Source organism: Pteronotus mesoamericanus, unplaced genomic scaffold, assembly GCF_021234165.1.
Source record: "Pteronotus mesoamericanus isolate MK-2021 breed Mesoamerican mustached bat unplaced genomic scaffold, CSHL_Meso_final contig_58, whole genome shotgun sequence".
Classification (NCBI taxonomy): Eukaryota; Metazoa; Chordata; class Mammalia; order Chiroptera; family Mormoopidae; genus Pteronotus; species Pteronotus mesoamericanus.
Window position 1 is genome coordinate 7,461,509 of NW_026555205.1, and position 69,565 is coordinate 7,531,073.

Consider the following 69,565-nt stretch of genomic DNA (forward strand, 5'->3'; position numbering starts at 1 on the left):
CAGAGATGGGTGGCTGGAGATGCAAAGAGCCTTTAAAAGGACCAATGCATAAATTTTTATTAGCAGACACTGACCCTGGGCTCCAGCAAAGGTGGGGACAGAGTGGGCTGGAGACGCCTGAGGGGAGACTGAGGAAGGAGGCTTTGGGGAGAGAACAGAGGGGGCAGCCAGCGGGATCCCGATGCTGACTCCTCCCCAACATGGCAGCAGCCATCTGGCTGAGGCAGACCATTCACCTGAGTGACAGCAGTGTGAGAAGACACAATAGCCCTGCCAACAATAGGAGGGACTCTGCCCCACCCTGTGGAGCCTAAGCCTGGCTGCTGAGTGCAGAAAGACTAGATTAACAACTGAAGGAGAGAGCCACAGATAGTAGATTCCTGGAAATCTCGAAGACTGCCAAAGATCAGAAGGGGTCAACATCTGACATCATCAGAGGCAGGTCCAGAAAGAAAAAACAGTGGTCTCCTACAATAGAGGTTCACACCACAAAATCAGGAAGTGAAGAGAGACCAATTTAAGAAGCAAAAGCAAAAGTGAAGAGTCTCACAAATATTGGGAAGACAAAGAAACCACCTCTACTTGAAGGAAAAGGAGGAATCCCCAGAAAGAGAACTAAATGAAATAGAGGCAAGTAAACTATCAGATATTGAATTCAAAAACAATGGTTCTTAGGAAGCTAAAGCAGCTGTGAGCTCAAAGAGAATTGGAAAAAAAAAACAACTATAGGGAAACTATGAGGAACTTACTGCAAACTATATCAGCATAAAAATGGACATACAAACTATCAGTAACAGGCAAGAGGAAATGAGGAATACAATTTCTGAATGAAGAACACAGTAGAAGGAATCCAAAGTAGGCTTGATGAAGCAAAGGATCGAATCAGTCAGCTGGAGGATAAGGTAGAAAAGAGATCCCAGGAAGGGCAAGAAAATGAAAAAAAGACTCAAAAAGAATGAAGAGGCATTTAGGGAAGTGCAGGACAACCTGAAATGTAATAATATCCATATAATAGGGATACCAGAAGGGGAGGAAGAGGAGGAAGGGATGGAGAACCTGATTGAAAAATGATGGAAAACTTCCCTAACTGGAGGAGAGAAAAAGTCACACAAGAATAGGAAGCACAGAGGGTCCCATTCAAGAGGAACCCACTCCAAGACACAGCATAATTAAAAGGGCAAATATCAAAGACAGAGAATCCTAAAGGCAGCAAGGGAGAAACAGTAACATACAAGGGAGCCCCCGGTATGGTTAGCAGCTGCCATCCCAACATAAACACTACAAGCCAGAAGGGAATGTCAAGAAATATTCCAAGTCATGAAAAGCAACCGAGACTCCTCCACCCAGCAAGGCTCTCAGTTGAAATGGAAGACAAAATAAGCATTTTCCCAGACAAAAGAATGCTAAAAGAATACACCTCCACTAAAGCAGCAATGCAAGATATGCCAAAGGGACTGCTTTAAGACGACAAAGAGTGAGAGAGAGAGGAACACAGATACAAAGGGAAAAAATGAATAAGTACCTATGAGTAATAACTTTATGTGTAAACGGACTAAATGCTCCAATCAGAAGACATAGGGTACCTGAATGGATAAGAATACATGACCAGCACATATGCTGCCTATAAGAGACTCACGTCAGAACAAATGACCTACACAGACTGAAAGGGATGGAAATATTCCAAGCAAAAGGACAGGGAAAAAAAAAAAGCTGGGGTAGCAATACTTATATCAGACAAAATAGGTATCAAAACAAAGGTCATAAAAATAGACCCAGGGGGATACTTTATAATACTCAAAGGAAGAATCCATCAAGAAGACATGAATATTGAAAACCTATATGCACCCAACATAGGAACATCCAAATATATAAGGAAAATCTGGGAGGACTTCAAGAAAGATATAGAAAGCAACACACTTACGGTAGGGGAATTTAACACCTCACTGTCAACAAGGATAGATCTTCCAAACAAAACATCAAAAAGGATATTGTGGAACTGAACAACCCATCAGATCAAATCGACTTACCTGACATATATAGAATGTTTCATCCAAAAGAAGCAAAATACACATTTTTTACAAAGGCACATGGAACATTTTCAAAGATAGACCACATGATAGGGCACAAAACAAGCTTCAAGAAATTTGAGAAAACTGAAATCATAACAAGCATTTTTGCAGACCACAAGGGCTTGAAACTAGAAACCAACCTCAAGGAAAAAACTCAAAAAGATTCAAACTCATGGACCCTGAATAGCATGCTATTAAACAATGAATGCGTCAATAATGAGATCAAGGAAGAATTCAAAAAGTTTCTGGAAACAATTGAAGATGAACGCACAACAGTCCAAAACCTATGGGACACCGCGAAGGCAGTCCTGAGAGGGAAGTTCATATCAACAGAGATCTACCTATAAAAGACAGAAACATTTCAAATAAACCACCTCTCTCTCCAGCTTCAAGAACTGGAGAACAACAACAAACAAATCCCAGAGTGAGTAGAAGGAAGAGAATAATCAAGATCAGAGTGGAATTGAATGACATAGAAACTAAAAGAACTATTCAAAGGACCAACAAACCCAGGAGATGGTTTCTGAAAATATAAACAATATCGACAATTCTTTAGGCAGACTCATCAAGAAAAAAAGGGAGAGGACCCAAATAAATAATATCAGAAATGAAAGAGAAATCACAACTGATACCACAGAAATACAAAGGATTGTGAGAAACTACTGTGAACAATTATATGCCCAGAAATTTGAAAACCTGGGTGAAATGGACAAATTTCTAGAAAAATATAACCTTCCAACACTGAACGAAGCAGCAGTAGAAAACCTGCAGAGACTGGTAACAATTGGTGAAATTGAAGCAATAATCAATTAACTCCTGGCAAATAAAGGCTCTGGACAGTTTTACAGGAGAATTTTACAAAACATTAAAGGAAGAGCTAATCCCTGTCCTTCTCAGACTATTCCAAAAATCCAAAAAGAGAGGAGACTCCCAAACTCTTTTTATGAGACCAGAATTATCCTAATCCCAAAACCAGACAAAGACACAAGAAAGAAAACTACAGACCAGTATGGCTGATGAACATAGATACTAATATCCTCAAAAAAAAAAAAAAATTAGCAAACTGCATCCAGCAATACATTAAAAAGATCATCCACCATGATCAAGTGGGATTCATCCCAGGGATACAAAAATGGTTCAATATTCACAAATCAATAAACATAATACATCACATAAAGTAAAAAACAAAAACCACATGGTCGTATCAATAGATGCGGAAAAAGCATTCGATAAGGTACAGCATCCATTTATGGTAAAAACACTCAGAAAAGTGGGAATATAGGGGGCATACCTCAATATAGTAAAGGTCATATATGAAAAACCTATGCTAACCTCATACTCAATAGGCAAAAACTAAAAGCTTTCCCACTAAGATCGGGAACAGGACAAGGTTTTACACTTTCCTCAATTCTATTCAACATAGTATTGGAAGTCATAGCCACAGTGATGAGACAAGAAAAAAAATAAAGGCATCCAAATTGGAAAAGTGGAAATAAAACTGTCACTGTTTGCAGATGACATGATAGTGTACATAGAAACCCCCCCAGACTCCACCAAAAAACTACTCGACCTATTAAGTGAATTTGGCCATACATTGGGATACAAAGTCAATGTTCAGAAATTGAAGTCTTTTTTGTACATTGACAATGAAATATCAGAATCGGAAGTCAGGAAAACAATCCCATTTCCTATAGCAACAAGAAAATAAAGTATGTAGGAATAAACTTAACCAAGGAAGTTAAAATACCTGTACCCACAAAACTACACAACACTGAAGAAAGAAATCAAGGAAGACACAAATAAATGGAAGCATATACCGTGTGCATGGATTGGAAGAATTAACATAACCAAAATGTCCATACTACCCAAAGCTATTTATAGGTTCAATGCAATCCCTATTAAAATACCAAGGACGTATTTCACAGATATAGAACATTTAAAAAATTGATACAGAACCAGAAACGACCCCACACAGCTGCAGCAATTTTGAGAAAAAAGAACAAAATTGGTGGGATGACAATAGGTGACATCAAACTATATTACAAGGCTACCGTAATCAAAACAGTCTGGTATTGGCATAAGAACAGACACATAGATAAATGGAATAGAGTAGAGAGCCCAGAAATAAGCCGATGTCTCTATGGTCAATTGATATTCGACAAAGGGGGGGAGAAGCATAAAATGGAATAAAAATAGCCTCTTCAACAAATGGTGTTGAGAGCGCTGGACAGCTACATGCAAAAAATTGAAATTCGACCACCAACTTACAGCATACACAAAAATAAACTCCAGATGGATAAAAGACTTAAATATGTCACGGCACCATAAGTTCTAGAGGAGAACATAGGGAGGGAAATCTCAGCTATCCCATGCAGCAAATTTTCACCGATATGTCCCTTAGAGGGACACATAAGGGAAAAAATAAAACAAATGGGACTTCATCAAAATAAGCACCTTTTGCGTGGCTAAAGAAAACATCAGCAAAATGAAAAGGGAACCAACCACATGGGAAAATGCATTTGCCAGTGATACGTCGGACAAGGGTTTGATCTCCAAAATACATGAAGAATTCACACGACTCCAGTCCAGGAAGACAAACAATCCAATTTAAAAATGGGCAAAGAACCTGAACAGGCACATCTCCAAGGAGGACATAGGGCCAGACACAGACATATGAAAGGATGCTCAGCATCACTAGCCATCAGAGAAATGCAAATTAAAACCACAATGAGATCCCACTTCACATTGCTCAGAATGGCCACCATAAATCAACAGACAAGTGCTGGTGAGGTGGTGGAGAAAAGGGAACCCTAGTACACCATTGGTGGGAATGCAGACTGGTGCAGCCACTATGGAAAGTAGTTTTCAATTTCCTCAGAAAGCTAAAAGTGGAACTGCTTTTTGACCCAGCAATTCCCTCAGAATGATTATACCCTCAGAATGTCAAAACACCAATTCAAAAGAACCTACATACCCCAATGTTTGGAGCAGCACATTTTACAATAGCCAAGTACTGGAAGCAGCCTTGGTGCCCATCAGTAAATGAGTGGATCAAAAAGCTATGGTACATTTACACAATGGAATACTATGCAGCAGGAAGCGCTACCCCCTTCAAGACAGCATGGATGTAACTAGAGAACATTATGCTAAGTGAAATAAGCCAGGGGCTGAAGGACAAACACCATATGATCTCACCTACAAGTGGAACCTAATCAAGAAAACAAGCAAGAAAAATATAACCAGCAAAACTGAAAGAAAAAAGAAACCAATAGTAACATGAGATAAGGAGGGAGGGGATTAACAGGGAAAGGAAGGAGAGGGGCCAAGTCAAGGAACATGTATGAATAACCCATGGACAAAGCTGAGGTGGGGAAGGACTGAGGGAGGGAGGTGGCAGTGCGTGGGGCAGGGGAAAGCAATGGTGGGAAAATGTAGACAAAACTAATGGAATAAAAAAAATAAACAAATGGGACTACATCAAACTAGAAACTTTTTGCACAGCAAAGTAAACTTCAACAAAACAGTGTACTAAATTGGAGATCTTATTCCCTGATACATCTGATGTTAACAATCAAAATTTGTAAAGAACTTAGAAAACTCAACACAAACACAAAGCACAAACAATCCAATTAAAAAATGGGTAAAGGACCTAAACACAGACACTTCTCCAGAGGACATACACATGGCCAACTGGCATGTGAAAAGATGCTTAATGTTGCCCATCATCAGAGAAATGCAAATTAAAACCACAGTTCACCTCACACTTGTCAGGATTTGGTAGTACCAATAAATGCTAGCAAGGATGTGGGGAAAGAACTCTTCTGTGCTGCTGGTGGGAATCCAGATTGGTGCAGCCACTGTGGAAAGTAGTATGGAGATACCTCAAAAAATAATGGAACTGCTGTAATCTGAAAGAATGTAAGCTCCCCTATGTTCATTGCAGCGTTATATGCAATCGCCAAGATCTGGAAGCAGCCCGAGTGTCCATCAGTAGATGAGTGGATAAAACTAGTGTATATATACCAATGGAATATTATTTGGCTGTAAAAAAAGAAAATTTTACCCTTTGTGACACCACAGACTTACCTGGAGAACATGCTGAGTCAAACAAGCCAGTGAGAGAGACAAATACCATGTAATTTCACTCATATGTGGTATCTGATGAACAAGCTGAATTAACACAATACAGGGTCCAGCACTAATAGCATCCCTTTTTATTACAAAATCTTTTACTACCAAATCTTAAGTATGTAATTCTGTAATGTAGCAATATCACACTCAAGCATAGCATATGACATTTTAGGTGAAATGTTCAAACTGCTGTCCACCTCATGAGACTTTCATGTACCTTTCCAACCACCACACTCAAGCAAACCTTACTTCTGCTGGACCCTGTAAAAATAGACTCATTTATAGAGGGCAAGCAGACAGCTCTGAGGGGCAGGGTTAGAGGGTGGAGAGATTGAGCAAGAAGAAGAAAGGACTCACGGACATGGACAACAGTGTGGTGACCGCAGGTGTGAGGGGGATAAATGGTAGTGGAAAAAAATATAAACATTTTAACAAAATTAAAAAAAATCAAAAGACCTTAAAACAAGCTTGAGAAAACTTGTCAAGACAAATTTTATTTTTTTCAAGTTACAAAAATATGTGCATGTCAAAAATACAGTCTAGTCCATATAAGAGTAGTTCCAGCCATTTAAAAGTTATACAGAATTTGGAAAAAGCAGTTCATAAACAAGTCCTAAAACATTCAGTTCATGAATAGTATACAACCGCTCAACTTACTTATTGCTAGTTATATGCAGCTTTTACTTGAGACTGTTCTCCACAAGCGAAAGGGCAGTTTGCATATTCTGATCGGTGCTGCTAAAGCTATCATTTTTAAAGTCAATCCAGTATCAGAATAAGTTCATTTTGAATAAACTATAAGATCTGATTACTATTGTAAGAAGGAGTGGTCTGAACTTCAATTTTACCTTCTTCTCCTATTTAATTCTATTTGATAATATATCAGAAATACAATGTGTTGTCTCAGAGGAAAGTAAATGAATTACTGGTTTTCAAATGAAGTGATAAGAAACATTATCTTTTGAGTCGCCATGTAGAAACAAAGCTGGCACGTCTAGCTTAAAAACGTTAAATAATAAATTCGAGAATGAAAAAACATTTAAAGTTTTAACAAAAACCAAAGCTGTATTTCCTTCTCTTTAGATGTTAGATTTTGAGACATAAAAATGAATCACATTTGTTTTTTTAAAGTTTATGGACTAATTAAGATCTGCTGCTATTTTCTTGTTAAAAAGACAAAGAGCCGTTTAACTGCAATGTGTTTTAAAACAAAGCTATTTGCTCACAATGCCATATAGAAAAACAAATCATAAAATTAAACAATTTTAACTTTAATGAGTAAAAGATAATTCAGGTCACAATATAAAACATAGGAAAGAAATCACTTACTTTGGGAGTGGATAATACATAGGATACTTTTGGCCTGAAGTTCACATGGAAGACTTAGAAGTAAAGGATGTCCCAAAGAGATAGCAATGGCTTTGTTTGAACCTTTCCTGTCACATCCTGCTACAGGGAAGGTTTATTGCTGACGTTTCATCCCCATTAAGTTCTTAAATAAACTGAGACATATATTGGTGTTAAGTATGAGGTGAACTGGAAAAACCTTTAAAAATAATTTTTAGAACAAAAGCGACGCTCATGACCATTTGGCAATGATACTTACTACCTTAATGACTTAAACCCTAAAAATAGGCTACATTTTTAGGAGGTAGAAAACAAGTACCAAAAACTTACAATTTAGCCACCCTAATAACTTTTGGCCAACCGTGGATCACTGTATTTCTCACCGCCTATTCTCCTATTAAGGCTATTAGTCCCACTACTATTCATTCCCTAAAGTTATAAACCTGGAGCTGCCAAGAAAATCTTTTTAAGAACTTTTGCTTTTAAATCACCAAGTATATCCAGTACTCAACTAAGAACATGCTGTACCTCTCTAGTAGATTAATTCACTTAATAAGGATATGTAAACATAGAAAACATTACGTAACATGAAAAAAGACCACTGAATATCTCTACCTGTGATTCTAATATGCAAACCAATATTAGTAATATTTTCACTAAACTGATACAAAAAAGCCTTATACCAAAACTGTATTACTAGTGTTTACTGAAAATAGGTGTGTGTTCTACTACAAAATTAACCTAATAAAAAAGAATACTCCGCTTCCTCCCGGTTTTATTGTGCAGATATCCTGTAGACAGTATTATAAAAGGATTTTATTTTTGCAATAGGCTGGGCTCACAGTATGTTAATACAGAGATCATGTTTATAATATTACTATAAGACTGTCATTAGTGAAATGTATGTAAGGCATGTAAAACACTAGCATTAAAGCTCTTAAGGGCAATAACTCAAACTGGCAGCCACCAGAAAAGGTGCTGCCAGATATTTTATAAATATATGAAATTTAGTTACAGAACATACTAGTTAATCGTGCTTCCTCAGTGAAATTAACTCACACAAATTGTTGCTGAAACTAATGAACCCAAGGAGAATGGACTTTCAGCCCCTTTAGCTACTAGCCCAATCTTGAAAACGGAAACAATCACTTGCAATCTTCCACACAGTGTTGTTAGGAGTAGTCTGAGCAGTTAGCAGGAAGTTCTGATTGAAGAAGTGCTGTCTATTGCCATCAAACTTCACAGTTCCACTGGTCACAACAAGAACTGTAGTCTGGGCCTGAGTAGCTTGCTCTTTATCCATACACACACAAAAAAGAAGAGATTGGTTTCTATGTCTAAAAAAGCAGATTTTCAAGCTTAAAATAGATTGCTTATAATTGAACACTTAAAAAAATCTCAACTTTCTTTACTTTGAGCACACTCTTAAGCATGCATACCCAAAGCCAAAAAAACTAAATAATCATTTTAAAGACACTGAAATTATTTTCCACCCAGGAAATTTTTGAGTACTCTAAAGTTACAAAATAAAGAGATTATATCTAACACAGGACCATTTAGTTTCTGTGTTTATTTATATTTCATTCAGTTTCTAACAGAGCCTTTTCATATTTTGCTTCTTAAGTTACTGCTGCTTTTGAGAATCATAAAGGAAAAAGAAAACACGCTAACCTACTACTTAAAACACTTAGGACCCACCTAGAGGTTAATCTTATAAATGGCATCATTGTACCTTGACTCTAATTCTGTCTTGCCAAAAGTCATTCTTTCACATAACAAAGTTTCTTCTGCAAAATTTTAATAAGTTTTACCCTGGCTGGGTAGCTCAGTTGATTAGAGCATCGCCCAGATACACCAAGGTTGTGGGTTTGATCCCTAGTCAGAGCACATACAAGAAACAACCAATGAATGCACACAAAAGTGGAACAACAAATCAATGTTTTTCTCAAATCAATTAATAACAAAAAAAATTTCTAAGAAAGTAATTTAGTAGGTTGTAGGATGATAAAACACATTAATCAGGGATTTTTGTATACTTTTTCTCTGGAGACATTTCAAGGCATAGAAGGCAACGATTTAGAACAAAAAAAGTTAATTTCTCCTCTCCATCAACAAAAATCACATTTAGCTTCAATTTCTCACATAACTTTTAATAAACTATAATCACACATTCCACCAAAACCTACTAGTGATATGCTTGAGTGAGAAAGATCTAAACTAATTCCAAGAGTTTAATTTTAGAGCTGAATTTTTCATAATATTTAACTTAGAAAAATATACTCCTACCAGTAATAGATGCTTGCTGCTTTCGCTGTTAAAACTCAGTGCTCACTAACGTCAAACAAAGTACCTTGAATGACCATGATCTTACCGTGAACTGGTTGGCAATCTAACATATTAACCTGGAATTCACTCGACGGCAACACATCAAAAAAATTAGCTAGGGCTTCCAGCCCTGTAACAACATTCCCATTCCATATTAAAGTGGCTTTGTCAAGATACAGCCTGGTCAGTGCCTAAAAAAGAAAAGACAGAAAAAGAAGTATTTTTGTTTCTGGCAAGGCATTTTACAGAAAGGAACTGAGAAGGTAGGGACTGAAAGGTTATAGGTGGTATATAAAATAAACATTTTCACAGTTCTGTCTCCACCTCTACTCCTCTGCCCCCCTTCCACTAAAGACTATGTGAACAGGTGTCTCTGCATTATAACCCTGTCCTTAGATATTATACTACTCTTAATAAACTAGGCAGCTAAATATACTTTTTTCATATTTCTCTTTAGCCGTAAGAAGAAAACTCTGCTTCCAAACTGCAAGAGAATTTTAAAATTTTGCTTTCTGTATTTACATGATTTTAAATGATCACAAATTTCAAGCATCTGGAACACTAACCAGTTTTAGCCTCCTTCCCTTTTCTAATTCTGAGAATTAACAAGTTGTCTTCAATTAAGCCCTACTTGTACACTTCAATCCTGGTGTTTATATCCATGGAGTAATTTCATGTTTGAACCATTTTATGTTGTAAGGATGTATCAGGAAGAATTAGTTCCTTTTACTACTCAAACAGCATATTTAAGTCCAAAGAATCTGCAGTACTTGCTAAAGCAGTTTTTTCTAAGTAAGGCTCCAATAAGGTAAAATTCAACAGTTAACTGTTTATAGTCACAGCAGTTTAGTGTGTCACAGGACTCATTTGCTTAATTCTAAAATTTATCTTGGCCAACAGATATCTTGACTCTGCTTTCTCTTTGCTACTTTATTTTTGAATGCAACAAGGCACAATAAACATCCAGTCACATCCTTTGTCCCTGTGTCATGCCATCAAACATCAGTACCAGGAAATTCTTTTACCTTCTGTCTTAAAAAACAGATTTTTAGAAATAAGATGTTAACTTCTGTACCTTCAGCACAGAGAAGTTCTCTAAAGTACAATCCTGTGCTGATAAGATCTAGGGAAGACTAGAGCACATACTGAAATAATTCCTTAGAAGATATGGCTCAGGGATAAATCACAATGGAAACAGCTGACAAAGTGGTAAGTTGTTCTTTTGAAAACTCTAAGTATCCACGCCATGTGGATACTGGTTATGAGTGCCAGCTACAGCTATGAAACTTAGTATTAAAATTACCTATTAATATATGCAATTAAACGTACAAATCAGAAAACATTCCTTGTAATGTCAGACCTCTCCGCCAGCACAAATACTATTTTAACCAAATTGGGGTTAATTGAGACTGAGAAAATATAACATATTTAAATAAATATATATTGGGTCTTATGTTAACTGTAGTATTTAAATTCATTCCCATTTACCACTCTAAAAATAAAAAAGGGGTTACGAGACGTCAGCAACTTGCCAAAGGTCAGAGGTAAACACAAAGCTGGTATATGACTCCAGAGTCCATACTTCCATAATACCACACCAATCCTTCCCTAAGCAATGCACCATTAAACAATCCCACAGTTACCACTTTTGCAAGTCAGACGAATTGGCTTAAAAAAAAGAACTGGTATTTAATAAAGAGTAATAAAGCCTGTAACACTCACCCGTCTTCTTTTGTCCATTGTTTCATAGTAAATATTGACAAATTCCTCAGCAGCTCTACATGCCTGATCTACATAGGTTTTAAAATCCTACAAAACATTTTTAAGAATTGTGCATTACTACCCACCTCCAAATTCTCACAAACACAAAAGCGCCAACAGAAGCTGATGATTTATTTCAGTCACTTTGTAGTTTCATACAGAGTCCACATTCTTCCATATAAATTTGGACATTTTAAAGATTTAGGGCTCAAAAGTTTCCAATTTAAAAAATTTTCACTATTTTGGAGTACATATTTTTAGGACATACTCATCCCTCATTTGTGACTTTAATATTTTTTCACTTCAAATACAAATTTATAATCTTAACTTGGAAACTGGTACTTTAGTACTTACCTTAGGCTTCCAATATTTTACAAAACATTCATCGTAATAAAAACGTTGCAGTCTGAATTTTTAAAAAAAGGGGTGGGGGTGCGGGAATTGTCATTGAATAAATAAATCAGGAAAGCCCCGAGTTCTCTTTTCAAGAGGTAAGTTATAACCAAAACCAAAAGTTGCTGAATGAAAAAAAAAAGGAATAATAAAGTTCAATGAACTATTTGAAAAATTACGTTCTTCGGAAACTTCCTCACATTACATAAAAATTCACGGGCATTTTTAAAGATTTGTAAAACCGAACAAAAGAAACGCTGTTGGGGTTTTCTCTTGCGGGAAGATTAAGTATTAGCCAGTCACTTACCCAGCCGAGCCTACTTACTTTAATTGAAAACTAGTTTCATGTCTAGCTTAAGAGATCCTGAGATATAAACAGACCCCAACATGCCCGCCTCTCTCTACCTTCCTTTTCAAGGTCCTTTCCAGCATCCTAAAGAAGCTGCGCAGCTGCATGCAGTAGGGGGTCGGGAGTTGGGCGTCAGGAATGGCAAGCGTAGGGATGGAAGGGGTCCGCAGAGAGCGGACCCCCGCCCTAGTGCCGGCGGGCCAAGACGTGATTCGCTACTTGACCACGTGATCGGCAACCACCAGCGACCTTGCCCCCAGCCGCCCAAGCCCGAGTTCAGGCACCCTGCCGCGCGGCCCCGGCACTCACCACAGCCGTGGCCATCGGGGAGCCCGAAACAGTCTGTTCAGGCAGCGGCGGCGTCACCACCTCCTCACGGGTCCGGCTCCTGTGCCTGTAGGAAGACCAAATACTAATGAAGATAGCGAAACCCGCCAAACACACGGAACTCTTTCCCCGCCCATTCTCTCCCGGAAGTAGCTCGGTCCGTAGTTAAAAGTATTCCGACGTTCCAACCTTAAGCCACTCCCCTTCACTTCCGATTGCTCCCTCCCAATCGCCTTTATGTAGTCACTTAATAGTTACTTAGTTTAGAAGGAAAAAAAAATCACCTTGTTTTTGTAAACTAGATACTCCAAAGTAGCCACTTTTCCATCCATAAGCCCAGAAACAAACAAAAAAGAACTACTTAAAAAGATCCAACAGGGGGGCCTACTTGCTTTAGGGGGCGAGGCCAAGGCTAGCTGAAGACCAATGAGAAACGCGAGGAAAGACAAACAGGATCTGTAGCCTATCGGGAAAATGATGGAGCTTGAAGAAGCGCGCGCAATCATACTGCGCATGACTGGCAGAGAACGGTTGAGACTTCTGGAACATTCTGGAAAGAATCGATCCTCGTATTTAACCCCAGCACCTCCGTCGTATTCCTAATTCCCTATTTGATTTTGCACTATTCAGCTCAAAAGACTCATTCAGTTTCTCCATTCTTATAGACCTAAACTGAGTAGTAGTATATGGCGCCATTCACCCACTTTATAGCCGACTTGCTAACAATAGCTAAGATTTTGACTAGCGGCAACGAACATGGTTTTTTTTCCTAAGCATTTAATCCATATGCACGTATTAGTTACAGCAACACTCTGAGGTAATTATCTCCATTTTACAGTTAAGACACAGAGTAAGTAACCTGCCTCGGTCATAAAATAGGATACAAACTCAAGCAATGTAACTAGCGCTGAAAACTGACTTAACTCCCCAGTATATTCTTTAAAACTGCTCATCTCAAAGCCGCCGATAACTTCTGGGGATTCAAATCAATTACGTCTGTATAGTTTTACCTTGGGAAGTTAGCTCGTGGCTCCTCATGATGGTCACGCCTTCCTCCGCAACCTCCTCTGCGTCCCTGACTCCAGTCTCTTCCAAATCGTCTCATTTTCTTAACCTTTTCTTCCCTCCGCGCCTCGGCTGCCTATCCTTTGCCTAATTCTAATTGCAGCTCTTCTGCTCCTACCTTCTTCCCTCTCGAACTCGGCTCTTACTGGCGTCACTTCCGGGAGTTGTTTCTACTTGAAACCTCCTTCTTCCCACGTGACCTCGAGTATTCCTTGTATGCTAATAAATCTAAACAACACAACTCCAGCCCCCACCTCTGCTCTGAGCTCTGATTTCACTTACGATTTCAACAACAGAATGCACTACAGGCTTCTCGTAACAGTTTGAAATTTAAACTCATTGTTTCCTCTGCGCTAAACAATCCTATGTATTCTTTTCGTCAACTATACTTATACTCTTGGAATCTTTTTTTTTCGATCCCCCCTAATATCATGATTTCTTCATTAATTCAACAAATATTTATTAAGTGCATACTATGGGCCAGACAGTGTACAAGTTTCTAAATATAGAGTGGTGAACAAAATAGACATGATCCATAGCTCATGAAACTCACAGTGTAATAGGAATGTTAGACAATAAACGAATAATGAATTACAGAGGAGTTTCAAGTAACTTGCCCAATTTTTCCGATTCTTTAACCTCTCTGTCTCTGTCCCTCTCCTCTCTGTCTTTCCTCGGTATGCAAATTTTTATTTTATTATTCTCATTTTTCAAAAATTTTACTAATCTTTAAATCCCTACTTTGCTCTGGTTTCAGTTTACCTTTCCATACTTTTACATTATTTACCAACATTGGCAGCGTTAACAACTACTTTTTGTCAAAAAATGACTGTTTATTGCTTTATAGGTGATTGCTTTACTTGATCGAAAGTTTCGAATGTGTCTGGTGTTTATATATGATTTCATTCAATCTTCACAACCTCTGGAGAGGGAAATATTACCTAAATTTTTAAAAAATTTAAACAGAAGTTCGAAGAGGTTAAGTAAATTGGCCATGATGACACAGCTAATGGGACTGGGATTACAGCCATCAACTGCCCTTGGTTTTAGACACACTACTATTCAAGCGTTTGTTTATGCTATGCTTATTTGGAATGTTTGTTCCCTCCATTTACACCTGCCCTTTAGGGACCAGAGCAGGTGAAAGTCTCTTCCGTGAAGCATTCCCTTATTGGTTCCAGAACCCCAAAGGATATGAGCTGTCCAATGGCTATGAGGAGTGGCTACTGCTGTGGGACAACAGTGCCAGGGACTACAGGAGTGTTGAGTATCGAAAAGGGATACTTTTCATATCCCTTGGCGTGGAGTGGCGCGGCGCGAGTGCAGGCCAGAGCCTGGGGCGCAGATGTAGGGGGTTGCCCCTCCTCACCCGACTCCAGCCCGTGCGGAGCAGGAGCTTACTCCTCGGCGGCTCGGTCCCAAAGTGGGTAAGTCCGGAAGAGGACGTAGAGGTCCTTTCCAAACCCAGCGGTGCAAGTTCCCTCCTCGCCGTCCGGGCCGCTACGAGCACCCTGCCCGGCACTGCCTTTGTCTCTGGCTGCGGCGGCCTCTACGTCATTCTCCTCTCCAAACCAGCTTCCAAAGTGGTCCTCGGAAAACTCAGGTTTTATCGGAATCCTTTGCTTAAAGCCCTTCCGTGGCTTCCCATTACCTTAGTCCTGTGTCCCTCTCTTGGCCCGTCAGGCCCTGCGCACTGAGCTTGCCGTTCAGTCTCCTCCATCAGCTCATCTCCTCCTGTGCTGCACATGGCGCTGTGTCAGGTACTCAGGGCGCAGAAATCAGAGGAGGTCAAGAAGTTACCCGATTAGGCCTGGCTGGTGTGGCTCAGCAGATTGAGCGCTGGCCTGTGAACCAAAAGGTCATCGGTTTAATTCCCAAGTAGGGCACATGCCAGGGCTGCAGACCGGGTTCCCATTAAGGGGTTCGCTATAGGCAGGCAACCACACATTGATGTTTCTCTCCCTCTCTTCCTCCCTTCCCCTCTGTCTAAAAATAAATCTTAGAAAAAAGAATTTACCTTATAAAAATGTGATAGATGACACATAAGGGACCCAAGGGGTTCTTCAGACTGACTTGACTCCTTACTGTGGAGGGAGTGAGCCAAATGTTCACAGACTGACTCTCAGAATGTTTCGGCATCGAGCACAACAGGCACATGCATAAGTGCATGGGAAAGATGCTTTGATATAACTAAAATATAATTTAAAAATATGTATTTAAAAGTTTTTTTGTTACCTCATTCTGGAAGTGAGGGTTGTTTGTGGCTACATCCCCAGGCAGACAGTTACTCACGTGTCCAAAAAGAGCTCTGGACAGATCCAAACTATTTTCATCTTTTACACTTTACTTTTCTGTCTCTGAAAAAGCATTAGGGCTCTTGACATTGTTTACAAGTTTTCAAATGTTTTTCAATACAATTTATCTATTTAGCTCCGAACTCTCAAAAGGGACTCTGCTTCCCTCTGTGTTTAATCACGTTCACCAGCATGTGTGAGTGAAGTAGGTGTCATTCTGCACCCCTACACCCTTCCAGGTAAAGGGGAAAAAAAGGAATAGCTGAGCTAGAGATGGAGGAAAAGCTCAGAGTTTTGTGCTGAATGATTACACACAATTTTGTTCAGTTTTATTGATGTGATACTAGGGTGGGAGACTGAGTAAACTGATAATGTAGAAAAGAATGTTGGGATCTGATTGGTCAGAGCAGTGAATCTGAACCTAAGGGAAAGTATATTTGCAGGAACAAGTGGGAATCAGGTGAATAAGACACAGAAATACTCTTTACTAGATAATTGCACATGTGCAAAAAATGGAGAATGTGACTGGTAAGGGCATGAAGTGGCTTTTCTTAGAACACCAAATGGCATATTGGTTAAGCACATTGTTGTTGGCATCAGCCTGGTTTTAAATCCCTGCAATGCCACTGAATAGCTCTGTGATTTTGGCCAGATTACCTAAACATTCCATGCCTCAGTCTATTTGTAAAATGACAATGAGAATATTACTACATATTAATTTAAAAAGTTTATTTATTTTTAGAGAGAGAGGAAGGAAGAGAGAAAGAGAGGGAGAGAAACATCAATGTGTGGTTGCCTCTTGAGCACCCCCTAACTGGGGACGTGGCCTGCAACCCACGTATGTGCTCTGACTGGAGACTGAACTGGCAAAACTTTGGTTTGCAGACCAGCTCTCAATCCACTGAGGTATACCAGCCAGAGCTGTTACTATGTATTTAATAATACTCTTGTAAGAAGTAAATGAGTCAGTGCCATGCAAACAGTCCCTGCTTGAGGAATATTATTTTTCTACCTGTGAAGGATGATATTATGCAGCCACCTACTTGAAAGTATGAAATTGGGACAGATTAGATAACTTTTGGTGTATTCAGAGGCATCAGTACAGTTCAGGAGCAGTTCAGGAGAGGGGTGGGTGGCCTGAGATAGCAGAGTGTAGGAGCAATAAATTGGGTTGATTAGGATTACTTGTGTCTATGCTGTGCAGCCATCTCTCCTGGTCAAGTGTTGGCCTAAGGGAATTAAAACTGTTTGGAGTTACCAGCGTCCCTATCTGAAATCTATACCTTTCTCTGGACTCGATAAGGACTATTCTTTAACAATCAGATAAGTAATCTAAGCAGTCATCCCCTTCCTCTCAGGTCTATAATTGACAATTAACCTCTTACATATAGTCTCTTGCTATACTAAGTTAACCAGGTGCCTTTGACCTGTTCATATTAGACAGTGCTTTTATTTTGTTTTTTAAAATATTTATTTAGTTTTAGAGAAGGGAAGGGAGGGAGAAAGAGAGAGAGAGAAACACCAATGTGTAGTTGCATTTCATGCGCCCCAGACTGGGGACCTGGCCTGCAACCCAGGCATGTGCCCTGCACTCGGAATCAAACCAGCAACCTTTTGGTGTACAGGCTGGTGCTCAATCCACTGAGCCACACCAGCTAGGGCTAGATAGTACTTTTAAAAATAGGTTTAGTCTGATATAATTCCCATACCATTCAATTCACCCAGTTAAGGTGTACAATTGAGTGGTTTTTAGTATATTTACAGGGTTATACAAGCATCACCATAAAATTTGGGAGGTATTGCCCCGAAGGTAGCCCCTTTTTCATTAACACTCAGTTCCCATTTCTCTTTTACCCAGCTCTTAGCACCACCTATCTATTTTCTCCTATACATTAGCCTATTCAGGACACTTCATATAAATAGAATCAAATAATACATGGCCCCGTGTTTATTAGCATAATGTTTTCAAAGTTTATCTATGTTGTGGCATGTATCAATGCTCCATTCCTTTTAATTGCAGAATAATATTCCATTCCATAGATATAACACATTTTACTTAATGATTCATCTGTTGAAGAACATTTCAGTGATTTTTCCATTTTGGGGAGAATATGATGAATAATGCTTCTATAAACACTTGTGTACAAGTTTGTGTGTGGACATATGTTTTTAATTCTCTGGGGTAGATCTCTAGTGGAATTAGTGGAATTGCTGGGTGATATGGTAACATGTGTTAAAAAAACAAAATTCAGCTAAGTAGATTTTGAAAATCTTACTGGCTTTATTTAGTGATTCATGGATTGGGCAGCATCGAATCTAGCAGATAGAAAGGAGCTCTGAGGGGCTGTACAAAATAACAGACTTTTATACAGAGAAGGGAGTTGGAACAAGGAAGTTATAGTAGGTAAAGAAAAAAGTGGGTCAGTCATTACAAGGCCACTTTCTTACATGGTATGGCAGGGATCTATCAGGCAGATTATGTAACTATGGCTGATCAGGAGATTGCTCATTTACTATTTTAAGATTCCATTTCCGGGAGAGCTGAAGCTGTAATTGTCTTAGTTTGCTAACATGGGGCTTACTTTAAGTGACTCTATTTGGGCCTGTTTTCTTGTTTTTAACATATGTTTAATGTTTTAAGGAACTGCGAAACTGTTTTCCACAGTAGCTGCACCATTTTACATTCTTACCAGCAGTGCATGTGGGCTCCAACTTCTTCACATTTTCACCAATATTTGTTATTGTCTATCTTTTTGATTATAGCCATTCTAGTGGGTGTGAAGTGGTATCTCACTGTAGTTTTGATTTGTATGCCTTTGAAGCATAATGATGTTGAGCATTTATTCTTGAGCTTATTGGCCATCTGTATATCTTGTTTGGAGAAATGTTTATTCAGATTCTTTGCCTATTTTTAAAAATAGGTTGTCTTTTTATTATTGAGTTTTAAGCATTCTTTATATATTCTAGATACAAGTCTCTGATCAGATATATGATTCGTAAATATTTTGCTTCATTTTGTGGACTGTCTTTTCACTACTGTGGAGCTCTGGAGCTATGGAGGGAGGTATGGAAATAGGTGAGTAGGTCAATTTACAACACTGCAAAGCTTGCTCTCCTTATGGATGTTCAGCAGTTCTCCTTGAATAAATGCTCCTCATATTTTTGCAAGTGTTTGCTTAATTTCAGCAGTTCTGAAAAGTTAATTTTTACAATTTTTTTACCAGTATTTTCATTGCTTTTACGGAGGGTGAAATTACAGAGACACTCACTCTGTCATTCTAGAAATCCTGCCTATATAGCACTTTTGTGTATCTTTTAAGAAACATTTTTATTTATCTTCTAAAAGTCGGCCTTTTATTATTTATATATTTATATTCATTACTAGATTTTAAATACCTATGGCTAACATTATGTGTTTTTCATATTTTAAACACTTAACTTATACTACTGGCTATGGGTAAAAATCTTACACAAAGTAGGTGGTTAAAAACAAATGACCAAATGAAATTTTCTCCTCCGTTTAGTTTGCCTTTATCTCCTTTCTGAATCCATTCTGAGGGAAGTGAAAGTGTGAACTAATTTCTTATAAAGGGATCTTTTTCTTCCTGTCATGGGAGAAGTGAGAGAATAATCCATTTTCACCTCATTACTTTTAAATTGCCTTATCTATGGGTTATTCACAATCTTATCTTCAACTCTCTGCTGGAATCTTCTTTTTCTTCAAGTAATTATTTTCAGAAGCAAAACGTACAATAAGGCTTTTATATTGGTTGAGCTCTCAGGTTTTGGGAAGTTCCGCTAAAACTGGCTTACCCAGTCTGCAAATTCATTAGAAAAATGTGAACTATCATTGTCAAGACATCATAATGTAAGGTTAAGACAGGGTCATGCATTTAATTAACAAGATGAGAAACTAAAATCTGCAAATTTTCTTATCTTACTTTGCTCTATCTGGAAAGTCTTCTTCACACTAAACAACTATTTCTTTATTACTTTATCCATCCCACCGAATTACAAACTTCTTCCTCTACCCATAAACTCTGTAAAAATAAACAAAACAAAAAGTGTTCCCCACTGCTCCCAAAAGAAAAAGTTAGGGGTTCAATGTAGTTATTCCATTTTTATCTATTCTTTTTTAAAAAATATATATTTTGTTGATTATGCTATTGCAGTTGTCCCACTTTTTTCTCCCCTATATTCCCCTCCACGCTGCACCCCGCTCCCACCAACATCCTCCCCCACAACCTTAGTTCATGTCCATGGGTCGTACATATATGTTTTTTGGCTTCTCCATTTCCTATACTATTCTTAACCTCCCCCTGTCTATTTTGTATCTACTATTTATGTTGCTAATTCCCTGTACCTTTCTCCCCATTCTCCCCCCTCCCTCTCCTCTGATTTCCATTTCTGTGATTCTGTTCCTGTCCTAGTTGTTTGCTTAGTTTGTTTTTGTTTTCTTTAGGTTCAGTTTTTAATAGTTGTGAGTTTGTTGTCATTTTACTATTCATGGTTTTGATCTTATTTTTCTTAGATAAGTCCCTTTAACATTTCATATAATAAGGGCTTGGTGATGATGAACTCCTTTAACTTTACCTTGTCTGGGAAGCACGTTATCTGCCCTTCCATTCTAAATGAGAGCTTTGCTGAATAGAATAATCTTGGATGTAGGTCCTTGCCCTTCATGACTTTGAATACTTCTTTCCAGCCCCTTCTTGCCTGCAAGGTTTCCTTTGAGAAATCAACTGACAGTCTTATAGGAACTCCTTTGTAGGCAACTGTCTCCTTTTCTCTTGTTGCTTTTAAGATTCCTTACCTTTAATCTTGGGTGATGTAATTACGATGTGCCTTGATATGTGCTTCCTTCTTTGGGACTCTCTGAGCTTCCTGGATCTCCTGGAAGTCTATTTCCTTCACCAGATTGGGGAAGTTCTCCGTTACTTTTTCAAATAAGTTTTCAATTTCTTGCTCTTCCTCTCCTCCTTCTGGCACCCGTATGATTCGAATGTTGTAACATTTAAAGTTGTCCCAGAGATTTCCTAGGTCTCTCCTCAATTTTTTTGAATTCTTGTTTCTTTATCTGCTCCGGTTGGATGTTTATCTCTTCCTTCTGCTCCAAATCACTGATTTGAGTCCCGGTTTCCTTCCCTTTACTGTTGGTTCCCTGTATATTTTCCTTTATTTCACTTTGCATAGCCTTCACTTTTTCCTCCATTTTGTGATCATACTCAGCCATTTCTGTGAGCATCCTAATCACCAGTGTTTTGAACTGTGCATCCGATAGATTGGCTATCTGTTCACCGCTTAGTTCTATTTTTGGAGCTTTGATCTGTTCTTTCATTTGGGCCATATTTCTTTGTGTCAGCACCCCTGTTATGGTGGAAGGGGAAGAGCCTTAGGTGTTTTCCAGAACGGGACAACCCTGGTCGCTGTGTTGTGACACTGTATGTGGGGGAGGGGTCAGAGAGGGAGCAATGCTGCTTGCTTGGCTCCTGGCTGGCATTCAGTCACTTCCCCCACTACCCACGAGCAAATTGGGCCCTTCTGGGGCTGATTCCCAGGTAGGTGGGTTTGTGTACGTTCTAGAATATCGTGGGCCTCTCCAAAAAACTCTCCTGTGAGGCTGGGAGTCTCTCCTGCTGCCGCAATCCCCACAGGTTTTATAGCCAGAGGTTTTTAAAAAGGATTTTATTTATTTTTAGAGAGAGGAAGGGAGGGGGAAAGAGATGGAGAGGAACATTAATGTTTGGTTGCCTCTTGAGTGCCTCCTACTGGGGACCTGGTCTGCATCCCTGGCATGTTCCCTGACTAAGGATCGAACCAGTGACCCTTTGTATCACAGGCCAGCACTCATTCCACTGAGCCACACAAGCCAGGGCACAGCCAGAAGTTTTGAGGCTTTCTTTTCCTGCTCTGGAACTCTGGGTTGCATGGTCTGTTTAGCTCCCCAGCTGTTCCTCCTGGCTTATCCGCATGCAAATATGGGACCGCCCTGTCTGCCAGCCATCTCCTTCCTTGCCAAGTGTCCTTTCCACCCGGCTCCCAGTCTCCGTCCCTCCAACCAGTCTGGATGAATGTTTCTTCTTGAGCTCCTTGGTTGTTGAACTTCCACATAGTTCGATTTTCTGGCAGTTCTGGTTATTTTTTGTTTTTAAATTTGTTGTTATCCTTCTTTTGGTTGTGTGAGGAGGCAAAGTACATCTACCTATGTTTCCATCTTGTCCAGAAGTCTATTTCTCTCTATTAGTTTTACCTTAAGCATATATTTTCCTGATATTAACATAGATCTAAAAAAAATATTTGTTAGTATTTGCCTGACAGTACTTTTCCCATTATTTTACTTTGAACTTTTTGAGTCCTTACATTGAGGTATGCCTTTTGTAAATTGCATATAGCTGAATTATTTTGACCTACTAATCTGTCTGTATTTAAATGATATATAATTTACCTACAGCAATGTTCATAAAGTTTAAGTGTACTACTTAATGGGTTTTACAAAAGTAAATATCCATATAACCACTAACTACATCAAAACAGAATATTTTCAGCACCCCAGAAGGCTCCTTCCTGTCCCTTTCCAGTCAGTACTCCCCAAAGATAACCACTATAACAACTTTTATGATCATAAATAGTTTTTGTCAGTTATTTAACTTCAAACTGGAAGTGACAGCAAAGTCAATCACTGGGAGAATGCACACAAAAAAACTGATCGCAGAGGAAAATATTCCAGTATTTCACCATTGAGTATGATGCCAACTTGAAAAAAAAATATCCCTTATAAGAAGGGTTGTCAAGAAACATGTATAAAGGACCCATAGACAAAGCCAAAGTGGGGAAGGATTGAGGGAGGGAGATGAGGATGGGTGGGGCAGGGGCAAGTGGTGGCGGGAAAATGGAGACAACTGTACTTGAACCACAATAAAAAAATGAATTTTAAAAAATGCCCCTTATTAGATCAGAAAAGTTCCTTGTATTTCTAGTTTGGTATGTATAGCATTTTTGTTTTGTTTTGTTTTTTAAATCATAAACAGGTGTCAAATTTTATCAAATGCCCTTTCTGCATCTACTGGCAGTTTTCACCTTTATTCAGCTAATAATGAATTACATTGGTTGACTTTCAAATATTTAACCAAGATTCCATTACTGGGATAAAACTCACTTAGTCATGATTTATTTTATACATTTCTGGATTCATTTTGTTAATCTTGTTTAAGATTTTGTGTCTATGTTTATGACATTAATTGACCTGCACTTTTCCTGTCATGTTATATCCTTGTTAGGTTTTGGTATCAGGGTTTTGCTGGCTTCATTAACTATAACTAAATTGACTTTATTTTTTTGTGTTTCATTTTATATATTCTTACCCTTTTCTACTTTCAACTTTTTTTGTATCCTACTTAATCTCAGGGTTGGTTTGTTTTTTTTAGGACTTTATTTATTTTCAAGGAGACGGGAAGTGAGGGAGAAAAAGAGGGAGAGAAACCTTGATAGATTGCCTCTCGCACGTCCCTAACTGGCACTGGCCTGCAACCCAGGCATGTGCCCTGGCCGGGATCCGAACCGGTGACCTTTCCTTCCACAGGCTGGCGCTCAGTCCACTGAGCCACACCAGCCAGGTCTAATCTGAGTTTCTTTAAAGCAGCATGTAGTTGCATTTTTTTTCAAGAAAATTTTAAAATTTAGTTTTAGAGAGAGGGGAAGGGAAGGAGAAAGGGAGGGAGGGAAACATTGATGTGAGAGAGCAACATCAATCAGTTGCTTCTCCTTTGTGCCCAGACCAGGAACTTAACCCACAACATAGGCATGTGCCTCGACTGGAATCAAACTGACAATGTTTCCTTTTGCAGGATGACGCCCTGCCAGCTGAGGCACACTGGTCAGGGTGAATTTTGTTTTTTATAAAAGGAAAAGCAGTTTGCTAATCATATATTAATTGAAGCTTTGAGTCCATTTACATTTAAAGTAGTTATCAAATATAGTTGTGCTTATTCTTTATTTGGCCTATCTATTCTTTGTTTATTTTTCCTTTCTTGCCTTCTTTTCAAGTATTTTTGTTACACCATTTTATCACCTATGACTTTTCAGTGATACATTCTTTTATACTTCTTTTTGTAAAAAAGTAAATATTTTCAAGTAAAAGTTGAATTTTTGCCAGCAGATTCACAGTAAAAGAAATATGAAAGAGGATACTTCAGGCTGAAGGAAAATGCATGATAACATAATAGGTTACCCTAGAGATTATAATATGTATGCTTGATTTATTCTAATCTACCTTAGATTAGTATTTTTACCACTTTCTGAACATGTAGGCACCATATAACAGTATCATTTTATTTACTGACCTTTATCTTAACCTTTGTGTGATTGTTACTAAATATTTTATTTCTATGTATGTTTAAAACACTATAGGAGTCAATTTTTGTGTTATTTATATTGCCATGATAAGAAAACACTAGGATATTATCATTGTGTTAAACAGTTAGTGTTTTTTGCTCTCTTCTGCAGTTTTTTGCTTCCACCTGTGATCATTTTCCTTGTGTTATTTAATTTCTACATATTTGTGAATTTTACAGTTTTTTTTCTGTTATTTATTTGTACATTTATCATATTATGGCCAATGTCACAAAATAAGTTTTTAAATGTTTTGTATCCTTTAACATAGTTTTATAGTTATTATTATAGCTTTACCTTTTAAATTTTATACCTGAATTAAAGGTGATTTATGCACTACCACTACAGTATTATAGGAATCTCTATTTGCCTATGTATTGGATATTTACTTTTACCAAAGGGCTTTATATTGTTGTATGCTTTCATGTCTGGTAAGCTAACTCTCCAGGAGGTGGGTAAGCCCTGATTTGTAGTATTTGCTGATTTACATGTTGTAAATACTCCCACCATGGGCACTGTCAAGTAATGTCATAGAATGTGAAGTTGGGAAGAGATGTGCACAATCACCTTTGGTGAACTGGTATGAGTTGGCTCCAACATACCACTTGTTTCTTAGAGTTTCACCCTGCACATGTGTAGTTTAGGAATCTCCCAATGATTTGAGGGGGATTCATATGTATATTTTGGAACAAAGTTGTCTGTGACTCTCTTCTTTCTCTGATTTTATCCCTGAATTTTAAGCCACTTTGGTAGCCTTGAACCGTACTTCTGTCTCTTCATCCCAGAAATTCTGAAACTTTCTGCTTGGGGTTTATTCCCCCACTCCATAAATGTGCCCTCTGCAAAATGCCTGCATGGATGTGAACTTCACCTGATATGTGTGCCATTTTTCAAGGAAAGTAGCAGATAAAGTCCTGCCTGTGTTGGTTGCTTATTAATACCTCCAAGCACTTAATATATATATACATACATACTTTTTATAATTTTTTTCCAATGGAAGAGTTAGTCTGCTAAAAGCTACTCTCTTACAACTGGAGTTGGAACGTTTTTTTTTCTATCTAGCTGTTGACTTTAACTGAAGATGTTAGTCTATTATATTTATTGTGGCTGATGATATAGTTGGATGTTTCTACATTCTAATATCTTATTTTGAGTTTTCTCATTGTTGTACTTCTCTTGTTTCTCTATCTCGTTTCTTGCTTCCATTTGGATTAATATGATAAAATATGTGCCTGTTTATCCCAATTATTTTTTCCTTTCCTATTTGAAAGTTATATGCTATGTATCTATTTCTTTAGTGGTTAACCTAGAAATGTTAACATGCATATTTAACAAAGTTTGAAAAGTAAATCAATGTATTTGCCATCCTCCCAAACAATACAGGGACTATGGAACACTTTAACTTTAATCACCCTGTTCTGAGTTATATTAGAGTTATATGATTACTGCCCTACAAGTCCACTCTGAGCGGCTCTGACAATGGGGAAGGTAATTCTTCTCAGTGCACTGAGCTTCTAGTGGAATATCTAATGTCAACTTGGTGTGGAAGGAGAAGTGACTTGAGATATGTATATGCTGGATAGGGACTTGGAAGAAAAACATAACTGGACAATTTATGACATAAGATCTAGGGAAAATATATGTAGAGGGACCTCTTGGGTTGGGCACAGTGTGAAGATAATTATGCCCTACACAAATGCCCACCAGAAAGTACCTAGTCCAGAGGAGGTTCTCAGATATCACATGAGAAAGGTCACCCAGCTGTGTATATCTCTCCTTAGATACCCCAGTGCTTACACAATTGACCTATGTGCAATAGAAAGACATGCCAACAGGGATAGAGACTCAGCATGCGCTTGGTAGCATAGGGCTAATTAAGGTTGATTTTGGCTACTGCTCCTGCTCGGTATCCACCCTGCCAACAGCATTAGCCAGTATTAAGCTCCTGAAAAGGCACCATTAACTTGGAGGATCTGTGGTATGTTGATTACATCAGACTTCCCATTATGAGAGGAGAAATACTTTGTCCTCACAGGAATAAACACACATCCTCATATAGATTTGCCTTTCCTGTTCATAGGGCTTCTTCCCGGTCACTATTATAGATTTAGAGAATGATTTATTTGTGTCAGAAACAGCACACTGTAGATACTAATTTTATGTGTCAACTTGACTATACTCAGATATTTGGTCAAACATTATTGTTTATATTTCTGTGAAAGTGTTTTTTAAATGAGATTAACATTTAAATTCGTAGACTTTGAATAAAGCAGATTGCCTTCCATAACATGACTGGACCTCATCCAATCAGTAAAAGGGCTGAGTAGAAAAAGACTGACACGCCCCAATCAGAAGAGAACAGACTGCCTTTGGACTGGGGCTACAACTCTAGCTGGAATCTCCAGCCTGTCAGCCTACCCTGAAGATTTTGGGCTTGCATGAATTCCTTAAAATAACTCTCTCTCCCCCCACTCCAACCTCGTCTCTCTCTGGGTATACACACACACACAGCCTTTTGGTTCTGTTTCCCTGGAAAACCCTGACTAATACATGCACACCACATAGCCTCTGACCAGAAATCCATTTTACGGCAAAGGAAGTAAGTAACACAGTGAGCTCATACATGTGGAATTCACTGGTCTTACTATGTGCTCCATTAGCCAGAAATAGCTGTCTTCATATAATGTGTAGTGGTCAGCTGAAGTCTCAGTTAAGGCAGCATTTGGGAGATAACACCTTGTTAGGTTTGAGTAGGACAGTTTAGGCTTCAAACTAGCAGCCCACTGCCAGAATGTATAGGTGTAAGAACCAAGGAGTGGACTTGTTTCTTACCATAATATCTAATAAGTAATATTCTCTTCCTATGTCTCCAAGCTTGGATTTGGTGTGTTTAGAAATGCTACTGGCTTGAAGGAGAAATGCTTGCTCCAGGGCAAATGTTCATGTTTCCAGTGAATTGAGAGCTGAGACATCACCTGGTCATTTTGGACACACCTGCATTGGCTAGAGTTGCTGATCCAACTTACTGGTGTGTGTGTGTGTGTGTGTGTGTGTGTGTGTGTGTGTGTGTGTGTGTGTGTGTGTGTGTATGTGTGTGTGTGTGTGTGTAGAGAATTGGGTTGCTGATATACAGTGGGAGAAAGGAGGACTATTTCTGGAGCCCAGGTGATTCATTGAGTTGTTACTATTCTCCTTTGTTCAATTAATACTGGTCAAATGGAAACTGAGTCAACCCAATAATATAGATAAGATCACAAATAACTCGTATCCTTTAGCTATAAAGAGTTTGTTTTTTCCCACAAGGTGAAGAACCTTATCTAGCCTAGGTGCCAGCAGAGGGTAAGGGGAATATGGAATGGATGGTAAAAGAAGACAGTTTTAGTACCTAAACAAACTACAAAAAAAGAGATTGTAACAGCTGTATTTTATGTTACCATTTTTAATCCTGTTTTTATCTCCATTACCTTATGTGGAAAGCACTCCTATGGAAAAACACTGGTGACTAGTGTTTTAAGTTCAAGTCGAAATATGACTGAATTGAGATCACCCTGTGATCACATAGTAGCTTGTGGGACTTGGTGTGATCTTGTGCTCGTGAAACAAAGTCTTCACCTACATGAAGGACAAGAGTGGACACTGAGGAGCATAAAGGTTAGACTGTATTAGATATATTTCACTTGCTCCTACAGATCCACTCCTTTACTTTTTTTCCACCTTTCTCACATCCCAGGGAGGCTATCCTTTATAGATTTCCATCAACTGGGTCCCTTGTCCTTTAGTTAGTTTCTAGTTAGGTTTGTCCATTGGGAACTCATGACAGGGTATCATAAAGAGATAGGAGAGTGAGGTTAAGCTATTTATTACCCTCAGCTCCTTCTTTGTAGGGTCATCTAGAGCTGGTTGTCGCCATCTACCAAAGATCACAATTCTTTTCAGAGTTGTTCTTCTACATGAATCATATTGGTTTTATAATTTCTCTGATCACTTTTCTCATTTCTTCCAGCCTCGGGATTTCAACTACTCCAGCATATAGTGCTACTGCTTGTGGTTTTGCTACACCCTGCCTACATCTTTTAAAATGGTTCATTTATTAAACCCTCCTTGAATTTTCCTATCATGAGTATGCATCTGTTTCCTATTGGGACCCTAATATGTCTCTTCCCCTTATTTCTTCCCTCTATGTCTTGTCCCTTTCCTCCTCCAGTTCCCTCAATTGCAGGTATTTCCTAACATTTCAACTATTACTGCTAAGTAGATGACACCCAAATCCATAGCTCAGTGTTATTCAGGCCTGAATCTCAAAATCATACTTGACTCACAACCCTTTCCATTTCTATATCCACTGCCATCAAATCAGTTGCTGTTAATCTCCATTTTACTACTTGAATGTTTCTTTCATCCACCCTCTCCTCTGTAGTTTCATGGCATGGTGATGAAAGGCATGGGCATTGGCTTCAGTCAGACCTACATTTGAATTCTATATCTGCCACTTACCTGATAAATTCATTCTCTTATCCAATAAATAGTTAATGAACATTAACTTTGTGCCAGGTACTCTAGGCCCTGAGGATTCAGCAATGAACTAGAATTAGTGCCTGCCTTCATGAAAATTACAGTCCAGTGGGGGTGACAGATTATTATAAATACATAAACAAAAAAATAAATAAGATAATTTCAGATTGTGCCCTGATGAAAACAAAACAAGGTAATGAGAAATAAGTGCCATGGGTGGAGGAAATTTTAGAAAGGGTCACAAGGGAAGTATGGTTAGCGAAGAAAAGTGGGTCCTGGACCAAATTCTTGGGCAAGCCAAGATTTAGAGGTTGGGAAAAATACAGTAAGTCCTCATTTAATATAGGTTCTTGGAAACTGCGACTTTAAGTGAAATGACATATAATGAAACCAATTTTACCCTAGGATTATTGATATAAACAAGAGTTAAGTTCCCAGGTATATTTCTGGTCACAAAGATATCACCAAAATTCTAAATAACAACCCCAAACACTTCTAATGTTAAACATTAAAATAAATGTCAGCTACATGTATATTTGAGAAAGATGAATAAAAACAAGTAAGATTATTTTCCAGTTTGCTGACTCACACTCTCTTAGACTGGGACACTGCAGTCCAGCCAGCACACCTAACGTGCACGTCTTTGGGATGGGGGTGGAAACCAGAGTACCTGGAGACAACCCACACAAACATGGGGCCATCATGTACATATACTCCACACAAACAGTGGCTCCAGCTAGGAGTCAATGTTTTTTTCACGTCCACATTATAAAGAAATGACATTGAACAAAATGACAGTATTCAAGGACATGCTGTAATAGCAAATGTATTTATGGCTCTTACTAAGTGCCAGGTACTGTCCTAAGTGCTTTGCATACAGGAATTCACTCAATCCTTGCTAGAACCCTAGGAGGTATCATTTTGATCTTTAACCTCATTTTACTAATGAGGAAACTGAGGCACAGAGAAATTAATTAACTTGCCTAAGGTCAAATAGAGAACAAATGGTAAAACTGGGGTTTGGACTTAGACTTATTTTGGAATCCAAGTTCTTCACTTCCTTGAAGAATACTGCCCTCTAAGGGGAAAAAGAAGAGAAAAAGTTGGAAGAGACTGAGAAGTAATATAATTTCCATGACCTTCAGTGTTCTCATCTGTGGAATGAAAATAAAAATACCATGTGTTTTACATGGCTGTTGTGAAGATTAAAATCTTACAATGCTTGCCAAGTACACATCGCAGTACCTGTCAAATAGTAGCCACTTGATAGATGGCAGCTACTATTATTACTTCTTAGACTACTGTAGTACTTTCGTAGTTAGCCTACCTGACTCCTCGCCCTCTGGCTGCACCATCCCCTCCCCTGAACCCAAACCAGACAACCCGCTCACATATTCTAATTTACCTCTATGTAGTGGTGCCATTGTGATCTTACATACTGCTCACCTGCTCAAAATCCTTCAACGGCTCCCAATTGCCTACAGCAGGGGTAGGTCAACAGTTTATATAAAAGGCCATATAGTAAATATTCTTAGACTCTGTGTGTCATATGTTCTCTACTGCCATTACTCATCTGTGCTATTGTACAGCAAAAGCATTCATAGAAAATACGTAAAAATGATCATGAATGTGATCCTAAAAAATTTTATTCACAAAATAAACCATAGGGAGGATGGCATTTGGCCCACAGGCCATAGTTTGTTTGTCAACCCTTGATCTACAGAATTAAGTTTGGCATCCAGGACCGTACCTGCTTCTTAGAGCCTCACCTCCAACTGCTCTCAGTTGTTGGTTTGCAAACTGGCCCCTGTACACAGAGGGCAAGGAGAGACTGAAGGAAGCAGCAGGCCTCTCCAGATTGGTAGGTGGTAAGTATAACAGGCAAGGGACTTACTTTAAGTCTTGTCTTGTACAGCTTCAATAAGAGTAGATCTCTGCACCTGCCACCAGACTCTTAGAAGTGTAAATAAAGGCCTTAACTGGGATCAGTCATGTACACCATCCAGATGGTCTCAACAACACATAACTATCTCAAGGCTGTGTCCTTGGGGAAGCTTCTAGCATGAGGAAAGCAAGTGAAAGCACATTCCAAGGATAGGGGAAGGGGTGAGGTCCAGCTTGCCGAGGTCCAGTTTGTGGGCCAATGAGTGGTCACATCCTCTCAATGACCTCCTCCAATGCCAATCATTCATTCAACAGTCCAGCCAAACCAGATGATTTTCTGTTCTCTTGGTTTACACTAGTTCTTCTATCTGATTTCCCTTCTCTTCAAACTCTGTTAAAATCCTACATATCATTATTGATTAGGGTCCTTTGTTTGTAAGCAACAGGGCTGACTTTGGCTGTGGTATGGACTGCAGGTGTTCAATATCAGTGTACTCTTCTTTTTAGATGTCCACCTAGATTACATTTCCTAGCCTACTTTGCAGCTAAATGTGGCCATGTAACTGAGTTCTGGCCAATGGAATTTGAGCAGAAGCATGTTTCATTTTCTACAAAAGCCCCCACATTTGATTTTTCCAGCTGATTCAGAGGATGCCTGTCTTAGACGGCTCAAGCTACAATAACAAAATAGCATACATTGAGAAAATTTACGTCTCACAGTTCTGGAGCTGGGACATCCAAGATCAAAGTAACAGCCTGGTGAAGACTCTCCTCTTGTCTGCATATGGACTCCTTCTTGCTGTATTCTTACATGCCTCTTCCATGTCCCTTCTTATAAGGGCACTAATCCAATTCATGTGTGCTCCATCTTCAAGACTTAGTTACTTCCTAAAGGGCCCTACCCCAAACATCATTACATTGGGGATTAGGGCTTCAACACATTAATTTTGGGGAGACACAAACGTCCAGTCCATAATAACTCTTAAGACCTAGAAGAGAACATAACCAAAGAATAGAAGGAGCCTGGGTCCCTAAGTAACTAGGGAGCATATTCCTCCTGCTGTCTCGCTTTGGATTAGATATGGATGAACAATTGACATTTTTTAAAAAGCCACTAAGATTTTAAATTATGTTTATTATGAACTCAAACTAATACATTGGATAACTGAAGAATTTATTTGGAAGGCAATGGGTTAGCTCAAGGAAGGAAAACCAAAACAGCCAGGTTTTGGGAACACGGTATCTTTTGGGATCTAGATAGAGGGGCCATTTTTCCAGGGCACCACTGGCAATGTGAATCAACTCCAACTGCTTTCCGTCTTTGTATTGCTTAGCTGAAGACTTAACTTCCTGGGAGAATCCCATTGACTTGGCTTGGACTTCACGCTCTCCTCTTGACCAGAGGAGCACAGGGCATGTTGATTGGCAGTCCCCAAATGCTACATACAATGTGGGAGGAGAGCCGTCCAAAAAAAGTAACATAGCTGGCACTTGGCATGTCCTGAAAAGGAGCAGTAAACCTTAGGCTTTATGTGGCCCATCTGTTGAATTATTAATTTCAGTTACAGTCAAATCTCAGTTTTTGAACATCTCCCATCTCAAACAGTTTGGTTCTGGGACAGCCTTCTGGAATGAATTAAATTTGAGAACCGAAGTTCCACTATATCACATATTTTTTTTAAAATTTCAGAATTTTCATTTGATTCTTTATAAAACTAGATTCTAGCTTTCTGGGGAAATTCACCATGTTGTTCTTTATTTTCTTAAATATTTATAGTCTATGTCATATAAATGCCATAACTAGATCACTATGAGTCTGTTTCTATTGCTTAGGTTTTGTTTCTTCTTGAGCTTGTTTCTTTTTAAATCAACTGATTTTTTACTGACTGCCAGTCTTTGTGCCTGAAAAGATATATAGATTCTAGATGATCTTATGTACCTCCAGAGGGGATTCACTCTATTTTTTGCAAGCAGCAGGATGGCAAATAACCTTAATCCAATCAGCCACTGAAGTGATGAGTCTGGTTTATAGTGTTTGCTAGACTCACCCTCTCTCTAGTTTGCTCCATTCCTATGATTTAAATCTCCAGGTGGTCTCAAATGAGAAGTAGGGGTGGGTATTTCCTAGGGATCTTCCTCCTTGAGAAGTCCTGAACTCCAATCTTTGCCTCCTCAGCTCTGTGAAACTCCCAAAACTCCACACTACTTTTTAGCCACTCTGCTTGACTTCACTTTTTTTTTCCCCTATGCAACTTAATTGGAAATTACCTGTGATGACAAGCTCACTTTTCTATGCTTCTCCTTTCTGTAGACTGTGGCCTCTTAAATCCTAGCTGACCTTGACAGAACTTAAATTCCAATTTTTATCTCCCCTCCTAGTCTTGTGATACTACCTAACTCTCCTCTTAAGAGCTACTGTATATCCAGTGCTTGGGCCAAGAATTAAGTAATATCCTAAGGAGAAAAATATCAAAATGTAGGAAGTTGGATTTATTTTGATCAGTTTTCCAACATTCTGAGATCTCACGTCTGAAGTCCTGGCTCTCTGGTGCTTTCAAAAAAGATTTTTTAAATAAATTTTTATCTGATTTTTCTAGTTCTCAGCAACAGCATCAATCTATTATAAGTTACTCTATCTTGAAGCAGAAGTCCCTTGTGTGGTACAATGTTTTAATAAGTATTTGGCCTCCAAAAGTTTTCTTGTATATTTATTTCATTTATGTGGCCTATAACTGGATTGAAAACAAGATGTTTGTAACACCTTGGATATAAATATAGAATGTTTAATGATGATTATGGTGTATTTAACAGAGTTCAGTACAGGAAACAGAAGCCACTTTAAGAAGTTTAAGCAGGAAGGGATGTCCCTACCTCTTTATTACAAAAATGGAATTATGCAACTTGTTTCATTAACTATGTCACATATCATGACATACTTTTAGGCTAAGACACACAACAATTTTTTTTCAGTTTAATCTAAATATTCTATTGTGTGGAAGTACTGATGAGTTTGATCATTCCTCTACTGATGGATGCTCAGGTTGTCTCCAGGTATTTTTTTGCCACCAAAAATAACACAGCAACAAAGGTCTTTGTGGCAATGAGCCCTGGTGCGTTTGTTTCCGCGCAATAGAATCTTTCAAGTGAGATTGCTGGGTCAAAGGGTATACATGAGGTCTGTCCAGAAAGTATCCAGTCACATATTATGAAAAGGAGACATTTATTGAAGAAGATACAAGATACAAAAAACATTGTACATAGGACAATGATGCTTCAGTATCCTTCAAAGTTATGACCTTCTTGAGGAAATCTGGTTCATTGATAGAGGTTTGAATCAAGTCATTAGTAACTGCAGCACGATGTTCCTTCTGCTCTGGTAACAGAAGCCACGGAATGAATTTTGCCACAACATGTTTCATGCCAAAATCCTGTGTCAAAATCTCAGACACAGTAGCTTTTGGAGTCCCCAGATCAGCTTCTATTTCTTGCACTGTCAGTTGCCAATCTTTGTTCATTGCAGCCTGTACATGTTCAACATTCTCAGGTGTTCTGTTTGTTGCAGGCCTTCCAGTATGTGGATCCCTTTCAACAGAATCTCGATCATTTTTGAAGCATTTGTGCCACACCTTTTATCTGTGCTGAATTCATTGCATCATCCCCGAAAGCTTTCTGAATCATCTGAATAGTTTCTGTGGAGGAACTTTCAAGCTTAATGCAAAATTTAAGCAGATTCATTGCTCTGCTCATTCATTCATTTTGAATGTGACGGCCACACAATACATATGTTCACTCAATGTCATCTACTATCCCCACTGACTGGTACAGTGAAGTCATCATTGTTCACACATGTGCATTCCAGTCCACTGTCCTTGGCTGCCAGGTTACACCAATGTCATGCAAACCATTCTCATTATTCATGGATGGATTTTTCCAGACAGACCTCATATATTTTTAAACTATAATAGAAACAGATTACATTTTAAAAAGTTCATAACAATTTACAAGAAGAATTTAAAATAGACAATAGAATACTTACAAAATTGCTGACAGATCTAAAGAGAAGAGTATAGGCTGTATTTAAAAGAATAGACACAGAAAAATAGGGAGCTGAAACCTTAAGTGAGCTACTACTTCTGATGTTACCCCTAGAGCTCTGCCAGATCAAGAATCTGCCATTATCACTTCTGCAGCTGCTGCAGCTGTCTTTGAATATCCAGGGAGTTAGACAAAGAACATCCATAGTTGTACTCCAATGATTACAAACTAGGTTGAAAAACTGTTGCTGCCTTTTCTGGAGGATAACCCCTCAGTTCCTTTTGATACCCATGATGCTAGAGAAGAACACCAGAAAATTCTTATATATATAGACAGGGCCGCTCTTTCTAGCTTATCAGCCCATTTTCACTTTCCAGCCTTCACATAACTGCATCTCCTCAGTGATATCTAATTTGCATGCAAAACCCTAGCTGCATTGGACCCCAGGGTGGAATGGAAGTCGAGTACACCAATCTATAGTATTAGCACAGTCTATAGTTATTATGTAGTATTACTAATTGCCCACTTCTGCATGACTGGGCAAGATACTAATTTTGGGGTGTTCTCTGCCTAGCACTGAACCTTAAATTTGGGGAAAGAGAAAATTCACAAAACAAGAAATGCAAATGGCTTACAAAATTAAGGGAAAATAATTTTTAAGCAACTCGTTAGTGATCCAAAAATGCATACTAAAACCAGATTTTTTTTGCCTGTGAAATTAATGAATATAAATTCAAGACAACCTGAAGCTGGTGACAGAACAATAAAATGGATACTTTTATTTATTCACTGTTTTGGAGAGCATATGTTGATCCAAATATTTTGGAAATTAAATAAACTATATATGTCAAGAATCATCACTAATTTTCATATAGTCTGGCCCAGTAATTCCACTTCTGGAAAGCTATTCTAAGGTAATAATCTTAATATACTGAAAAGCGGTTTATAGTAAAAGTTATTTGTTGTAGCATCATTTATAATAGGGAAAAAATTGGAAACAACCTACAGATGTAATATTAGAGGAATGGTTGAGTAAATTTTGGCTCATACACAAAGTTAAATATTCCGCAGCCATAAAATAATGTATAAGTGAAATGATAATAATGTTAGCCAGAAACGTTAATTTTAATCCATTAAGCACTATAGGCACAAAGACTAAGGTCTCTGGACTTTTCAAGGACGTACAATGGTATTTGGAGCTTGGTAAAAATTATTTGGCAAAAAATACAAAGGTTACTTCTGCTAAATAAATATTTAAGTAAGTGTCAAAAACTGTAACACATAAATTTTGTAAATTATTTCATTTTGTATTCAGAAGATTTTAATACATTGGAAAAGTAGTGGTTTGCAGGAATTCCTGAGCATATATAATCTCTGCTAAGAGGTCATAACTAATAATATATTCCAAAAGCTAAGTTTAAAAAATTACTTAAAATTTTTAGAAAAAAATATATTTAATGTAGGATGTGGATGCATGTTAAAGTATATATGTGCAGTGGGGCCTCCAAAAGCAAGACTGACTAGGCTTAGCATGGTCTTTAAATTTTCTGGTTAAGAAATGCCATGTTTTGACCATGTTATGTGTCCGACACATAATATGCATCTTCTTTTTTAATCCTCACAACAGTCCTGGGTTTTAGCTTTCTTTATTACCAACGAGCACAAGGTTGCATAGCTAGGAAAGGTGGTCCTGCGGTTTGAAGGCAAGTGGCCTTAACTCCAAATCCTGGGCTGTTAGTGAGAATTCACATTGTTATGGTATCATTTTTTAAAGCTTACAAAATTATATAAATGGTTTGATTAAAATTTTAGGAAAAATACTGTATTCATTGAAAACAAAATATGTTTATAATTTTTACTGTTCTCTATTTTCTATAATATTTTACAATTGTGCAATATGTATATTAATTTTTTAATTTTATCGAATTTATTGGGGAGACCTTGGTTAATAAAATTATGTAGGTTTCAGGGGTACAGTTCTATAATAAATCATCTGTATATTGTATTATGAGTTCACTACTCCAAGTTACATCTCCTCCCATTACTGTTTATCCCACCTTTACCCTCATCTACCTCCTTCCAACACCTCTCCCCTTTTTAAAAAAGTGTTTGAGAATACTTGTATAATAATATTTTCCTGTGGCTCTATTGGGTCATTACTGTCTCAGCTCTAATTTCAGTTTGGGAGCTGATTACTACTAGAGGGCAGCACTGAGATTTATTCTGGTCAAGTTTTCTGGACTGAATGTGGCAGAAAACTAGGTCAGGATTCCACCTCTTCCTCAAAACTAAAGAAAAATAAATCCATTTATAATGACATAAATAAGTAGATAAGATAAACAGATAGATAAGCAAAATACGTTTCCATAGCTTCTTTGCATCCTGAAGGAATATAGCAGAATTATTGTGTTGAGATCTGAAGTCATGCTGTCTCAATTTGAGCTCTGATCCCAAAATTTACTAGCTGTGTGGCCTTGGCCAAGTCACATAATCTCTCTAGGCTTTATCTTTTTCTCTATCTCTATAGTGAGGGTAAGAACTGTCCCCACTTCTTATGGTTGACGTGAAAGATAAATGAAATAATATGCGTATAGTGCCAGTTGAGAGGGGTACTTAATAATTAGTAATTATTATATTGCCTGCTGCCCACAGCTGTCCTTCTTTTAAGAATAAATATATACCTTATTGACCACTATAAGCAGGAGAGAACTTTGTTATTACTGCTGACCTCACAAAAGAATTTTTGCTGGGGTAGGGTTTATATGAAACACTCAAACTGAGGTTGAAAATTACAATTCAGAACCTGCACTGGAATCAGACGTATATAGCTTTGAATCTAGCCTGAACCTGGACAAGGTACCTGCTCTGCCTAAGCCTCAGTTGTTGAAAGTGGGGAAAATAATATTATATGAGTTATAAAGTTTTGTGATGATTGAAGTGAGGGAGTGCATTTCCTGCTTGTAACACAGTCACTGGCATGTAGAGCTCACACCAACTGTTTAATTTTGTTTTCCTCCTTATTCTCAGTGGGGTTATATGTGACACAGCAGCCCTTGTGGTAGAACGTGGACATTTGTCTAATGTTCTTTCTTGTAGTTTTCTTTTCCCAACTCAGTCACCTTTCCTCACCTCCCTGGCTCCCCAGGTTCTCACGTGACTTCTGACCGCAAAAAACTACTTGTCCAAGCATTGCTCTGGATGAATAACTAGAAGCACACCATTCTGGACTTAGTTTTATGGCTCATGCCCAAATCCTGCAGAGCTGTGCAGCCTGTGTCTCAGTCCTGAAAAGAACACATAGATCCCAGGCTAAAATCATGGAAAGTCTTTACCATTTTTCCACAGCGTATATAATAGAAGGTTCCCTGTAGTGTTTAGCAGTAAAAAAAAAAAAAAAAAAAAAAAAAAAAAAATTGTTAAGGGACTGTGTTTTTGTCTTTGTAATTACAGTTAAGAGGGAAGTTAGAGAGATGTGCCTGGCTTCACAATCAGTCTTGTCGGGAGAGAGGAGGACATTTTATATTTTTTCATTCCATGGCTTCTTAGGAATTAAAGATCATCCAGTGACAACTGAATTATATAAATTGTTAAAATTTATGTTGGGAAAGTAGAACAAAAAATGATGTTTTTTTTTGTTATTGTTCAAATACATTTGTCTACATTTTCCCACAACAACCTTCTCCTGCCCACCTCATCTCCCACCCTCAATCCTTCCCCACTTTGGCTTTGTCCATGAGTCTTTTATACATGTTCTTTGATTTGACCCTTCCTTTTCTTTTCCCCATTACCTCCCTCCCTCCTTCCCTCTCCTTACTGTCAGTTTGCTTCTCCTTTCAATGTTGCTTGTTATATTTTTCTTCCTTGTTTGTGTTGTTGATGAGGTTCCACTTATAGGTGAGGCCATATGGTATTTGTCTTTCACCCCTGGCTTATTTCATTTAGCATAACGCTCTCCAGTTCCATCTATGCTGCCGTGAAGGGTAGTAGCTCTTTCTTTCTTTCCGTGACATAGTATTCCATTGTGTAAATGTACCAGTTTTTTGATCCACTCATTTACCGATGGGCACTTAGGATGCTTCCAGCACTTGGCTATTGTAAATTGTGTGCTATTAATATTGGGGTGCATAGGTTCTTTTGAATTGGTGTTTCAGGATTCTTAGGGTGTATTCCCAGCAGTGGAATTGCTGGGTCAAAAGGAAGTTCCATTTTTAGCTTTTTGAGGAAATTCCAAACTGTTTTCCACAGTGGCTGCACCAGTCTGCATTCCCACCAACAGGGTACTAGGGTTCCCTTTTTTCTATAACCTCGCAGACACTTGTTTCTTGATTTGTTCATGATGACCATTCTGATTGGTGTGAAATGGTATTGCATTGTGGTTTTAATTGTCATTTCTCTGATGGCTGGTGATGCTGAACAACCTTTCATATGTCTCTGGGCCCTGTGTATGTCCTCTTTGGAAAAGTGTCTGTTCAGGTCCTTTGTCCATTTTTTAAATGGATTGTTTGTCTTCCTGGAGTGGCATCATGTGAGTTCTTCATATATTTTGGAGATCAAACCCTTATCCCATGTTTCATTGGCAAATGTATTTTCCCCTATGGTTCATTCCCTTTTCATTTTGCTAATGTTTTCTTTAGCCATGCATAAGCTTCTTATTTTGATAAACATGACACCAGCACAAAAAGTTAAAGGACAAATAATAGGATAGGAAAGTATTTGGAAAACATCTATAGAAGGGTTAATAGTTTTTCTTTCGATAAATAATTCTACAAACATTTAATAAAAAAATGGATAAAGAATACAGAAAAGTCATGTAAAGCTATTTCAAAATAATAGAAATGAGCAAAAATTATACAAAAACAGGTTTAGGTTCAACAAATAATAAAGTAACAATTAAAATGACACATCATTGTCACAATCAGATTATAAGTATTAAAAATATTGGTATTATCAAGTATCGATGAAGTATCGATGACTGTTATGGGGACTGGGACTCTATATACTCTTTTTCTTCACCTTCTTAAAGCAGTCCCTTTAGCATATCTTCCAATGCTGGTTTGGTGGAGCTGTATTTTTTTAGCCTTCTAATGTTTGGGAAACTCCGTATTTTGTCTTCCATTTGAATTGAGAGCCTTGATGGGTAGAGCACTCTTGGTTGCAGGCCTTTGCTTTGCATGACTTGGAATATTCTTTGTCATTCCCTTCCGGCTTGAATTGGAGAAGTCAGCTTCTAGCCCTACCAGAGCTCCCCATATGTTACTACCTCTTTCTCCCTTGTTTCCTTTCAGATTATCTATTTGCCTTGATGTTTGCCATTTTAATGATGATGTGTCCTGGAGTGGGCCTCATTGGGTTCCTCTTAACTGGGACCCTCTGTGCTTTCTGGACTTGTGTGACTTTTTATCTCCTCCAATTTGGGAAGTTTTCCATCATTACTTTTTCAAACATATTCTCTATCCCTTTCTCATCCTTTTCTCCTTCTGGTATTCCTATTATATGGATATTATGATGTTTCAGGTTGTCCTGCATTTCCCTAAATGCCTCTTCATTCTTTTTGAGTCTTTTTTCATTTTCCTGTTCTTTCTGGGAGATTTTTTCTACATTATCCTCCAGCTAGCTGATTCAGTCCTTAGCTTCATCTAACCTGCTTTTGATTCCTTCTACTGTGTCCTTCAGTTAAGAATTGTATTCTTTATTACCTCTTGCCTCTTGTTGATACTTTCTATGCCCTTTTTCATGTTGATGTAGTTTGAAGCAAGTTCTCTGTAGTTTCCCTGTAGTTTTTTGTAATTTTCTCTGAGCTCACTGAGCTCCTTGAACTTCCTTACAACAGTTGTTTGGAACTCATTATCTGATAGTTTACTTGCCTCTATTTCATTTAGTTCTCTTTCTGGGGATTCTCCCCTTCCCTTCAACTGGGGGGTGTTTCTTTGTCTTCCCATTATTTGTGAGACTCTTCTTTTTTGCTTCTGCTTCTTAAGTTGATCTGTCTTGATTTCCTGACTTTGTGGTGTGAATTTCTATGGTAAGAGACTGCTGTTTTTTTCTTTCTGGATCTGCCTCTGATGATGTCAGATGTTGATCCTATCTGACGTTAGGCAGTCTGTTAGAGACTTCCAGGAATCTACTGTCTGTGGCTGTGTCCTTCAGTTGTTTTCTAGTCACTCGGCACTCACCAGTCAGGCTTAGGAACCATAGGGTAGGGCAAAGTCACTCCTGGGGCAGGGTTATTGTGTTCTCTCATGCTGCTGCCACTCTGTGGAGTGGTCAGCCAGAGCCAGATGGCTGCTGTCATGTGGGGGAGGAGTCAGCACCGGGATCCTGCCAGCTAATGTCTCAGTTCTCTCCCCAAAACCTCCATCTCTAGGCTCCTCTCAATCATGTGTAGACCACTCTGTCTGCTTTAACCAGGGATATACTATCTGTGGCTGCTAATCTGTACTCAGCAGTAAGGTTTAAGCACCACTGGGCCAGGGCGGAGCCTCCTGGGGGATTGGTTATTTTGTACTCTCATGCTGCTGCTGCTCCGGGGAGTGGTCAGCCTGAGCCAGATGGCTGCTGCATGGGGGAGGAGCCAGCACTGGGAACCCGCCAGCTACTCTCTCAGTTCTCTCCGCAAAGCCTTCTTCCCCAGTCTCTCCTCTGGCATATCTAGTCCACTCTGCTCCCACCTTTGCTGGAGACTAGGGTAAGTGACTGCAAATAAAAATTTATGCATTGGCCCTTTAAGAGGCTCTTTGCATCTCCAGCTGTCCATCTCTGGCAGAGGGCAACCCTGCCGCTTTTCACAGCTAGTTGTTATCTGTGTACTTTTTGAGCTCTGATGCTGTAGGCTAGAGATCCCCACTTATGGTTTTGACCCCGCTCTTCTCCAGGGATCCAACAGGCAGTTTCAATATCCCTCTGGTGCTGCCACTGGTGGGTGCCCCACCTGCCTTCTCAAGTATCTACCACATTCCTTACTAGTCAGGTTGTGCTAAAGCTGATTTTTCTGTGTGTCCCAGGTTATAAGGCTCCTCTCTCACTATTGTTCAGTTGTTTGTTCCAGGTGATTTCTTCCCAATTTAGTTATAATTCTAGGTTGGACGTGGGAGGAGATCAGTGTGACTTCCTTTCACTCCTCTGCCATCTTGAAGTCTCAGAAGTGATATAAGTTTTAATAAAATCCGGTAGATCCCCAATTCAAGATGGTGGAGGAGTGAGTGGAAGTCACACTTACCTCCCTCATCACAGGACCAATCTGGAATTACAACTAAATTGTTGAGAAATCACCTGGGAAACAACAGAACAGTAGCGAGAAAGGACCCTTAAAACCTTGGACAGACAGAGGAATCAGCTTTAACGCATTCTAACTGGTAAGTTGCGTGGCAGAGTTTCAAGAAGGTGGGCTAGGTGCCTACTGGTAGCAGTGCTAAAGCTATATTGAAACAGCCAGTTGGATCCCCCCTGAGAAAAGCAGGGTCTAAACCATAAGTGGGGATCTCCAGCCTACAGCACCAGAGCCCAAAAAGCACACAGACAACATCCAGCTGTGAAAAGCATAGGGGAGTTGTCTACCAGAAGCAGGCGGCTGGAGATGCAAGGAGCTGTTTAAAGGGCCAAAGCAAAACTTTGTAGTGGCAGGCACTTACCCTGGTCTCCCGCGAAGGAGGGAGCAGAGTGGGCTGGAGCTGCCTGAGGAGACACTTGGAAAAGAGGCGTTAGGGAGAGGACTGAGAAATCAGCACGTGGGGTCCCAGTGCTGACTTACACCCCCATTTCACAGCTGCCATCTTGCTTAGGTGGACCACTCTCCTGAGCGGCAGTGTGAAAAGACACAATAGCCATGCTCCCTGGAGGCTTGGCGCTGAACCAGTGTTGCACAGGCCTGGATACTGAATACCAAGAGGCAGTCACAGATAGTAGGTCGCTGGCTAAAAGGGATGCGGAGTGGTCCAGAGACGCTTGAGGAAAGTCTGGAGATGGAAGCACTGGGGAGAGAACTGAGGGACTAGCTGGGGAGATCCTGGTGCTGACTCCTCCCCAACATGACAGCAGCCATCTGGCTCAGGCAGATCACTCAACGCTTGAACAGCAGCAGCATAAAAGGGGCCAATAGCCCCGTCCACAGGAGGGACTCTGCCTGGCCCTGACTAATGAGTGCAGAGTGACTACATTAACAACTGGAGGAGACAGATACAGAGAGGAGATTCCTGGAAGTATCTTAAAGACTAAGTTCAGATGGGCCAACAGCTGACATCAACAGAGGCAGATCCAGAAAGAGGGGAAAAAAAGCTGACTCCTACCATAGAAGTTCACACCACAAAGTCAGGAAGTCAAGACAGATCAATTTAGAAGCAGAAGCAAAAAAGAAGAGTCTCACAAATATTGGGAAGTAAAATAAACACCTCCCAATCGAATGGAAAGGAGAAATCCCCACAAAGAACTAAATGAAATAGAGGCAAGTAAACTATCAGATATTGAGTTCAAAACAGTGGTTCTAAGGAAGCTCAATGAGCTTGGTGAGCTCAGAGAGAATTACGAAAAACTACAGGGAAACTACAGAGAACTTGCTGCAAACTACATCAGCATGGAAAGGGGCATAGAAACTATCAACAAGAGGCAAGAGGTAATAAAGAATACAATTCTGAACTGAAGAACACAGTAGAAGGAATCAAAATCAGGCTAGATAAAGCTGAGGACTGAGTCAGCAAGCTGGAGGACAAGGGAGAAAAAATCTCCCAGAAAGAACAGGAAAATGAAAAAAGACTCAAAGAACGAAGAGGCATTGAGGAAAAAGCAGGACAACCTGAAGAGTAATAATATCTGTATGATAGGGATACCAGAAGGAGAAGAAAAGGAGCAAGGGATAGAGAACCTGTTTGAAAAAGTAATGATGGAAAACTTCCCAAATTGGAGGAAATAAAAAGTCACACAATTCCAGGAAGCACAGAGGGTCCCATTCAAGAGTAAACCAGTGAGGCCCACTCCAAGACACATAATTAAAATGGCAAATATCATAGACAAAGAGAGAATCCTAAGGGTAGCAAGGGAGAAAGAGGTAGTAACATACAAGCGATCCCTGATATGGGTAGCAGCTGACTTCTCAACAGAGACACCACCAGCCAGAAAGGAGTGGCGAGCAATATTCCAAATAATGAAAAGCAAGGGCCTTTAGCCAAGACTGTTCTACCCAGCAAGGCTCTCAATTTAAATGGAAGGCAAAGTAAGGAGTTTCCCAGACAAAAGAAGGCTAAAAGAATACACCACCACCAAACCAGCACTACAAGATATGCTAAAGGGATTGCTTTAAGAAGATGAAAAAAAGAGTAAGAAGGAGAGGAACACAGATACAAAATAAAAAAAAATGAATAAGTACCTATCAATAATAACTTTAAATATGAATGGATTAAATACCACAATCAAAAGATAAGGATAAAAGATGGCGGAGGTTGAATGGGAGTCACGCTGACCTCCTCCCAAGACCAAACTGGAATTGCAACTAAATAGTGGGGTAATCACCTAGAAAGCAGTGGACCGATAGTGGGAGAGGAGCCTTGGTGCCACGGACAGTGGATTCGACTCTCACACATCCCAACGGGTGAGAAGTGCGGTGGAGGCTCAAGAGGGTGGGCTGGGTGCCCACGGGCACTGGCACCAGAGGGACATTGAAACTGCCAGTTAGCTTCCCCCGAGAAGAACGGGGTCTGAATCATAAACAGGGACTGTGAAACTACATCAGCTAAAATCAAGAAAATACAGACAAAACGCAACCCCGAAAAGCTTAGGGGCACTCTCTGCCAGAGACAGGTGGCTGGGGATGCCAAGAGATATTTAAAGGGCCACACAAAAGTTGCAGTGGCAGCCACCCTCCTTGATCTCTGGGTGGAGGCGGCAGCAGGGTGGCCTGGTGCCTGGGAAAAGACTGGTGAGGGAAACTTTGTGAAAAGAACTGACACGGCGGCCGGTGGAGCCCCGGTGATGGCAGGCTTCCCACTCTGCAGCTACCATCTCGCTCAGGCATAAGGGAATCAATTACCCTGCCTTTTGTGCGCTCTGCACACAGTACGCGTGTGAGCTGCGGGGCTGAGTGCAGACTGGCTGGGAGAGCCTTGAGGAGAGACTGGAGACAGAGGCGTTGGGGAAAGAAGGGAAGGAGGAACCGGGGAGTCCCTACTCCCTCCCTGTTCTGTAGTCTCCATTGTGGGCTGGAGAGGCACGCCCCCAAAGAGGCAGAAGCGGGGTGCGCATGAACCAGACTGCCTGCGATTGAAACGCAGTTAACACAGGGGGTGGATCCTTGGTGGAAGGGGTCACAGTACTGCCCAGTGACCCCTGAGGAGAGACAGGAGACAGAGGCGTTGGGGAAAGAACGGGAGGAGGAACCGGAGAGTCCCGACTCCTTCTCGTTGCCATAGCTGCCATTGCGTGGGAAGAGGCCACACCCCCAAAGAGCCAAAAGCTGAAAAGCAAACATGGACACCCCCAAAACACCCAGTGCAGGTGCGCACACTTGCCCCGAGTGACCGGTGAGGGTAGGCGAGCGTGTGTGTGACCCGTGCAGGCTGGTGAACGCTTGCACCGGCCGGCAAGGCCTCCCACAGATTGGCACCGATACAGCCTGCGAGGGAGTGCACAGAGCAGCAAGGGCAGGCATAAATTGACCCGCCCGCCCACTACCGCGGAGCAGCTAACAAAATTAGTAGAGCTGCCCACAGTCCCTGGAGGAGAGACCAGAGACAGGATTAACCAGAGAGTCCTGGAGCTGATGTCCACCCATTTCCATAGTCTCCATTTGATGAGGGCAAGCAATGCACCCAAAGAGGCAAAGGCGGGGAAAATACACAATAGAAGACCCTAAACCGACCAGTGCTTCAGAGCTCGCCGGCCAGGGGGCCAGATGAGTACACGAGGTTGCGAACAAGCCCCCTGGTCTGGGGCAAGCACATGTGAGCCCAGGCAGGGGGGGATCCTGCCGTGCTGGGAGCGTTCTCAAGGAGCCCGCGTGAGAGTGCAGAGAGATCCCAAAAAATGGCCCAGCCCTGACCGAAGGGGACACAGAACTGCCCCAAGCAGGACTCAGACACAGACAGTACTCTCCTGGAAGGCTCAAACAAACAACCCAAGGTCATATAGGGTCAACAACTGACATCATCAGAGGCAGGCCCAGAAACAAAAGTAAAGGACAAAAATACTTAACAGACTCTCACAAAAATGGGAAGGAAAAGAAGTTCCCCCCAAATGAGTGGAAAAGGGGACTCCCCACAGAGAGAGCTCAATGAAATAGAAGCAAGGGAACTATCAGATACTGAATTCAAAACAATGGTTCTAAGGAAGCTCAATGAGCTCAGCCAGCTCAGAGATAACTATGAGAAACTGCACAGAAACTATCAGGATCCTATAGCAAACTATATCAGCGTGGAAAAGGACATAGAAACTATCAAGAAGACACAAGAGGATATGAAGAATACCATTTCTGAATTGAAGAACACAGTAGAAGGAATCCAAAGCAGGATGGATGAAGCCGAGGATCGAATCAGTGAGATGGAGTACAAGGTAGAAAGAAGCTTCCAGAAAGAACAAGAAATGGAAAAACAGCTCAAAAAGAATGAAGAGGCATTTAGGGAAATGCAGGACAACCTGAAACACAATAATATCCGTATAATACGGATCCCAGAAGGAGAAGAAGAGGAGCAAGGGATAGAGAACCTCCTCAAAAAGTAATGATGGAAAATTTCCCTAATTTGAGTAGAGAAAGGCTCTCATGGATTCAGGAGGCACAAGGACCCCACTCAAGAGGGACTCAAAGAGGTCCACTACAAGACACATCATCAAGAAAATGGCAAATGTCAAGGACAAAGAGAGAATCCTCAAGGCAGCAAGGGAGAAGGAGAAAGTAACATACAAGGGGGCCCCGATACGCCTAGGAGCTGACTTCTCAACAGAAACACTACAAGCCAGAAGGGAATGGCAACAAATATTCCAAGTCACGAAAAGCAAGGGCCTACAGCCAAGGCTGCTCTACCCAGCTAGGCTCTCCATTAAAATAGAAGGGGAAATACGGAGTTTCCCAGACAGGAGAAGACAAAAAGAATACATCTCTACCAAACCAGGACTCCAAGATATGCTAAGGGGACTGGTTTAAGCAGATGAAGGAAAAGAATGAGAGAGAGAGGAACACAGGTACAAAGAGAAAAGATGAGTAAGTTTCTGTCAGTAATATCTCTCAAAGTAAATGGACTAAATGCCTCAATCAAAAGACACAAGGTGGCTGAAAGGATAAGAAAACATGACCCACAAATATGCTGCCTACAAGAGACCCACCTCAGAGCAAGAGACTTACACAGATTGAAAGTAAAGGGATGGAAAAAAATATTCCAAGAAAATGGGCAAGAGTAAAAGGCCGGGGTTGCCATACTTGTATCAGACAAAGTAGATTTCAGAACAAAGGCCATAAAGAGAGACCCAGAGGGGCACTTTATACTACTTAAAGGAAGAATCTATCAAGAAGACATCAAAATTGTAAACTTATATGCTCCTAATATATGAGCCCCCAAGTTTATAAGGAATATGTTGGATGACCTCAAAAAAGATATAGACAGCAACACACTGATAGTAGGGGATTTCAAGACCCCACTGTCAAAAATGGACAGATCTTCCAAACAAAAAAAATAAACATATTGTGGCGCTGAATGACACACTGAATCAAAGAGACTTAACTGACATATATAGAACCTTACATCCCAAAGGAGAAAAATACACATTCTTTTCAAATGCTCATGGCAGTTTTTCAAAGATAGACCACATGATAGTACACAAAGGAAAATTCAGCAAATTCAGGAAAATTGAAATAATACCAAACATTTTCTCAGACCACAAGGCCTTGAAACTGGAAATCAACCTCAAAGAGAAACTTCAAAAACTTGCAAACTCGTGGAGACTGAACAGTAGACTATTAAACAATGAATGGTTCAATAATGAGATAAGAGAAGAAATCAAAAAATTTCGGGAAACAAATGAAAATGAACAGACAAGAGTCCAAAACCTATGGGACACAGCAAAGGCGGTCCTGAGAGGGAAGTTCATAGCAATACAGGCTTACCTAAAAAAGATAGAAACATTTCAAATAAAAGACCTAACACTACAACTTCAAGAACTGGAGAAACAACAAGAAATAAATCCCAGAGCAAGTAGAAGGAAGGAAATAGTCAAGATGAGAGCAGAACTGAATGACGTAGAGAAGAAAGAACAATTCAGAGGATCAACCAATCCAGAAGCTGGTTCTTTGAAAAGATAAATAAAATTGACAAGCCTTTAAGCAGACTCCTCAAGAAAAAAAGGGAGAGGACCCAAATAAATAATATCAGAAATGAAAGAGGAGAAATAACAACTGATACCACAGAAATACAAAGGATCGTCAGAAACTACTATAAAACATTATATGCCAAGAAATTTGAAAATCTTGATGAAATGGACAAGTTTTTACAAAAGGATAATCTTCCAACACTGAAGGAGGAAGAAACAGAAAGCTTGAACAGACCGATAACAGCTGGGGAAATTGAAGCAGTCTTCAAGAAACTTCCGGCACAGGAAAGCCCAGGGTTGGACGGTTTCCCAGGAGAATTTTACAAAACATTTAAGGAAGAGCTAACCCCTGTTCTTCTCAGACTCTTCCAACACATCCAAGAGGAGGGAAGCCTCCCAGACTCTTTCTATGAGGCCACATCACCTGATCCAAAAACCAGATAAAGACTCTACAAAGAAAGAAAACTACAGGCCAATTTCTCTGATGAACATAGATGCTAAAATCTTCAGCAAAATATTGGCAAACCGCATCCAGCAATACATTCAAAAGATTATCCACCACGATCAAGTGGAATTCATCCCAGGCATGCAGGGATGGTTCAATATACGCAAATCAGTAAACGTGATACATCACATAAATAAAAGAAACGACAAAAACCACATGATCATCTCGACAGATGCAGAAAAAGCATTCGATAAGGTAAAGCACCCACTTATGATGAAAACACTCAGCAAAATGGGAATAAATGGGGCATTCCTCAATGTAATAAAGGCCATATATGAAAAACCTACAGCCAATATCATACACAATGGGCAAAAACTGAAAGCTTTCCCACTAAGATCGGGAATACGACAAGGATGTCCGCTCTCACCACTTCTTTTCAGCATCGTATTGGAAGTCTTAGCCACGGCGGTCTGACAAGAGAAAGAGATAAAAAGCATCCAAATAGGAAAGGAGGAAGTAAAGCTATCATTGTTTGCAGATGACATGATAGTGTACATAGAGAACCCTGTAGACTCTACCAAAAAACTTCTCAACCTAATAAATGAATTTGGTGAAACAGCAGGAAAGAAAGTCAAAATTCAGAATTCAAAGGCATTTTTGTACACCAGCAATGCAATAGAAGAAGAAGAAATCAGGAAAAAAAATACCATTCTATATAGCAAGAGGAAAAAAAAAGTACCTAGGCAGAAATTTAACCAAAGACTTAAAAGACCTGTATGCAGAAAACTATACAACATTGAAAAAAGAAATTAAGGAAGACACAAATAAATGGAAGCATATACCGTGCTCATTGATTGGAAGAGTTAATATCATCAAAATGTCCGTACTACCCAAAGCAATTTATGGATTCAACACAACCCCTATTAAGATACCAATGACATATTTCACAGAAAAAGAACAGACATTTCAAAAATTTATATGGAACCATAAAGAACCCCAAATAGCCTCAGCAATTTTGAGAAAGAAACAGAAAGTAGGAGGGATCATAATACCGGACATCAAACTGTACTACAAAGCCACTATACTCAAAAAGATCTGGTACTGGCACAAGAACAGACCCATAGACCAGTGGAACAGAATAGAAAGCCCAGAAATAAGCCCAGGTCTCTATGGGCATCTAATATTTGACAAAGGGGGCAGAAGCATTAATGGAGCAATAATAGCCTCTTCAACAAATGGTGTTGGGAGAGCTGGACGGCTACATGTAAAAAATTGAAATTGGATCATCAGGTGACACCATACACAAGAATAAACTCAAGATGGATAAAAGACTTAAATATAATTCTCAACACCATCAAAGTCCAAGAGGAGAACATTGGCAGGAAACTCTCAGATATCCCACGCAGCAATTTTTTCACTGATATGTCTCCTAAAGCAAGGGACATAAAGGAAAGAAAAAATAAGTGGGACCTCATCAAAAAAAGAAGCTTCTGCACGTCTAAAGAAAACATCAGCAAAATGAAAAGGGAGCCAACCCTATGGGAAAATATATTTGCGAATGATACATCACATAGAGGTTTGATCTCCAAGATATGTAAAGAACTCACTTGACTCCACTACAAGAAGACAAATGATCCAATCAAAAAATGGGCCAAGGACCTGGGCAGATGCTTTTCCAAGGAGGAGATACAGAGGCCCCAGAAGCATTTGAAAGGATGCTCAGCATCACTAGGCATCAGAGAAATGCAGATCAAAACCACCATGAGGTACCACCTCACACCGATCAGAATGGCCATCATAAACAGATCCACAAACAACAGGTGCTGGCCAGGCTGTGGAGAAAAGGGAACCCTAGTACACCGTTGGTGGGAATGCAGACTGGTGCAGCCACTGTGGAAAACAGTGTGGAATTTCCTCAAAAAGCTGAAAATGGAACTGCCTTTGGATCCAGTGATTCCACTGCTGGGACTATACTCTAAGAACACCAAAACGCCAATACAAAAGAACCTATGCACCCCAATGTTCATAGCAGCACAATTTACAATAGCCAAGTGTTGGAAGCAACCTCAATGCCCATCAGTAGATGATTGGATCAAAAAGTATGGTACATTTATACAATGGAATACTACGCAGCAGAAAGAAAAAAAGAACTACTAAACTTCACGGCAGCATGGATGGACCTGGACAGCATCATGCTAAGCGAAATAAGCCAGGGGGCAAAAGACAAATACCATATTATCTCACCTATAAGTGGAACGTAACCAAGAATACAAATATGTAAGGAAAATAAGACCAGCAACACTGAAAGGAAAAGAAACCAACAGAGACAAGAGGGAAGGAGCGGGGGGGTCAGGGAAAAAGGAAGGCAAGGGGAAAGTCCAGGAGCATATAGCAAAGACTCATGGACAAAACCAAAGGCGGAAGAGTTGAGGAGGGAGGGTAGAAGGGAGGGCGCAAGTGAAAGTGCTTGGGGGTAGGCAGAGACAAATGTATTTGAAAAAAATAAACTAATTAAAAAGAAATAAAACTTGTAAAATGAAAAAAAAGTAACTATTATGAACAATTATATGCCAATAAATTTGAAAACCTTGATGAAATGGACAAATTTTAGAAAAATATAACCTTCCAACACTGAATGGGGAAGAAGTCAAAAGCCTGAACAGATCGATAACAGCTGATGAAATTGAAACAGTAATCAAAAAACTCCCAGCACACAACAGCCCTGGATTGGACAGTTTCACAGGAGAATTTTATGAAACATTTAAAGAAGAGCTAACCCCTGTCCTTCTCAGACTATTGCAAAAAGTCCAAGAAGAAGGAAGACTCCCAAACTCTTTTTATGAGGCCAGCATCATCGTAATCCTAAAACTAGATAAAGACCCAACCAAGAAAGAAAACTATAGACCAATATGGCTGTTGAACATAGACGCCAAAATCCTCAACAAAATACTGGCAGACCACACCCAGCAATACATTAAAAAGATCATTCACCGTGATCAAGTGGGATTCATCCCAGGGATACAAGGATGGTTCAATATTCGCAAATCAATAAATGTGATACATTACATAAACAAAAGGAAATACATGTATCACATGATCATTTCAGTAGATGCAGAAAAAGCATTTGATAAAGTACAGCACCCATTTATGATAAAAACTCCCATCAAAGTTGGAATGAAGGGGGCATACCCCAACATAATAAAGGCCATATATTAAAAACCTACAGCCAACCTCATACTCAATGGGCAAAATCTAAAAGCTTTCCCACTAAGATCGGGAACAAAACAAGGATGTCCGCTTTCACTGTTTCTATTCAATATAGGATTGGAAGTCCTAGTCACAGCAATCAGACAAAAATAAAAATAAATGGTATCCAAATTGGAAAGGAGGAAGAAAAACTATTATTGTTTGCAGGTGACATGATAGTGTACATAGAAAATCCTATAGAATCCTCCAAAAAGCTACTCGACCTAATAAGTGAATTTGACAAAACAGCAGGATACAAAGTCAATATTCATAAATTGAATGCATTTTTGTACACCTCAAATGAAATATCATAATCAGAAATCAGGAAGAAAATCCCTTTTGCTATAGCAACAAGAAAAATAAATTACCTAGGAATAAACTTAACCAAAGAGATAAAATACCTGTATGCAGAAAACTATACAACACTGAAGAAATTAAGGAAGACACAAATAAATGGAAGCATATACCGTGTTCATAGATTGAAAGAATTAATACATCACAATGTCTATACTACTGAAAGCAGTTTATAGATTCAATACAATCCCTATTAAAATATCAATGATGTATTTCACAGACATAGAACAAACATTTCAAAAATGTATATAGAACCATAAACAACCCCAAATAGCTACAGCAATTTTGAGAAAGAAGAACAAAGTAGGAGGGATCACAATACATGACATCAAAATATATTATAAGGCCACTGTAATCAAAACAGTCTGGTACTGGCATAAGAACAGACCCATAGATCAATGGAACAGAATAGAGATTCCAGAAATAAGCCTATGTCTCTATGGTCAATTAATGTTCGACAAAGTGTACAGAAGCATAAAATGGAGTAAAAATAGCCTCTTCAACAAATGGTGTTGGGAGAGCTGGACAGCTACATGCAAAAAAATAGAAATTTGACCACCAAATTACACCATACACAAAAATAAACTCAAGATGGTTAAAAGACTTAAATGTAATTCGCGACACCGTAAGAGTCCTAGAGGAGAACATAGGCAGAAAACTTTCAGATATCCAACGCAGCAATATTTTCACTGATATGTCCCCTAGAGCAAGGGACATAAAGGAAAGAATAAACAAGTGGGACTTCATCAAAATAAGAAGCTTCTCCATGGCTAAAGAAAACATCACTAAAATGAAAAGGGAACCAACCACATGGGAAAATATATTTGCCAATGATATCTCAGACAGGGGTTTGATCTCTAAAATATATAAATAACTCACTCGTCTACGCTCCAGGAAGACAAATAATCCTATTAAAAATTGGCAAAGGACCTGAACAGACACTTCTCCTAGGAGGACATATACAGGGCCCAGAGACATATGAAAGATTGTTCAGCGTCACTAGCCATCAGAGAAATGACAACTAAAACCACAATGAGATACCACTTCACACTGTCAGAATGGCCATCATGAAGAAATCAATACACAGAAAGTGCTGGCAAGGTTGTGGAGAAAAGGGAACCCTAGTACAGTGTTGATGGGAATGCAGACTGGTGCAGCCACTTTGGAAAACAGTTTGGAATTTCCTCAAAAACTAAGAATGGAACTACCTTTTGACCCAGCGATTCCACTGCTCGGATTATACCCTAAGAATCCCAAAACATGAAATCAAAATAACCTATGCTCCCCAGTTTTCATAGCACACAATTTACAATAGCCAAGTGCTGGAAACAGTCTAAGTGCCCATCAGTAAATGAGTGGATCAAAAAACTGTGGTACATTTACACAATGGAATACTATGTGCCAGAAAGAAAGAAAGAGTTACTACCCTTCACTACAGCATAAATGGAACTGGAGAGCATTATTATAAGTGAAATAAACCAGGCAGTGAAAGATAAATAGCATATGATCTCACCTGTAAGTCGAACCTAATCAACAAAGCAAGCAGGCACAGAAAATATGACTAGCAACATTGAAAGAAAAAAGAAACTGACAGGGACGGGAGGGAGGGAGGGAGAGAGGAAGGGGGTTAGTGGGGAGGAGAAGGGGAAGGGTCAGATCAAGGAACAGGTATGAAGGACACATGGGCAAAACCAAAGTGGGGAAGGATTGAGAGGGGTAGGGGAGTGGATGCAGTAGGGGAGAGTGGTGGTGGGTAATGGAGACAAATGTATTGGAACAATAAGAAAAAAGTATCCAATAGAATTTCATGAACATTTAGGTGCTATAGGTCAATAAGACCTGGGAGACAATATTTAACCAGACAGTGTAGCTGTTGTTTCTGACACATGATTCAAAAGGGTCTGTAGAATTGGTTCATAAGATTGTACTCGTTAGTAGATTTGGAGTTTTTTGTATTTTTTAGCTCAAGAGCAACCAAAATTTCTTTCCCCTGATTTTATGCAGGTTCTATGAGGCATGAACAATAACAGTAAAAGTCAAAACCAACAAAACAAAACAATAGAAAAGAAAAGGAAAAAATAGCCCTTTTTGGTAAAGGGCATGTTGGGAATACAAGAGCCAAAGCTGCCAGCCCAGAGCATTACTGGGAGGATCGGTATCATCCACTCTCTAGAGCATGCTGAAAGGTGGACTCCATGTGCTCCAAAGACTGCACTCCTTCCCCAGTTCCCACCCCTATTCCTTCACCTTCCCCCTAACCCAGAGACTAGAAGTTTGTCCACAGATGACTGGAATCATGGATGCCATGGTTCTCTGCATGTCCCCATATTGTGCGGGGGGGAGGTTGAGTCAGAAAAAGGGGAGAACAGTCAAGATGAGGAGATGGACAAACTGAGAGACAGGAGAGAAACAAGGGGCTGGCAGAGGCTGGAGGGGCCAGTGAGTTGGTGGAGGACAAATGACCAGAGGAGGAGAGGGCTGTGTAGCTGTTAGCCCAAGGCATTGTTGTACAGCTGCCTCTTGAGAATGTAGTCGATGACCGGCTGGGACAGGCAGTCGATGATATGGCTGTACCCATGCTGCAGGGCCAGCCTGCTCTTAGTTGAGCTGACAACAGACATGGAATGGTTGATGTCATTCTTCACCATCAATATGTTCTGGAACTGAGCAGAGAGTAGGTTGTCTGCCCCCAAGACCTCTCAAAGAAGGGCTACATCACAGAGCTACACCAGCAGGGAGATGGAGAACTCACTTTGTTTTTGAGGAGTACCGAAGAGTGATTCATGATTCAGTCTGTGTTGACCGCGTCCTGAAGCACCTCCATGATCCCAAAGTCCCCAACAATCACCTCCACCTGCAATGGACTTGGTGGACACACTGCTGATTTGGTAAATAGACTGAGGGGTCTCATTTGGGGGCTGTCTGATCTTGGGCATCACGGAAGTTGTGTTGACACTGGAGAGGATGCAGCCAGTCACCTAGTTCATGAGGCCTGGATGGTGTTTCCACACACTGCAGGCCATCTGCCAAGTGTCCTGATATCACTCCCATGGGTCCATCCTGCAAAATAAGAGTTTTCCTTGGGACCCAAATGGTTTTGAATTTCTATTCTAACATCATCATTAATTATACTGTCACTGAAGTTGAGAGAGCCAACTGGAATTTTTGAGCCTATGGATATAAATCCAATAGACCCAACTTGTGATTTCTTTTAAGAGGCAGTGGTGAAGAGCTTTGGATTCTAAAGCCAGACCACTTATTTTCACAGTCTGGCTCCACCACATATTAGCTATGTGCCCTTGTAACTTTATTCAACTTCTCTGTGCCTCAGTTTCCTCATCTATTAAATATGGATGATGATACCAACCCTATAAAACCATTATAATGTTTCAGTGATTTGGTATGTAAAGCCCACAGAACACTGCCTAATACAGTGAACCCTCAATAACTGTTAGCTACTATTATTAACATACATGGTGTGGCAAAAGTAGGTTTACAGTTGTTCATATGGAAAATAATACAATAATTAAATTATAATGTAAGAATAAACTCTGTGTTTTATGTATTCACAACTGTAAACCTACTCATGCCCCACCCTGAGAGAGGGACAAGTATTTGTGGAACTTAAGAAAATCACTTTAGAAGTTTTATTTATATGATAATTCCCAGCTACTCCTACCTATGAAATTGGAATCTCATGTCTATTCAGGAGTTTGGAGCATTCTTTGAATGATGGTCCTCAAGTATCCTAGTTTCATCAGAATTGTCCTGTGAAGTAGCTGCTGGGGCTCATATATGGCACCATGGCACCAGTAGGTAGAGAAGTCTACAAGGTCCTCACTTGAACAAATATTTTGATTAGGTCACCCCAAATTCTACAATCAGGGATTGTTTTCTTTAGGTAGTCATAGTATTTTCCTGGAGCCCCTGTTAAAATGCAAATAGCCTTGGAGGGATAGCACAAGAGATGTACTAGTGGAATGTAGTGAAGATAACTATGGGCTTTGTTGGAGTCAAATGGCCTTGTGTTTAAATTCTGACTCCATCACCTATCCAGAATCAGACTGTCTGGGTTTAAAATCTGGCTCCTCTGATTAGTGACTATGACTTTGGGTGAGTTACTTTAACCTCTCTGTATATCTGGAATTAAATTACTATCTACCCCATAGGGTCACTATACAGATTAAAGGAGAAAGAACTTCCAAGAATGCCTCTTACATTATCAGTAGTCAATAAATACTATTATTGTCTAATTTACCAGAGTTTTGTTATTCTGATTTACAGAATGGGGAGAATAAAATCTACTTTCATGGTTGTTATGAATAGAAAATGAGATAGTGTACATGTAAAAAAGCCTACCATACTAAAAGAAAAGACATATTATAATGAGTGTTGGCAAGAACATGGAGAAACAAGTACCATCATATATTGCTGGTGGGGATTTAAAATGGTACAGCCTCTTTGGAAAACAGTTTGTCAATTCCTCAAAAAGTTAAACAGAATTATTGTAGGACCCAGCCATTCAAACTTTAGATATATACTCAAAAAATTGAAAAGATATGTTCACACAAAAACTTGTATGTAATGTTCATAGTAGCATTATTCATAAGAGTTGAAAAGTAGAAATCACCCAAATGTCCATCCATTGATAAATGAATGAATGAAATATGGCACATCCGATAAAATGGAATGTCATTTGGCCCTAAAAAGGAATGAAGTACTGGCACATGCTACAACATGCATAAGCCTTAAAAACACTATGCTAAGTGAAAGAAGCCAATCACAAATGACCACATATTGTATGTTTATATTTATATGAAATGCGCAGAATAGGCAAAGCCACAGAGATAGAAAGTAGTTTAGTGGTTGACAGGGACTAGGAGGGGAAGACGGGGGAGTGGATACTAAATGAGTGCAGGTTTTCTTTGTGAGAGTAATAAAAATATTCTGGAATTAAATAGTGATGATGGCTGTACAACTTTGTAAGTATATTACAAAACACTAAATTCTATACTTTAAAAGAATGAACTTTATGTCTCAATAACACTGAGAATGAATTATGTCTCAGTAAAAATGTTACTTTTAACATTTAAGCTCTTAATTAAGCACATGTCTGTCAATGTTAATAAGGAACAGGTGTACAGTTTGGAGTATTTTTCTGCCCTGAAATGGTTGAAAGAAAACATGAAGTGGGCTGGAAAGGTTTGGCTGTTCAGTAACCATTAGTTAATACTTTTTTTTTTTTTAAGTTCAGGTAATCATTGTTGAAAATAAAAGGCAATAAAAATAAAGATGGTTTTCAATGTTAAAAAAAGTTACTTTTAAAATGTCTGCCATATAGTAGCCCTCATTTAATAGAAGTCATTTTTAGCTATCAACACCTTAGTTCCTACTTTACGAATCCAGAGCAGGGTGCTGAGTGAATGGTTTTCATGACACAGAGGACTGCTAAGGGAAAGGGAATAGATCTAAAGTATGGAGGATGTGCAGAGGTGTGAGAGGAAGCTGGAGGTCTCTCTTAGAAGGAATGGCAGTGAAGACATTTAAGGGAAATAGAATGAGACAAATTTCACCTACTTTGAATTATGCAGGAAGCCAGCCTGGGTCATCTTTCACACCCTGGGCTGGAATTGCAGCTTATATTCATGTTCTGGCATCTAAAGCTCTCCTGGAGAAATAACGCTGTATGATTATTAGACAGACGGGAAGAAGGAATAACACAGAGGCAAAATCCGAGGGTATGTGTGTCCGACTTTGAAAGGTAGAAGAGGGCAATAGTACATGGAGGACACACCTATCCAGAGGACTCTGTTTCTTAATCTCTGGGTCAATGCATTTGGGTCAGCACTAATTCTGTTACAGTTGGGATCAATTTAAAGTGACAGAAGTGTCTCTCTAAATCCTAATCCTGGTCTTGGTATGGAGATGCTGAAGAGTGATTCACAAAAAGGTTTACTATCCCTTTCAATTATTTACCCCATTAATGGCATTTATCCGCAGACTAGATTCCTTGACAGTATTATGAATGCATAGAAGACATGGTGAAATGGAAACATTGGGTAGCCATGCCAGAGATTTGCATGCAGAAGGTAAACTGAAGATGTGTGAATGCTGACCTACATGGTGAATAGTTGACAGCTCTTGTTTATTAAAAAGATTGGGGAGAAAACACAGCCCACTTGGGTGCTCAGATTTCTAATTGAGATACATTAGTTTTACTGCAATATGTAGCAAAAGAAAAGAAAAAAAAAGGAAGAATGATAGAGAAAGAAAGAGGGCAAAAAGGGCTTCCAGGACACCTTAAATCAAAATTTGGGCTTGAAAGCTTTCATCCAAGCTTTTATTTAGTTTCTCTCATGGTTCTTTTTTATTTCTTCCTAATGTTGTCTTACAAAAGCTGTTAACTTGATTCAGGCTATAACTACTAAGATCAATCATCCATGCAAGTCCTTGGCTTGACAAGCTAAAATGAGGAACCATTTTTCTCAGAACTATTTGTCATAGGCCTTCTTTGTACATATTTAAAGAACAGTCAGTTTCCTTGTGAAATAAGACTTCCTACCAGATTGTGAAAGCTACCTGAAATGAAATGATGCATCCCTATGCTCTAGCTACTTTCTATGAAAGCCTGATTCCATGCAAGTGATGGAACCTGAATTACCTTAGCAATGACTCCAGAAGAGCTGTGGGACTGTAATATATTATATTTCCAAAATATCATACTTTCAAACATTTAGTTATGTTCACATGTCCCACTAACTTTGAAGAAGGCTTCAGTCAGCTCCTTTTGAAGGCAGTGTCACTTACACAAGCACTTTATAATTTTGTCTTTAAACCCAAATCAGCAAGTAAAAGCTTAGGGCATTCCCCTCCCTTCTGTCCTTCCTTCTAGCCTTCCTTGCCTTTCTACATCTTTTTTTTTTTTCAAAATAAGTTTTCTTTAGCAAAATTTTGTAGCCAGGGATCAAGACTAAATTCTAGAGCAACATAGAACTTTTTGGTTCTCCAAGGAGTCTGAGCAGAGTTAGAAATACTATTCAAATGCATGAAAAAGAGCCCAGAAAGAAAGGAGCTTGAGGTTTGTTTAACAAAAGGCAAAAACAACCAAGAACAAATAGTAAGAGGTACTTTCTGACATGTGGCTTGAGGAAGGACCCATGTCATAAATGTGTAAACTTGTAAAGTGCTATCAAAAAGCAAAAATTTTATTTACTTTTTTTATTGTGGTAAGAACCCTTAAAATGAAATCTATACTCTTAAAATTTTAGGCACACAATACAGTATTGTCAACTATAGGCACTATTTTGTAAAGCAGATCTCTAGATCTTATTAATCTGGCATATCTAAAACTCTATACTCATTGAATAAAAACTCCCCATTTCCCTCTCTTCATAGTCCATAGCAACCACTATTCTATTATCTGCTTCTATGAGTTTGACTACTTTTTAAAAAGGGTTTTATTTATTTATTTTTAGAGAGGGGAAGGGAATGAGAGAGAAAAACATTAATGTGTGAGAGAAACATCAATTGGTTGCCTCTTGCATGCCCCCAACTGGGGACCTGGTCTGCAACCCAGGCATGTGCCCTGATGGGGAATCAAACAGGTGACCTTTCAGTTCGCAGACTGGCACTCAACTCACTGAACCACACCTGCCAGGGTGAGTTTGACTATTTTAAATATCTGACATAAGAGGAATCATGCAGTATTTGTCATTCTGTGACTGGCTCATTTTACTTAGCATAACGTCTGCCAGGTTTATGTTGCATATAACAGCATTTCTTTATTTTTTATTTTTTAGGGAGAGGGGATCGGAGGGAAAAGAAGAGGGAGAGAAGTATCGATGTGAAGAGAGAAACATCACTTGGCTGCGTTCTGTCCATGCCCTGACTGATGACCAAACCTGCAACTCAGGCGTATGCCCTCACTGAAATCAAACCAGTGACCTTTTGCTTTGTGGCATGATGTCCAACCAACAGAGCCACACCGGCCAAGGCAGGATTACCTTATTTTTAAAGGCTTAAAAAAATATATATATATATGTGTATATATAAAATTATATTTATATATATAATTATATATAAATTATTTTTAAAGGCTTAAATATAAATATATAAATATATATTACATAAATATATAAATATATATGTGTGTATATATATATATATATATGCCACATGCCTTTATACATTGTTTTATTCTAGGAGTTTTATTGTTTCAGCTCTTGCATATTTAGGTATTTATTCCATATTGAGTTAAGTTTTGTACATAGTGTTAAGGTAAGTGTCCAGTTTCATGCTTTTTCATGTGGGTATCCACATTCTCTTTCTTTTTTAAGTTATATTTTATTGATTATGCTATTAAAATTGTCCCAATTTTCCCCATTTGTCCCCCTCCACCCAGCACCTACCACACCCTCAGTCAATCCTCACAATATTGTTCATGCACATAGGTCATGCATATAAGTTCTTTGGCCACTTCCATTCCTATACTGTGTTTTACATGCCCATGCCTATTCTGTAACTACCAATTTGTACTTCTGAACCCCTTCACCTTTTCACCCATTCCTCCAGACCCTCCACCCCTCTGGCAACCATCAAAATGTTCTCCATATCTGTGCTTCTGTTTCTGTTCTGCTGGTTTGCCTAGTTTGTTTTTTAGTTTCAATTGTTGATAGATAAGTACTTATTGCCATTGTATTGTTCATAGTTTTGATCTTTTTCTTAAATAAGTCCCTTTAACATTTCATATAATTCTGGTTTGGTGGTGATGAATTCCTTTAGCTTTTTCTTGTCTGGAAAGCTCTTTATCTGTCCTTCAACTCTAAATGACAGCTTTGCTGGGTAAAGTAGTCTTGGTTGTAGATTGTTGCTTTTCATCACTGTGAATATTTTTTTTGCCAATCGCTTCTAGTCTGCAAAATTTCTTTTGAGAAATCAGCTGACAGCGTTATGGGAACTCCCTTGTAGGTAACTACTATTCTCTTGCTGTTTTTAAGATTCTCTATTTTTAACCTTTGGCAATTCAATTATGATGTGTCTTGGTGGAGGCCTCTTTGCATCCACCTTGTTGGGGACACTCTGTGCTTCCTGGACTTATATGTCTATTTTATTCACCAAATTAGGGAATATTTATTTAATTATTTTTTTTCAAATAGGATTCCTGTTTCTTGCCCTTTCTATTCTTCTGGCACCCCTATAATGCAAACATTAGACTTCTTGAAGTTGTCCCAGAGCCTGCTTATACTATCCTCATTTTTTTGGATTCTTTTTTCTTCTTAATGTTCTGATTTGTTGTTTTTTGTTTCCTTATGTTCCAAATCATTGATTTTATCCTCAGCTTCATCTACTCCACTGTTGATTCCCGGTCAAGTGTTCTTTATTTCAATTAGTGTATCCTTCATTTTGACTGGATTTTTTTTTAATGCTGTTGAAGGCTACACTAAGTTTCTTGAGCATCCTTATAACCAGTGTTTTGAATTTGGCATCTGATAGGGTTTTCATCTCCATTTTGTTTAGTTCTTTTTCTGGAATTTTGATCTGTTATTTCATTTGGGCCATGTTTCTTTGTCTCCTCATTTTGGCAGCCTCTCCGTGTTTTTTTTTCCATGTATTAGGTAGAACCGCTTTGACTCCTGTCTTGGTAGTGTGGGCTCATGTAGTAGTTGTCCTGTAGGGTCCAGTGGCACAGCCTTCCCTATCACCCAAGCTTGGTACTCTAGGTGTGCTCTTCGTGTGGGCTGAGTACACCCTCCCCTTGTAGTTGAGCTTTGATTGCTGTTGGCAAGTCAATGGAAAGCATTTACCCAGGCCAGTCAGCTACAAGGACTGTCTATGACCAGTGACCACCAACCTCTGCCCTTCAAGGAGGATCAGCTGTGCAGGGGCAGGGTAGTGGTGCTTTGATGTGGTCTGTAGCTGTCCGCTGGGTGTGCAGGCTCTAGGGTTTCCTGTGCGGTGCAGGCCAAGGTCAGCCTCCACCTCTGTTCTGCCTAGGGCCACCCAGAATGAGCTACAAAGCAATCTGAAGATGGCTGCTACTTGTGTTTGGCTGGAGGTTCCCAGGTGATGACAAACTGTGAACCTAGGCTGGTTGCTACTAATGCCAGGTCTGATTCCACTTAGCAAGAGGTATGGGGCCTGGGGTCTTGCTGAGGCCAGCTGTTGCTTGTGTGAGAGGATTTAGAAGATCTGAAGCATGAGCCAAGACAAGCCATTCAAATGGAAAAGCCACTGTTAACTGCTTGGGTGGGACCATACGATGGGTGGGGCAGAGCCTCAGGGAATCCCCAGAATGAGGCAAACAGTGCGAGCCAGATTGATGGAGACCCACATATGGCACCTGCCTGCCAGCAATGTGTCTCTGTGGGGGGAGGAGGGCTCAGAAAAGGGACAATAGCCTCTGCCTACCGTTCTGTCTGGGAGAAAGCTCTCCCCCAGCTCCCACCTTCATGCCAGACACTTCAGTTCCTCCCCATATGCCTCTGATGCCTTTCAAACTGCTACATGGGTACTGGAGCTCAGAGGGAATGAGTCTGAGTAAGTATGTGTGTGGGCCCTTTAAGAGGAACCACTTGGGAATTAAGCAGATTCTTCCACTGACTAAATCCCTGCTGGTTTTTGCAGTCAGAATTTGTGGGGTCTTATCCTCCTGGCACTGGATTCCTGGGCTGGGGGGCCTGGATGGAGTGGGGCTGGGACCCCTCACTCTGAAATATCCCTCCCAAATTTTTATCTACCCCATGTGGGTATGGGACAGCCCATTCCATAACTCTGCATCTCTGCACCTCCACCTTTCCTACCAGTCTAGATAGATGTGGTTTCCATAATTCTGTATTTATCAGACTTCCATTCAACTTGATATCTGATGGTTCTGAGTAATGTTTGTTCTATAGTTTAGAGTTAATTTTGATGTGGTTGTGTGAGGAGGCAAGCTGTGTTTACCTATGCCTCCATCTTGACAGGAAGTAGAAACATCGTTATTATTAGTCTTGTTATGGACTTCACTACATGCACTACAGAATGGTTATTGCATTTGCTCACTGAAAATACACTATCTTGAAAGTTGTATGCAAGACTTCATCAAAAGTCTTGTTAAAAACTTTTTAAAAACTGCTGCATGCATTACAGATTTGGTATTACGTTCCATTCACTCCAAAAACACTGTGTTGATTGCAGCTTGCAAGTATCTTTGTTAGAAACATTTATTTTTTTTAATTATATACGTTTCAGGTGTTCAACATTATAATTCAACACCTGAATGCACTACAAGTGATCACTCCCTAAAGCCTAGCTACTATTCATCATGGTGTATGATCTTTTTAATGTGCAATTGAAAAGGAAACTTTTAAGAACTTGGGATGGGTAGGCATTGTGAATAAGAGGATTGCCTGGATTATAATATAAAAATGCCAGCCTTACACCTAGCATAGACAGATGATCACTTTGATCTGAAGAGCATGAAAAATCCCTTCATTTTTTTTCTTTTTTTTTTTAAGGTATAGTATCATTTTTTTATTTCTTTATTTATTTTTAAATACTTTTGTCTCTGCCTCCCCCCCTACTTTCCCTTGCCCCCTCCCTCCTTCCCTCCCTCAGCTCTTCCTCTTTGGTTTTGTCCATGAGTTCTTGCTATATGTTCCTTGACTTTCCCCTTCCCTTCCCTTTCCTTGCCTGCCCCTCCCTCCTTCCCTCTTGTCTCTGTTGATTTCTTTTCCTTTCAGTGTTGCTGGTCATATTTTCCTTGCATCCTTGTATTGTTGGTTAGGTTCCACTTATAGGTGAGATCATATGGTATTTGTCTTTTGCCCTCTGGCTTATTTCGCTTAGCATAATGCTCTCCAGTTCCATCCATGCTGTCGTGAAATTTAGTAGTTCTTTTTTCCTTTCTGCTGCGTAGTATTCCATTGTGTATATGTAGCATAATTTTTTGATCCAATCATCTACTGATGGACACTTAGGTTGCTTCCAACACTTGGCTATTGTAAACTGTGCTGCTATAAACATTGGGGTGCATAGGTTCTTTTGTATTGGCGTTTTGGTTTTCTTAGGGTATAGTCCCAGCAGGGGAATCACTGGATCCAAAGGCAGTTCCATTTTCAGCTTTTTGAGGAAATTCCACACTGCTTTCCACAGTGGCTGCACCAGTCTGCATTCCCACCAACGGTGTACTAGGGTTCCCTTTTCTCCACACCCTCGCCAGCACCTGTTGTTTGTGGATCTGTTTATGATGGCCATTCTGACCGGTGTGAGGTGGTACCTCATGGTGGTTTTGATCTGCATTTCTCTGATGCCTAGTGATGCTGAGCATCCTTTCAAATGCATCTGGGCCCTCTGGATCTCCTCCTTGGAAAAGCATCTGCCCAGGTCCTTTGCCCATTTTTTGATTGGATCATTTGTCTTCTTGGAGTGGAGTCAAGTGAGTTCTTTATATATCTTGGAGATCAAACCTCTATGTGATGTATCATTAGCGAATATATTTTCCCATAGGGTTGGCCCCCTTTTCATTTTGCTGATGTTTTCTTTAGACGTGCAGAAGCTTCTTATTTTGATGAGGTCCCACTTGTTTATTCTTTCCTTTATGTCCCTTGCTTTAGGAGACATATCAGTGAAAAAATTGCTGCGTGGGATATCTGAGAGTTTCCTGCCAATGTTCTCCTCTAGGACTTTGATGGTGTTGAGAATTATATTTAAGTCTTTTATCCATCCTGAGATTATTTTTATGTATGGTGTCAGCTGATGATCCAATTTCAATTTTTTTGCATGTAGCCATCCAGCTCTCCCAACACCATTTGTTGAAGAGGCTATTATTGCTCCATTTTATGCTTCTGCCCCCTTTGTCAAATATTAGATGCCCATAGAGACCTGGGCTTATTTCTGGGCTTTCTATTCTGTTCCCCTGGTCTATGGGTCTGTTTTTGTGCCAGTACTACATTGTTTTGAGTATAGTGGCTTTGTAGTAGAGTTTGATGTCCGGTATTGTGATCCCTCCTACTTTGTGTTTCTTTCTCAAAATTTCTGCGGCTATTCGGGGTCGTTTATGGTTCCATATAAATTTTTGAAATGTCTGTTCTATTTCTGTGAAATACATCATTGGTATCTTAATAAGGATTGCGTTGAATCTCTAAATTGCTTTGGGAAGTATGGATATTTTGATGATATTAACTCTTCCAATCAATGAGCACGGTATATGCTTCCATTTATTTGTGTCTTCCTTCCTTTCTTTTTTCAATGTTATATAGTCTTCTGCATACAGGTCTTTTACGACTTTGGTTAAATTTATGCTTATGTACTTTATTTTTCTTCTTGCTATATTGAATGGTATTTTTTCTCTGATTTCTTCCTCTTCAATTGCATTGCCAGTGTACAAAAATGCCTTTGATTTCTGAATGTTGACTTTGTATACTGCTGTTTTGCCAAATTCACTTATAAGGTTGAGGAGTTTTTTGGTAGTCTACAGGGTTCTCTATGCACACTATCATGTCATCTGCAAACAATGATAACTTTACTTCCTCCTTTCCTATTTGGATGCCTTTTATCTATTTCTCTTGTCTGACCGCCATGGCTAGGACTTCCGATACGATGTTGAAAAGAAGCGGTGAGAGCGGACATCCTTGGTGTGTTCCCGATCTTACTGGGAAAGCTTTCAGTTTTTGTCCTTTGAGTATGATATTTGTTGTTGGTTTTTCATCTATGGCCTTTATTACATTGAGGAATGCCCCATTTATTCCCATTTTGCTGAGTGTTTTCATCATAAATCGGTGCTGTACCTTGTCGAATGCTTTTTCTGCATCTGTCGAGATGATCATGTGGTTTTTGTCTTTTCTTTTATTTCTGTGATGTATCGCGTTTACTGATTTGCGTATATTGAACCATCCCTGCATGCCTGGGATGAATTCCACTTGATCGTGGTGGATAATCTTTTGAATGTATTGCTGGATGCGGTTTGCCAATATTTTGCTGAAGATTTTAGCATGTATGCTCATCAGAGAAATTGGCCTGTATTTTCTTTCTTTGTAGGGTCTTTATCTGGTTTTGGGATCAGGTGATGCTGGCCTCATAGAAAGAGTCTGGGAGTCTTCCCATCTCTTGGATGTGTTGGAAGAGTCTGAGAAGAACAGGGGTTAGCTCTTCCTTCAATGTTTTGTAAATTTCTCCTGTGAAACCGTCTGATCCTGGGCTTTCCTGTACCGGAAGTTTCTTGATTACTGTTTCAATTTCCCCAGCTGTTATCGGTCTGTTCCAGGTTTCTGTTTCTTCCTCCTTCAGTGTTGGAAGATTATATTTTTGTAAATATTTGTCCATTTCATCAAGATTTTCAAATTTCTTGGCATATAATTGTTCATAATAGTTTCTGACGATCCTTTGTATTTCTGTGGTATCAGTTGTTATTTCTCCTCTTTCATTTCTGATATTATTAATTTGGGTCCTCTCCCTTTTTTTCTTGAGGAGTCTGCTTAAAGGCTTGTCAATTTTATTTATCTTTTCAAAGAACCAGCTTCGGGAATGGTTGATCCTCTGAATTGTTCTCTTTGTCTCTATGTCAAACGTTCTGCTCTAATCTTGACTACTTTCTTCCTTCTACTTGCTCTGGGATTTATTTGTTGTTTTTTTTCCAGTTCTTGAAGTTGTAGTGTTAGGTCTTTTATTTGAAATGTTTCTGTATTTTTTAGGTAAGCCTGTATTGCTATGAACTTTCCTCTCAGGACTGCCTTTGCTGTGTCCCATAGGTTTTGGACTGTTGTCTGCTCATTTTCATTTGTTTCCCGAAATTTTCTGATTTCTTCTTTTATCTCATTATTGACCCATTCATTGTTTAATACTCTACTGTTCAGTCTCCATGAGTTTGCAAGTTTTTGAAGTTTCTCTTTGAGGTTGATTTCCAGGTTCAAAGCCTTGTGGTCTGAGAAAAAGTTTGGTATTATTTCAATTTTCCTGAATTTGCTGAGTTTTCCTTCGTGTCTTATCATGTGGTCTATCTTTGAAAAACTGCCATGAGCGTTTCAAAAGAATGTGTATTTTTCTTCTTTGGGATGTAAGGTTCTATATATGTCAGTTAAGTCTCTTTGATGCAGTGTGTCATTCAGTGCCACAACATGTTTATTAATGTTTTGTTTGGAAGATCTGTCCATTTTTGACAGTGGGGTGTTGAAATCCCCTACTATCAGTGTGTTGCTGTCTATATCTTTTTTGAAGTCATCCAACAATTTCCTTATAAACTTGTTGGCTCCTATATTGGGAGCATATAAGTTTACAATTTTGATGTCTTCTTGATAGATTATTCCCTTAAGTATTATAAAGTGCCCCTCTGGGTTTCTTTTTATGGCCTTTGTTTTGAAATCTACTTTGTCTGATACAAGTATGGCAACCGCGGCCTTTTTCTCATGCCCATTTGCTTGGAATATTTTTTTCCATCCCTTTACTTTCAATCTGTGAAGGTCTGTTGCTCTGAGATGGGTCTCTTATAGGCAGCATATGTGTGGGTCATGTTTTCTTATCCATTCAGTTACCCTGTGTCTTTTGATTGGGGCATTTAGTTCATTTACATTAAGAGAGATTACTGATAGAAACTTACTCATCTTTTCTCTTTGTACCTGTGTTCCTCTCTCTCTCATTCTTTTCCTTCATCTGCTTAAACCAGTCCCCTTAGCATATCTTGGAGTCCTGGTTTGGTAGAGATGTATTCTTTTTGTCTTCTCCTGTCTGGGAAACTCCGTATTTCCCCTTCTATTTTAATGGAGAGCCTAGCTGGGTAGAGCAGCCTTGGCTGTAGGCCCTTGCTCTTCATGACTTGGAATATTTGTTGCCATTCCCTTCTGGCTTGTAGTTTTTGTGTTGAGAAGTCAGCTCCTAGGCATATCGGGACCCCCTTGTATGTTACTTTCTCCTTCTCCCTTGCTGCCTTGAGGATTCTCTCTTTGTCTTTAATAGTTGCCGTTTTAATGATGATGTGTCTTAGAGTGGACCTCTTTGAGTCCCTCTCGAGTGGGGTCCTCTGTGCCTCCTGGATCCATGAGAGCCTTTCTCTCCTCAACTTAGGGAAATTTTCCATCATTACTTTTTCGAGGAGGTTCTCCATCCCTTGCTCCTCTTGTTCTCCTTCTGGTATCCCTATTATATGGATATGATTGCATTTCAGGTTGTCCTGCATTTCCCTAAATGCCTCTTCATTCTTTTTGAGCTGTTTTTCCATTTCTTGTTCTTTCTGGGATCTTCTTTCTACCTTGTCCTCCATCTCACTGATTCGATCCTCACCTTCATCCAGGCTGCTTTGGATTCCTTCTACTGTGTTCTTCAATTCAGAAATGGTATTCTTCATATCCTCTTGTGTCTTCTTGATAGTTTCTATGTCCTTTTCCAGGCTGATATATTTTTCTGTAAGATCCTGATCGTTTCTCTGCAGTTTCTCATAGTTATCTTTGAGCTGGCTGAGCTCGTTGATCTTCCTAGAACCATTGTTTTGAATTCAATATCTGATCGTTCCCTTGCCTCTATTTCATTGAGCTCTCTCTGTGGGGAGTCCCCTTTTCCACTTATTTGGGGGAACCTTCTTTTTCTTCCCATTTTTGTGAGAGTCTGTTAAGTATTTTTGTCCTTTACTTTTCTTTCTGGGCCTGCCTCTGATGATGTCAGTTGTTGACCCTATATGACCTTGGGTTGTTTGTTTGAGCCTTCCAGGAGTCTAATGCCTGTGTCTGACTCCTGCTTGAAGCAGCTCTGTGACCCCTTCGGTTAGGGCTGGGCTATTTTTTGGGATCTCTCTGCACCTCTCATGCAGGCTCCTTGAGCATGCTCCCAGCACGGCAGGATCCCCCACCTTCCTGGGCTCGCATGTGCTTACCCCTGACCACGGGGCTTATGCGCGACCTCGAGTACTCATCTTGCCCCCTGTCCAGCGAGCTCCGCAGCACTGGTCAGTTTAGGGTCTTCTAATGTGTATTTTCCCCGCTTTTGGCTCTTTGGGTGCATTGCTTGCCCTTGACAAATGTGGACTATGGAAATGGGAGGAAGTCAGCTCCAGGACTCTCCGGTTAGTCCTGTCTCTGGTCTCTCCTCCAGGGACTCTGGGCAGCTCTACTAATTTTGTGGGCTGCTCTGCCTTGGCGGGTGGGCGGGTCAATTTACGCCTTCCCTTGCTGCTCTCTGCACTCCCTCACAGGCCGTATAGGTGCCAATCTGTGGGAGGCCTCGCCGGCCGGTGCAAGCATTCGCCAGCCCGTGCGGGTTACACACATGCTCGCCAACCCTCGCCGGTCACTCGGCGCAAGTGTGCGCGCCTGCACTGGGTGTTTTCAGGGTGTCTATGTGTGCTTTTCAGCTTTTGGCTCTCTGGGGCATGTGGCCTCTTCCCGCTTAATGGAGA

General features: G+C 39.6%; 1 protein-coding gene across 1 annotated transcript; it reads right to left on the bottom strand.

The window, feature by feature from the left end:
* Nucleotides 1–6,694: 6,694 nt before the first annotated feature.
* On the bottom strand, nt 6,695–12,863 carry NXT2 (nuclear transport factor 2 like export factor 2). The gene is made up of 4 exons (XM_054580372.1): nt 12,685–12,863; nt 11,595–11,681; nt 9,919–10,063; nt 6,695–8,840 (listed from the first exon to the last, which is right to left on the bottom strand). The coding sequence occupies exons 1-4, from the start codon at nt 12,697–12,699 to the stop codon at nt 8,659–8,661; spliced, it is 429 nt and encodes a 142-aa protein (XP_054436347.1). The 5' UTR covers nt 12,700–12,863; the 3' UTR covers nt 6,695–8,658.
* Nucleotides 12,864–69,565: the final 56,702 nt, after the last annotated feature.

What these genes read in the sequence shown, in the direction of transcription:
- NXT2 (XM_054580372.1), bottom strand. An exon ending in CAATGGACAAAAGAAGACGG is followed by an intron (nt 10,064 to 11,594) that starts GTGAGTGTTACA and finishes TTTCTTTTTTAG; the next exon opens with GCACTGACCAGGCTGTATCT. An exon ending in AGATTGCCAACCAGTTCACG is followed by an intron (nt 8,841 to 9,918) that starts GTAAGATCATGG and finishes GTATGGATAAAG; the next exon opens with AGCAAGCTACTCAGGCCCAG.